Below are 61,517 nucleotides of genomic sequence, written 5' to 3' on the forward strand. Positions count from 1 at the left end.
GAGATTATGGTAAGGTACGAAACCACCTCAAAGTTAATCGTTCGGATCGATCTATAAAAGAGTTCGTACTAGAATAACACCTTAAGACACAAATCAACCAAAACCCTAATGTCACCTAGATACTCCATTGTCACCTCAAGTATCCGTGGGCATGATTATACGATATGCATCACACAATCTCAGATTCATCCAACCAACATAAAAGTACTTCAAAGAGTGCCCCAAAGTTTCTACCGGAGAGCGAAGAACGTGTGCCAACCCATATGCATAGGTTCATGGGTGGAAACCGCAAGTTGGTCACCAAAACATACATCAAGTGGCACATGATATCCCATTGTCACCACAGATAATCACGGCAAGACATACATCAAGTGTTCTCATAAAGACTCAATCCGATAAGATAACTTCAAAGGGGAAACTCAATTCATCACAAGAGAGTAGAGGGGGAGAAACATCATAAGATCCAACTACAATAGCAAAGCTCGGGATACATCAAGATTGTGCCATAGAGGGAACACGAGAGAGAACACGAGAGAGAGAGAGAGATCAAACACATAGCTACTGGTACATACCCTCAGCCCCGAGGGTGAACTACTCCCTCCTCGTCATGGATAGCACCGAGATGATGAAGATGGCCTCCGGTGATGGGATCCCCCTCCGGAGGGTGCCGGAACAGGGCCCGATTTTTTTTTGGTGGCTAAAGAGGCTTGCGGCGGCAGAACTCCCGATCTATCTTCTGTTCTGGAAGTTTTAGGGTACGTAGGTATGTATGGGTGCAGGGGGTACGTCGGTGGACCTCCGGGGTGCTCACGAGGCAGGGGGGCGCGCCCAGGGGGGCACCCCCCACCCTCGTGGGCAGCCCGGGACTCCCCTGACGTGCACTCCAAGTCCATCAGGTGGGTTTCCTTCCAAAATTAACTTCTCCAGTTGATTTCGTTCCATTTTGACTCCGTCTGATATTCTTTTTCCTCGAAACACTAAAATAGGCATAAAACAGCAAATCTAGGCTGGGCCTCCGGTTAATAGGTTAGTCCCAAAAATAATATAAAATTGGATAATAAAGCCCAATATTGCCTAAAACAGTAGATAAAGTAGCATGGAGCAATAAAAAATTATAGATACCTTGGAGACGTATCAGCATCCCCAAGCTTAATTCCTGCTCGTCCTTGAGTAGGTAAATGATAAAAAAGAATTTTTGATGCGGAGTGATACTTTGGCATTGTTTCAATGTAATTCTTCTTACTTGTGATATGAATATTCATATCCGAAAGATTCAAGACAAAAGTTCATATTGACACAAAAATAATAATACTTTAAGCATACTAAGCAAAGCAATCATGTCTTCTCAAAATAACATGGCAAAAGAAAGTTCATCCCTACAAAATCATATAGTTAGGCTATGCTTCATTTTCGTCACACAAAGATGTTCCCAACTTCTATACCCCCGATGACAAGCCAAGCAATTGTTTCATACTCAAATAATCTCAAACTCTTTCAACCTTCACGCAATACATGAGCGCGAGCCATGGATATAGCACTATGGGTGGAATAGAATATGATGATGGGGATTGTGTGTAGAAGACAAAAAGGAGAAGGTCTCACATTGACGAGGATAATCAATGGGCTATGAAGATTCCCATCAATTGATGTCAACATGAGGAGTAGGGATTGCCATGCAACGGATGCACTAGAGCTATGAATTCTCAACAAAAGAAAACTAGTGGGTGTGCATCCAACTCGCTTGCTCATGAAGACCTAGGGCATTTGAGGAAGCCCATCGTAGGAATATACAAGCCAAGTTCTATAATGAAAAATTCCCACTAGTATAAAAAAGACAACTTATGAGACTCACTGCATGAAGAACAAGGTGCTACTTTGAAGCACAATATATGAGACTCACTCCATGAAGAACGAGGTGCTACTTTGAAGCACAAGTGTGGTAAAAGGATAGTAACATTGCCCCTTCTCTCTTTTTCTCTCATTTTTTTGGGCCTTCTCTTTTTTTGGCCTTTCTCTTTTTTTATAAATTTTTTCGTCCGGATCTCATCCCGACTTGTGGGGGAATCATAGTCTCCATCATGCTTTCCTCACTGGGGTAATGCTCTAATAATGATGATCATCACAATTCTATTGATTACAACATAAGGATTACAAATCGAAACTTAGAACAAGATATGACTCTATATGAATGCCTCCGGCGGTGTACCGGGATGGTGCAATGAATCAAGAGTGACATGTATGGAAAATAATGCATGGTGGCTTTGCCACAAATACGATGTCAACTACATGATCATGCAATGGCAATATGACAAAAGTAATGTATGTCATGAATATGATGATGGAAGTTGCATGGCAATATATCTCGGAATGGCTATGGAAATGCCATAATAGGTAGGTATGGTGGCTGTTTTGAGGAAGATATAAGGAGGTTTATGTGTGATAGAGCGTATCGTATCACGGGGTTTGGATGCACCGGTGAAGTTTGCACCAACTCTCAAGGTGAGAAAGGGCAATGCACGGTACCGAAGAGGCTAGCAAAGGCGGAAAGGTGAGAGTGCGTATAATCCATGGACTCAACATTAGTCAAAAGAACTCATATACTTATTGCAAAAATTTAGAAGCCATCAAAAATCAAGTACTACGTGCATACTCCTAGGGGGATAGATTGGTAGGAAAAGACCATCGCTCGTCCCCGACCGCCACTCATAAGGATGCACAAGCCAGGTACACTTCATGTTTCAAATTTGTTACACAACTTTAACCATACGTGCATGCTACGGGACTTGCAAACTTCAACACAAGCATTTCTCAAATTCACAATCACCCAACTAGCATGACTTTGATATTATCACCTCCATATCTCAAAACAATTATCAAACATCAAACTTATCTTGGTATTCAATTCACTCAAAAGAAAGTTTCACATATCTTGAACACTAAGTATATTAACATTAAGCAAACTACCATGCTATTAATGACTCTCAAAATAATCTAAGTGAAGCATGAGAGATCAATAGTTTCTTTAAAACAAATCTACCACCGTGCTCTAAAATATCTAAGTGAAGCACTAGAGCAATAACAAAAACTACTCCGAAAGATATAAGTGAAGATCAATGAGTAGCTAAATAATTATGCAACTATATGAAGACTCTCTCTCATTAAAGAATTTCAGATCTTGATACTTTATTCAAACAGCAAGCAAAGCTAAATAAAACTACATTGCAAGGATAGCACAACTCATGTGAAGAAGCAAAAACTTAGGCTCAACCGATACTAACCGATAGTTGTTGAAGAAGAAAGGTGGGATGCCTACCGGGGCATCCCCAAGCTTAGATGCTTGAGACTTCTTGAAATATTATATTGGGGTGCCTTGGGCATCCCCAAGCTTGAGCTTTTATGTCTCCTTAATTCCTCTCATATCATGGTTTCTCTTTTTATCAAAAGCTTCATTCACAACAAACTCAATAAGAACTCGTGAGATAGGTTAGTATAAACCAATGCAAAACCTTATCATTTTCTACTGTAACAAATTACTAAAATTATTATTCAACATTGCATACTAAATGCCTCTGTATATTTAATACTCCTATCCTCAAATAGAATCATTAAACAAGCAAACATATGCAAACAATGCAACCATAACAGCAATCTGCCAAAACAGTAAAGTCTGTAAAGAATGCAAGAGTATGAATACTTCCCTGACTCCAAAAATTATGAACTAAAATTCCCACTGTAATAAATTTATCAGAGATCAATATGCAAAATGATTCAACATTATACCATTCTCTGACTTTTCTAGGGAATTTTTGTAACAGCGGTAAACTTTCTGTTTTTCAAACAGCAACATGTATACTAGCAAAATAAGCATGGCAAAGGCTATCCTTGACTTCTTTATTGAAACTAAAGATGCAAAACATTATTCTAACTAACAGCAAACAAAAATTAACAAAATTAAATGACTCTCCAAGCAAAACACATATCATGTGGTGAATAAAAATATAGCTCCAAGTAAAGTTACCGATGAACGAAGATGAAAGAGGGGATGCCTTCCGGGGCATCCCCAAGCTTAGTTGCTTGGTTGTCCTTGAATATTACCTTGGGGTGCCTTGGGCATCCCCAAGCTTAGTCTCTTGCCACTCCTTATTCCATAGTCCATCGAATCTTTGCCCAAAACTTGAAAACTTCAACCACACAAAACTCAAGACAAAACTCGTAAGCTCCGTTAGTATAAGAAAATAAAACCACCACTTAGGTACTGTAATGAACTCATTCTAAATTCATATTGGTGTAATATATACTGAATTCCAACTTCTCTATGATTCATACCACTTAATACTAGCTATAGATACATCAAAATAAGCAAACAACACATAGAAAAAAGAATCTGTCAAAAACAGAACAGTCTGTAGTAATCTGTATAAAACGTATACTTCTGGAACCCCAAAAATTATTAAATAGATTTCTGGACCTGCGAAATTTGTCTATTAGTCATCTGCAAAAAGAATCAATCTAAAATCACTCACCAGTAAAAAATGGCAGCTAATCTCGTGAGCACTAAAGTTTCTGTTTTTCACAGCAAGATCACATAAACTTCACCCAAGTCTTCCCAAAGGTTCTACTTGGCACTTTATTGAAACAAAAGCTATAAAACATGATTACTACAGTAGCATAATCATGTGGAAACACAAAAACAGTAAGGATAAATATTGGGTTGTCTCCCAACAAGCGCTTTTCTTTAATGCCTTTTAGCTAGGCATGATGATGGCAATGATGATCACATAAAAGATAAGAATTAAAACATAACATGAGCATCATGAAGCATATGACTAGAACATTTAAGTCTAACCCACTTCCTATGCATAGGGATTTTGTGAGCAAACAACTTATGGGAACAATAATCAACTAGCATAGGAAGGTAACACAAGCATTGCTTCAAGAATTTAAGCACATAGGGAGGAAACTTGACATTATTGCAATTCCTACAAGCATATATTCCTCCCTCATAATAAATTTCAGTAGCATCATGAATGAATTCAACAATATAACCATCACCTAAAGCATTCTTTTCATGATCTACAAGCATAGAATTTTTAATACTCTCCACATAAGCAAAATTCTTCTCATTCGGAATAGTAGGAGTATCATAAGAGACTTGAACACTAAAAATTGTTTCCACATATAAAAGAGTAATGTTCAGAAAAAGGGTAATCATAATCATGACAATATTTGTAAACATAATCATCACTAATTTTTATAGCATAAGTTTCATCACAATTATCATCATAAGTAGCAATTTCGTTCTCATCATAATCGATTGAAACCTCTCCCAAGATAGTGGAATCACTAAATAAAGTTGACACTCTTCCAAATACACTTTCATATTCATAAAAATAAAATTCAACATCCTCCAATATAGTGGGTGTTGGAAATATGCCCTAGAGGCAATAATAAAATGGTTGTTATTATATTTCTTTGTTCATGATAATTGTCTGTTATTCATGCTATAACTGTGTTATCCGGAAATCGTAATACACGTGTGAATACATAGACCACAACATGTCCCTAGTAGGCCTCTAGTTGACTAGCTCGTTGATCAATAGATAGTCATGGTTTCCTGACTATGGGCATTGGATGTCATTGATAACGGGATCACATCATTAGGAGAATGATGTGATGGACAAGACCCAATCCTAAGCATAGCTCAAAGATCATGTAGTTCGTTTAGCTAGAGCTTTTCCAAATGTCAAGTATCATCTCCTTAGACCATGAGATTGTGCAACTCCCGGATACCGTAGGAGTGCTCTGGGTGTGCCAAACGTCACAACATAACTGGGTGACCATAAAGGTGAACTATGGGTATCTCCGAAAGTGTCTGTTGGATTGGCACGAATCGAGACTGGGATTTGTCACTCCGTATGATGGAGAGGTATCTCTGGGCCCACTCGGTAATGCATCATCATAATGAGCGAAATGTGACCAAGTGTCTAGTCACGGGATCATGCATTACGGTACGAGTAAAGTGACTTGCCGGTAACGAGATTAAACGAGGTATTGGGATACCGACGATCGAGTCTCGGGCAAGTAACGTACTGATTGGCAAAGGGAATTGTATACGGGATTGATTGAATCCTCGACATCGTGGTTCATCCAATGAGATCATCGAGGAGCATGTGGGAGCCAACATAGGTATCCAGATACCGCTGTTGGTTATTGACCGGAGAGGCGTCTCGGTCATGTCTGCATGTCTCCCGAACCCGTAGGGTCTACACACTTAAGGTTCGGTGACGCTAGGGTTGTAGAGATATAAGTATGCAGTAACCCGAAAGTTGTTCGGAGTCCCGGACGTCACGAGGAGTTCCAGAATGGTCCGGAGGTGAAGAATTATATATAAGGAGTACAGTTTCGGCCATCGGGAAAGTTTCGAGGGTCACCGGTATTGTACCGGGACCACCGGAAGGGTCCCGGGGGTCCATCGGGTGGGGCCACCTATTCTGGAGGGCCCCATGGGCTGAAGTGGGAGGGGAACCAGCCCCTGGTGGGCTGGTGCGCCCCCCCCCTTGCCCCCCCTGCGCCTAGGGTTGGAAACCCTAGGGGTGGAGGGCGCCTCCACTTGCCATGGGGGGGCAACCACCCCCTTGCCCCCCCTTGGAGATCCCATATCCTAGGGCCGGCGCCCCCCAGGGGGCCTATATAAAGAGGGGGGAGGGAGGGCAGCCGCACCCATGCTCTTGGCGCCTCCCTTCCCCCTTGCTACACCTCTCCCTCTCGTAGAAGCTCGGCGAAGCCCTGCCGAGATCGCTGCTGCATCCACCACCACGCCGTCGTGCTGCTGGATCTCCGTCAACCTCTCCTTCCCCCTTGCTGGATCAAGAAGGAGGAGACATCTTCCTCAACCGTACGTGTGTTGAACGCGGAGGTGCTGTCCGTTCAGCACTAGGATCATCGGTGATTTGGATCACGACGAGTACGACTCCCTCAACCCCGTTCTCTTGAACGCTTCCGCTCGCGATCTACAAGGGTATGTAGATGCACTCCTTTCTCTCGTTGCTAGATGAACTCATAGATTGATCTTGGTGAAAGCGTAGAATTTTTTTTATTTTCTGCAACGTTACCCAATAGTGGCATCATGAGCTATGTCTATGCGTAGTTCTCTTTGCACGAGTAGAACACAATTTGTTGTGGGCGTAGATGTTGTCAACTTTCTTGCCACTACTAGTATTATTTTGCTTCGGCGGCATTGTGGGATGAAGCGGCCCGGACCGACCTTACACGTACGCTTACGTGAGACAGGTTCCACCGACTGACATGCACTAGTTGCATAAGGTGGCTAGCGGGTGTCTGTCTCTCCCACTTTAGTTGGAGCAAATTCGACGAAAAGGGTCCTTATGAAGGGTAAATAGAAGTTGGCATATCATGTTGTGGCTTTCACGTAGGTAAGAAAACATTCTTGCTAGAACCCTATTGCAGCCACGTAAAAACATGCAATAACAATTAGAGGACGTCTAACTTGTTTTTGCAGCATGTGTTTTGTGATGTGATATGGCCAAAAGTTGTGATGAATGATATATATGTGTTGTATGAGATCATGTTCTTGTAATAGGAATCATGACTTGCATGTCGATGAGTATGACAACCGGCAGGAGCCATAGGAGTTGTCTTTATTATTTTGTATGACCTGCGTGTCATTGAAAAACGCCATGTAAATTACTTTACTTTATTGCTAAACGCGTTAGCCATATAAGTATAAGTAGTCGTTGGCGTGACAACTTCATGAAGACACGATGATGGAGATCATGATGATGGAGATCATGGTGTCATGCCGGTGACGATGATGATCATGGAGCCCCGAAGATGGAGATCAAAGGAGCTATATGATATTGTCCATATCATGTCACTATTTGATTGCATGTGATGTTTATCATGGTTTACATCTTATTTGCTTAGAACGACGGTAGCTTAAATAAGATGATCCCTCGAAATAATTTCAAGAAAGTGTTCCCCCTAACTGTGCACCGTTGTGAAGGTTCGTTGTTTCGAAGCACCACGTGATGATCGGGTGTGATAAATCCTAACGTTCGAATACAATGGGTGTAAGCCAGATTTACACACGCAATACACTTAGGTTGACTTGACGCACCTAGCATGTATAGACATGGCCTCGGAACACGGAGGACCGAAAGGTCGAGCATGAGTCGTATAGAAGATACGATCAACATGGAGATGTTCACCGATGTCGACTAGTCCGTCTCACGTGATGATCGGACACGGCCTAGTTGACTCGGACATGTTTCACTTAGATGACTAGAGGGATGTCTAATCTGAATGGGAGTTCATTAAATAAATTGATTAGATGAACTTAATTATCATGAACTTAGTCTAAAATCTTTACAATATGTCTTGTAGATCAAATGGCCCATGTTACCCTCAACTTCAACGTGTCCCTAGAGAAAACCAAGCTGAAAGATGATGGCAGCAACTATACGAACTGGGTCCGGAACCTGAGGATCATCCTCATAGTTGCCAAGAAAGATTGTGTCCTAGAAGCGCCGCTAGGTGAAGCACCAATCCCAGAGAACTAATACGTTATGAACGCTTGGCAGTCTCGTGCTGATGATTACTCCCTCGTTCAGTGCGGCATGCTTTACAGCTTAGAACCGGGGCTCCAAAGGCGTTTTGAGCAACACGGAGCATATGAGATGTTCGAAGAGCTGAAAATGGTTTTCCAAGCTCATGCCCGGGTCGAGAGATATGAAGTCTCCGACAAGTTCTTCAGCTGTAAGATGGAGGAAAATAGTTCTGTCAGTGAGCACATACTAAGTTCTTCAGCTGTAAGATGGAGGAAAATAGTTCTGTCAGTGAGCACATACTCAAGATGTCTGGGTTGCACAACCGCTTGACTCAGCTGGGAGTTAATATCCCGGATGACGCGGTCATTGACAGAATCCTTTAGTCGCTTCCATCGAGCTACAAGAGCTTTGTGATGAACTTCAATATGCAGGGGATGGAAAAGACCATTCCTGAGGTATATTCAATGATGAAATCAGCGGAGGTAGAGATCAAAAAGGAACATCAAGTGTTGATGGTGAATAAAACCACTAAGTTCAAGAAAGGCAAGGGTAAGAAGAACTTCAAGAAGGACAGCAAGGGAGTTGCCGCGCCCGGTAAGCCAGTTGTCAGGAAGAAGCCAAGGAATGGACCCAAGCCTGAGACTGAGTGATTTTATTGCAAGGGAAGTGGTCACTAGAAGCAGAACTGCCCCGAGTACTTAGCGGACAAGAAGGCCGGCAACACCAAAGGTATATGTGACATACATGTTATTGATGTGTACCTTACCAGCACTCGTAGTAGCTCTTGGGTATTTGATACCGGTGCGGTTGCTCATATTTGTAACTCAAAGCAGGAGCTGCGGAATAAGCGGAGACTGGCGAAGGACGAGGTGACGATGCGCATCGAGAATGGTTCCAAGGTTGATGTGATCGTCGTCGGCATGCTACCTCTACATTTACCTATGGGATTAGTTTTAAACCTCAATAATTATTATTTAGTACCAGCTTTGAGCATGAACATTGTATCTGGATCTCGTTTAATACGAGATGGCTACTCATTTAAATCCGAGAATAATGGTTGTTCTATTTATATGAGAGATATGTTTTATGGTCATGCCCCGATGGTCAATGGTTTATTCTTAATGAATCTCGAATGTGATGTTACACATATTCATAGTGTGAATACCAAAAGATGTAAATTTGATAACGATAGTCCCACATACTTGTGGCACTGCCGCCTTGGTCACATTGGTGTCAAGTGCATGAAGAAGCTCCATGCTGATGGACTTTTAGAGTCTCTCGATTATGAATCATTTGACACATGCGAACCATGCCTCATGGGCAAAATGACCAAGACTCCGTTCTCCGGAACAATGGAGCAAGCAACCAACTTATTGGAAATCATACATACTGATGTGTGCGGTCCAATGAGCGTTGAGGCTCGCAAAGGATATCGTTATGTTCTCACTCTCACTGATGACTTGAGTAGATATGGGTATGTCTACTTGATGAAACACAAGTCTGAGACCTTTGAAAAGTTCAAGGAATTTTAGAATGAGGTAGAGAATCAACGTGACTGAAAGATAAAGTTCTTACGATCAGATCATGGAGGAGAATATTTAAGTCACGAATTTGGCACACACTTAAGGAAATGTGGAATCGTTTCACAACTCATGCCGCCTGGAACACCTTAGCGTAACGGTGTGTCCGAACATCGTAATCGCACTTTATTGGATATGGTGCGATCTATGATGTCTCTTACCGATTTACCGCTATCATTTTGGGGATACGCTCTAGAGACAGCTACATTCACTTTAAATAGGGCACCGTCTAAATCCATTGAGACGACACCGTATGAATTATGGTTTGGGAAGAAACCTAAGCAGACGTTTCTAAAAGTTTGGGGATGCGATGTTTATGTGAAGAAACTTCAACCTGAGAAGCTCGAACCCAAGTCGGAAAAATGCGTCGTCATAGGATACCCTAAGGAAACCATTGGGTATACCTTCTACCTCAGGTCCGAAGGCAAGATCTTTGTTGCCAAGAACGGGTCCTTTCTGGAGAAAGAGTTTCTCTCGAAAGAATTAAGTGGGAGGAAAATAGAGCTTGATGAAGTACTGCCTCTTGAACCGGTGAGTAGCGCAGCTCAGGAAGATGTTCCTGTGGTGCCAGCACCAACTGAAGAGGAAGTTAATGATGATGATCAGGGTACTTCGGATCAAGTTACTACTGAACTTCGTAGGTCCACGAGGACACGTTCCACACCAGAGTGGTATGGCAACCCTATCCTGGAAATCATGTTGTTAGACAACGGTGAACCTTCGAACTATGAAGAAGCGATGGCGGGCCCAGATTCCAACAAATGGCTTGAAGCCATGCAATCCGAGATAGGATCCATGTATGAAAACGAAGTATGGACTTTGACAGACTTGCCCGATGATCGGCGAGCGATAGAAAACAAATGGATCTTTAAGAAGAAGACGGACGCGGATGGTAATGTTACCATCTATAAAGCTCGACTTGTCGCTAAGGGTTATCGGCAAGTTCAAGGGGTTGACTACGATGAGACATTCTCTCCCGTAGCGAAGCTGAAGTCCGTCCGAATCATGTTAGCAATTGCCGCATACTATGATTATGAGATATGGCAAATGGACGTCAAAACGGCATTCCTTAACGGCCATCTTAAAGAAGAACTGTATATGATGCAGCTGGAAGGTTTTGTCAACCCTGAGAATGCTAACAAGGTATGCAAGCTCCAGCCATCCATTTATGGGCTAGTGCAAGCATCTCGAAGTTGGAACATTCGCTTTGATGAGATGATCAAAGCGTTTGGGTTTATGCAGACTTATGGAGAAGCCTGCGTTTACAAGAAAGTGAGTGGGGGCTCTGTAGCATTTCTCATATTATATGTAGATGACATACTTTTGATGGGAAATGATATAGAACTTTTGGACAGCATTAAGGCCTACTTGAATAAGTGTTTTTCAATGAAGGACCTTGGAGAAGCTGCTTACATATTAGGCATCAAGATCTATAGGGATAGATCGAGACGCCTCATAGGTCTTTCACAAAGCACATACCTTGATAAGATATTGAAGAAGTTCAATATGGATCAGTCCAAGAAAGGGTTCTTGCCTGTATTGCAAGGTGTGAGATTGAGCTCGGCTCAATGCCCGACCACGGCAGAAGATAAAGAAGAGATGAGTGTCATCACCTATGCCTCAGCCATAGGGTCTATTATGTATGCCATGCTGTGTACCAGACCTGATGTAAACCTTGCCGTAAGTTTGGTAGGAAGGTACCAAAGTAATCCCGGCAAGGAACACTGGACAGCGGTCAAGAACATCCTAAAGTACCTGAAAAGGACTAAGGATATGTTTCTCATTTATGGAGGTGACAAAGAGCTTGTCGTAAAGGGTTACGTTGACGCTAGCTTCGACACAGATCTGGATGACTCTAAGTCACAAACCGGATACGTGTATATTGAATGGTGGGGCAGTAAGCTGGTGTAGTTGCAAGCAAAGTGTCGTGGCGGGATCTACATGTGAAGCAGAGTACATGGCAGCCTCGGAGGCAGCACATGAAGCAATCTGGGTGAAGGAGTTCATCACCGACCTAGGAGTCATACCCAATGCGTCGGGGCCGATCACACTCTTCTGTGACAACACTGGAGCTATTGCACTTGCCAAGGAGCCCAGGTTTCACAATAAGACCAGGCACATCAAGCGTCGCTTCAACTCCATACGTGAAAATGTTCAAGATGGGGACATAGATATTTGTAAAGTACATATGGACCTGAATGTAGCAGATCCGTTGACTAAACCTCTCCCTAGGGCAAAGCATGATCAACACCAGAACGCTATGGATGTTCGGTTCATCACAATCTAACTAGAATATTGACTCTAGTGCAAGTGGGAGGCTGTTGGAAATATGCCCTAGAGGCAATAATAAAATGGTTATTATTATATTTCTTTGTTCATGATAGTTGTCTGTTATTCATGCTATAACTGTGTTATCCGGGAATCGTAATACACGTGTGAATACATAGACCACAACATGTCCCTAGTAAGCCTCTAGTTGACTAGCTCATTGATCAACAGATAGTCATGGTTTCCTGACTATGGGCATTGGATGTCATTGATAACGGGATCACATCATTAGGAGAATGATGTGATGGACAAGACCCAATCCTAAGCATAGCTCAAAGATCGTGTAGTTCGTTTAGCTAGAGCTTTTCCAAATGTCAAGTATCATCTCCTTAGACCATGAGATTGTGCAACTCCCGGATACCGTAGGAGTGCTTTGGGTGTGCCAAACGTCACAACGTAACTGGGTGACAATAAAGGTGCACTGCGGGTATCTCCGAAAGTGTCTGTTGGGTTGGCACGAATCGAGACTGGGATTTGTCACTCCGTATGACGGAGAGGTATCTATGGGCCCACTCAGTAATGCATCATCATAATGAGCTCAATGTGACCAAGTGTCTGGTCACGGGATCATGCATTACGGTACGAGTAAAGTCACTTGCCGGTAACGAGATTAAACGAGGTATTGGGATACCGACGATCGAGTCTCGGGCAAGTAACGTACCGATTGGCAAAGGGAATTGTATACGGGATTGATTGAATCCTCGACATCGTGGTTCATCCGATGAGATCATCGAGGAGCATTTGGGAGCCAACATGGGTATCCAGATCCCGCTGTTGGTTATTGACCGGAGAGGCGTCTCGGTCATGTCTGCATGTCTCCCGAACCCAACAGTGGGATCACTACTTCCTAAAGTTGACACTCTTCCGAACCCACTTTCATCAATATAATCATCATAGGTAGGAGGCATGCTATCATCACAACAACTTTGCATATCAAAACTTGGGATGCTAAAAATATCATCTTCATTAAACATAGCATCCCCAAGCTTGGGACAAACATTAATTCCAGCAAATATATTCTCAAATATTTCATCCTCATCAAACATAGCTTCCCCAAGCTTGGGCCCTTTCATATCATAAGCATAGTCACTTTCATCATTAAAAATATGGATAGCACCAATAGTATAGCAATTATCATCATCACAAGTATTAGTAGGAGCAACATCTTTTGGGAGGGATACCTTTCTACCTTTGTTGCTCCTTCTTTTCTTTTTCTTCTTCACATTATGTGTGGGTTCAACCTTCCTCTTTGAGCTCCTTATCGATGAGATTGGTTGAATAGAAAGCTCCCCCTCGTTACCTGATTCATCATGAGAAATAATAGGAGGATATTGGGAAGTCTCTTACCTTTCATTAGTATTCTCATCATCTTCTATTTGCTTTCTTTTCTTCATGTAATTGGCAATATAAGGATTTTCAATGCAATTTACTGCACAATACATATAAATCTTCTCTAGATCAAAATCAAGAAATCTATCAAGATTAAATTTTGGAATACCCTCGGTTATATGTTTCATTTCTTCATAACCCAAAAGAAGGCTAAGCTCTTTATGATGCTCAAAGGTAATCAAATTATCACAATATTTGGAAACGACTTGATCATGAAACAAATAGCATTGGAGCTTTAAATGACCATGTTCATTGCAAAGTTCACAAGGGGTACTATAAATATTGAATCTTTCAGCACATTCATCTAGCTCTTCTTGCAACAATTTGGTTTCTAAGTACTTATGCCTCTTGCAATATATATCTTCCCTATTTGGTGTGTTCATGCAAACATGCACTCCACAAAAGTTGACATGCCCATAATAGATATTTTCATCATAACTAGTGCAATCATCATTAGTATCATGGATATTCAAAGAATTCGTACTAACAACATTGCAATCCTGCTCATCATTCAAAGATTTAGTGCCAAACAATTTAGAGATTTCTTCTTCTAGCACTTGAGCACAATTATCCTTTCCATCATTCTCACGAAAGATATTAAAAAGGTGAAGCGTATGTGACAAACTCAACTCCATTTTTTTGGTAGTTTTCTTTTATAAATTAGACTAGTGCTAAAACAAGAAACAAAAAGATTCGATTGCAAGATCTAAAGATATACCTTCAAGCACTCACCTCCCCGGCAACGGCGCCAGAAAAGAGCTTAGTTGACGGGGTGCGAGGTAGCGCCCTTTACCTAGCCTCCCCGGTAACGGCGCCAGAAAAGAGCTTGATGTCTACTACCCAACCTTCTTCTTGTAGACGTTGTTGGGCCTGCAAGTGCACAGGTTTGTAGGACAGTAGCAAATTTCCCTCAAGTGGATGACCTAAGGTTTATCAATCCGTAGGAGGCGTAGGATGAAGATGGTCTCTCTCTCAAACAACCTTGCAACCAAATAACAAAGAGTCTCTTGTGTCCCCAACACACCCAATACAATGGTAAATTGTATAGGTGCACTAGTTCGGCGAAGAGATGGTGATACAAGTGCAAAATAGATAGTAAATATAGGTTTTTGTAATCTGAAATAATAAAAACAGCAAGGTAGCAAGCGGTAAAAGTGAGCGTAAACGGTATTGCAATGATAGGAAACAAGGCCTAGGGTTCATACTTTCACTAGTGCAAGTTCTCTCAACAATAATAACATAGATAGAACATATGACAAGCCCTCAGCATGCAACAAAGAGTCACTCCAAAGCCACTAATAGCAAAGAACAAATGTAGAGATTATGGTAGGGTACGAAACCACCTCAAAGTTATTCGTTCGGATCGATCTACAAAAAAGGTTCGTACTAGAATAACACCTTAAGACACAAATCAACCAAAACCCTAATGTCACCTAGATAGTCCATTGTCATCTCAAGTATCCATGGGCATGATTATACGATATGCCTCACACAATCTCAGATTCATCCAACCAACATAAAAGTACTTCAAAGAGTGCCCCAAATTTTCTACCGGAGAGTCAAGAATGTGTGCCAACCCCTATGCATAGGTTCATGGGTGGAACCCGCAAGTTGGTCACCAAAACATACATCAAGTGGCACATGATATCCCATTATCACCACAGATAATCACGGCAAGACATACATCAAGTGTTCTCATAAAGACTCAATCCGATAAGATAACTTCAAAGGGGAAACTCAATTCATCACAAGAGAGTAGAGGGGGAGAAACATCATAAGATCCAACTACAATAGCAAAGCTCGGGATACATCAAGATCGTGCCATAGAGGGAACACGAGAGAGAACACGAGAGAGAGATCAAACACATAGCTACTGGTACATACCCTCAGCCCCGAGGGTGAACTACTCCCTCCTTGTCATGGATAGCGTCGGGATGACGAAGATGGCCTCCGATGATGGGATCCCCCTCCGGCAGGGTGCTGGAATAGGGTCTCGATTGGTTTTTGGTGGCTACAGAGGCTTGCGGCGGTGGAACTCCCGATCTATCTTCTATTCTGGAAGTTTTAGTGTGCGTAGGTATATATGGGTGCAGGGGGTACGTCGGTGGACCTCCGTGGTGCTCACGAGGCAGGGGGCGCGCCCAGGGGGCGCCCCCCACCCTCGTGGGCAGCCCGGGACTCCCCTGACATGCACTCCAAGTCCATCAGGTGGGTTTCCTTCCAAAACTAACTTATCCAGTTGATTTCATTCCGTTTTGACTCCGTCTGATATTCTTTTTCCTCGAAACACTGAAATAGGCATAAAACAGCAAATCTGGGTTGGGCCTCCGGTTAATAGGTTAGTCCCAAAAATAACATAAAAGTGGATAATAAAGCCCAATATTGCCTAAAACAGTAGATAAAGTAGCATGGAGCAATCAAAAATTATAGATACGTTGGAGACGTATCAGGGAGCACGTCCTTGGACTAACCAATGTGTCTTTTGCCAAAGATCGTCCTTGTAGTGCTTGCATTGCCGGAAAGCTTCATGAAAAAGCTCATAAATTGAAGACTGTCATCACCACCTTGAGGCCCCTTGAGCTTATTCATTTGGATCTGTTTGGGCCTCTAACATATGATAGTCTGGGAGGGAGGAGGTATTGCCTTGTCATTGTTGATGACTTCACAAGATATACTTGGGTGTTCTTCCTCAAGACTAAAGATGAAACTCGAGAAACCTTCATCAACTTTGCCAAAGAAGCTCAACGTCAACATAACTGTGAGATCAAGGCAATTCGAAGTGACAATGGCACCAAGTTCAAGAACTATACAATAGATGAATTCTTGAGTGAAGAGGGGATAAAGCACCAATATGCCGCACCATATACTCCCCAACAAAGCGGTGTTGCAGAGAGGAAGAATCGAACTCTTATTGAGATGGCTAGGACCATGCTTGATGAGTACAAATCTCCATACATGCTTTGGGCCGAAGCCATCAACACCGTTTGCCATGCTTCAAACCGGCTTTATCTTCGCAAGCTCAAGAACAAGACCCCGCATGAGCTCCTAATCGGGAGAAAGCCTAACGTCAAATACTTCTGGGTATTCAGTTGTAAGTGTTTCATTCTAAACAAGAAATCCCGGTTAGCTAAATTTGAGTCTAGAACTTATGAGGGCATATTTGTTGGATATGCATCAAACTCTCATGCTTACCGAGTTCTCAATAAATCCACCGGGTGCATTGAGGAAACGGTAAATGTGGAGTTTGATGAAGATAATGGCTCCCGTGTGGAGCAAATTGTTCCTAGTGTTGTAGGTGATGAGGTCCTTCACAAGCTATAAGGACAATGGCGATAGGCCACATTCTTCCACAAGAAACACCCCATGTCCAAGTAGAATAAGAAGGAGTAAGAGCCCCTCTTGTGGAGTCTCCACAAGGGAAGTCATCACCGACACCACTTGTACATGATGCTTCGGGAGATCATGAACCTATCCAAGAACAAGATCAAGTCTCTCATATTCCTGAGCAAGATCAAGAGCAAGCTCTTCCAAATGATGAAGAACCAATTATTGAGGCTCAAGATCAAGCTCAAAGTCATGATCAAGATCAAGATCAACTCCAACCACAAGTGTCTCCATCCTCATCACTTCCTAAAGAACAAGAACTTGTGGTTGCAAAGAGAAGGGTGTCTCCAAGGCTAAAACAATCCCAAGGGCAAGCTTCTTCATCAAGTCCAAAACCAAGTGAAGAAGAGTGTCGGTGTCAAAACTGGCGGATCTAGGGTAGGGGGTCCCGAACTGGGTGTCTAGGCGGATGGTAACAGGAGACAAGGGACACGATGTTTTACCCAGGTTCGGGCCCTCTTGATGGAGGTAAAACCCTACGTCCTGCTTGATTAATATTGATGATGTGTGTTACAAGAGTGGATCTACCACGAGATCAAGGAGGCTAAACCCTAGAAGCTAGCCTATGGTATGATTGTTCTTCGTCCTATGGACTAAAGCCATCCGGTTTATATAGACACCGGAGAGGGCTAGGGTTACACAAAGTCGGTTACAATGGTAGGAAATCTACATATCCGTATCGCCAAGCTTGCCTTCCACGCCAAGGAAAGTCCCATCCGGTCACGGGACAAAGTCTTCAATCTTGTATCTTCATAGTCTTGGAGTCCGGCCGATGATGATAGTTCGGCTATCCGGACACCCCCTAGTCCGAGACTCCCTCAGTAGCCCCCGAACCGGGCTTCAGCGACGACGAGTCCGGCGCGTATATTGTTTTCGGCGTTGCAAGGCGGGTTCTCCTTCAAACTTCATGTTCCTGTCGAATAGTGCCCGGCTTCCTTATAAATGTTGCGCTCCTTGGCTTCTATGCCCAATAATGGCAAGTGGGCGGAGCCGAAATATGGCGCATCGCCGGGACCGGATATCTATCCGGCACCCCGAAGAAGGCATCCGAAGACTGGCCTTCGGAATGGTTCTACATGGAGGATGCCCCTCTGCCGGATCCAGTTCGGATCGGCCTCCCGGAGTTCAGCAATGCTCCCTTGAAGAAACGCCTGAGTTGGCGTCGGCAGAGCCCTCAACGGGAGGATGATAGGAGCGTCCATTATTTGATGGGCCGGATTAGGCTACTGGCCCACTCCGGATTGACCATGATTGGAATCATGGCCACGTGCATTATGCGAGGGGTGCAGCCACTCCAATATAGGGGCCACCCTATGTGGGATTTCAACGGGGAAGACGACGCCACCCGTCACGGCCGCAGAGGGCTGAGCTCGGCAGCCGATCTGGCAAAGATCCTGTCCGGCTTGTACAAGGGGGAGGAGGAGGACTTTCTCCGCACGAATCCATTGAACGGATTCTCCATGAATAACCCTCGGAGCTGGGTAAGCGGACGTTTATCTACCCGATCCATACTTACAAAGTCAAGTATTTTACTTTGTGATTTCGACGCAGGAGCTGCGCCGGGACGTGAAGGGCATACGAAGCCTAACTCCACAGCCCGAGGATCCGGAATGATCCCTTGATCCGACCTTCGAGGAGGATCCGAACATAAAGGTGGAGCTGATTGACGGGGTGTTCCACCAACTTAGTATGGACAATGCCCTAGTCGCCATTACGGCTGACTACCCCGGTTTGATTCCGGCCTCCCAGGTGACTAGGACCGAGGTCTTGACACCATCATTTGATCCGTGCTCAATTCTGACCATCCTATACTGATGGTGCATCGCAGGAGGTACCTTTAAGGCGGGAAGCCGAACCTGCGGCGGCTGACCAGCAAGGGTCAGTTTGGCCCAGCAGGCGGAAGAGGAGTGCGACGCAAATCGAAACGTCGCCGCAACGGTACGGTGCACCATTGTTTTTAAGGGAAGGATCCCTATTAGGTATATTAACGCTCATAACTTTTTCCAGGAGAAAGAGCGCTCGCCGGACAGTGTCCGGAGAGGTTGCCAATCAAGCCTCCGCCAGCCATGCTCCATCGCGTGGTCCGGAAGTGGAGGTGAACACAGGGCAAGAGCCGGATGCTCCTCCGACGGAGGATGCCGACAGGCTGTCCGCCACCCGGTCTGAGGTGGAGAGCGCCATGAATCACAAGCGTCGCCGGACAGTTCTTCGTGACGCGTGTTTCTCCCTGGAGGCGTTGAATGCCTTTGATGCAGGAAACGCGCACCTCCGTGCTGCTCAAGATGGTTTAACCAGAGCCATGGAGTAGTATGTGAAGGACATACGGGTAAGTAATTTTAATAGTTATATATGCTAGTAGCCCCCGAGACTTAAAATAGTTAAAATAACTGATTTAAGGATCATTTATTATGCAGGATCTTACGGAGAAGAATACCCACCTATCCCAGGAGCTCCAAGAGTGCAAGGCCCAACTTGAGGCCGCACTAGCCACCACAGGGGGAGCCATAGAGACCCCCGCTGGTAATACGTACTTTGAAAAGATAAGTAGTTAACAAAGTGCGGCGTGTGTGTAAATCTGACAATAATATTGCAGAGGGCGCCGGACTAGATCCGGACAAGCAACAGCTACTGCGTCAGCTAAAGGCCGGCGAGAGGGTGCTTATGAAGGTGCAGCGGGAGAGAAACAAGCTCCAAGATGCCCACACCCAGCTAGGAGAAGAGCTGAAAGGTGTTCGGGCCCAGCTGTCTGGCTCCGTGAAGGAGAATCAGCGGCTTCGTCGCGGCATTTATAGTAAGTGCTTGAGCAAATTCCTTTGAAAAGGAGAATTCGGCAAGGAAGTCGATTGACAGAAGTGTGTCTTTAGGTGTGCTCACAGGTCGCCCTGCGGAGGAAATGCCTGGTTCAACGGGTGACCAACTTCCCGAGCTGGTTCAACTGCTCGAACGTGTTCGGCAGGCGATGAGTGGCGTCGTTCAGGCTTTATGGCCTTCCGTCTCCCTACCCGAGGGCCTTGGAGAGCTTGCTGAGAAGCTTCAGGGAGCACGGCGACGCCTCCGTCTGTGGAAAATATCGGCCTGCCGTCAAGGCGCCAGGGAGGCCTGGGCCATGGTGAAGACGCGATATCCGAAGGCTGACCCAAACCACATGGCCGAGGTCGGACCTGCGGGGCCTGATGGGAAGGAGATCCCTGTGAGTTTGATGTACGGCCAAGTAGAACTGGCCGCGAAATATTCCCAACAGGACTGTAAATTAGACAGCCTGTTAGATGGGATTGAAGAGGAGTACAATCAGTTAGTTTGACGATGTAATTTGAAATGACATGTAAAATGCCTTCTAGCCGGATTGTAGATCGTTTGTCTTTGTGGACCTTTTTCCTTCAACCTCCGGACCCAACAGTCCGGAGTGTGTCCGAATACCCTTACGGTGATAGAAGAATCGGGGCATGCGTGGAGACAAGGCGTCGGGGTCATAATTGCTTTATCAGACAAGTGCCCAACTAGCTATGTTATATTACATGGTTAGTAAGAAACATCTTCCAGGGAGAATAGTTCCGTTAAGGGTTCCTTTCCCTGGGAGGCATGCCCTAAAGTGCATGTCCGGACTGCGAAAATAGCAGAAAAAGCATCTTGGGGCAAATAAATAAGTAAGTAATAAATCATCTTTCAAGTCACCGACCGAATATTCTCTTAAGAACGCTAGCTTTCGGCTTCACCCAGTCTGAGGTACACATCCGGCTGACCCGGCAGTAACAATCGCAGAGGTGCTCCCTTTACCTCCTGGCCGAACAATCGGGAACGTAGGGGTAAGCACAGGAGCCAGGCAACCCAGCTTGGCCAAAACTTAAGTCATATTGATGCATATAATGGTGAATAAAAGGTACATGCGGAAGTATGACACATGTGTTGGGCATGAAGCCCGTATAAATAAGCTTCTGTTAAAGAAGCCCCCAGGTATAACGAGTGCTAGGAGCACATCGAGTGTGTGCGAACAATGCGCAAATCAGCCTATCAAAGGTATTGAAAAAGAAAAAGTGGGAAGAAGGAGGGGGGCAAGAGATAGTGAAAATGTAAAAACGTGGACGGAGGAGTGAGACGAACTCTGAGTCCGGCGTTAAGCGTAGAATCTTCGGAGACGGGCTGCGTTCCATGGGTTCGGCTCGAGTCGGTTGTCAGATGCGTTACATAGACGGTATGCCCCGCCGGTCAGGACTTGGTCGATGATGAAGGGACCTTCCCACTTGGGCTTAAGTTTGTCCTTTTTCTTGTCCGGCAGGCGTAGAACAAGTTCGCCAACATTGTAAGCTTTGGCCCGTACTTCTCTGCTTTGATATCTTCGAGCCTGCTGTTGATAAAATGCGGAACGAGCTTTTGCCACGTCCCGCTCCTCCTCTAAGGCGTCCAAACTGTCCTACCAATCCAGCTCGGCTTCTCTTTCTTCGTACATGCGCACGCGAGGTGAGTCATGAATTATATCGCAGGGCAGAACTGCCTCTGCGCCGTACACCATAAAAAATGGTGTGAATCCGGTAGTTCGGTTTGGCATGGTCCGCAGCCCCCAGAGTACGGAGTCGAGCTCCTCTACCCAGTGCGTGTTAGATTCCTTGAGGGACCGCACTAGTCTGGGTTTGATGCCGCTCATGATTAGACCATTTGCTCGCTCGACTTGACCGTTAGTTTGAGGGTGATAGACTGAATCGTAGTCGAGCTTGATGCCCATGTTTTTGCACCAGAGTTTAACCTCGTCGGCCGTGAACTCGTGCCATTATCAGTGATGATGCTGTGGGGGATGCCAAAACGGTGTACTACCCCGGATATGAAGTCTATCACAGGTCCGGATTCTGCCGTTTTAACCGGCTTGGCTTCAATCCATTTGATGAATTTGTCCACCATGACCAATAAGTATTTGTGCTTGTGGGTTCCCCCTTTAAGGGGTCCAACCATGTCAAGCCCCCAGACCGCGAACGACCAGGTGATGGGTATAGTTTTGAGGGCGGTGGGTGGCACGTGGCTCTGATAGCAAAGAGCTGGAAACCGACGCATCGTTGGACTAAGTCCTGAGCATCTGCCCGGGCTATTGGCCAGTAAAATCCTGTACGGAAGGCCTTGCCTACAAGGGCCCGGGCTGCAGCGTGGTGCCCACCGAGTCCGGCGTGAATTTTAGCCAGGAGATTTCGCCCCTCCTCTTCGGAGATACACCTTTGAAGGACTCCGGTTGTGCTTTTCTTATAAAGTTCTCCCTCATGGACCTTGTAGGCTTTAGATCGCCGAACTATGCAGCGGGCCTCGTTTTGGTCTTCAGGAAGTTCCTGCCTAATTAAGTAGGCTAGGAATGGTTCCGTCCACAGGGCAATTACTGCCATTATTTCGTGGGCTGAAGGTGTTATTGCATTGGCTGAGCCGCCGATCGTGTCAGAATTGTCTGAGTTAGGTGATGCAGCTGGCTCCGGATTGTTATTTCTGGACTCCTCTTCCCATAATACGGATGGCTTAAAGAGCCGTTCCAGGAAGATGTTTGGAGGGACGGCGTCACGTTTTGCACCGATGCGTGCTAACACGTCTGCTGCCTGGTTATTATCCAGGGCTACATGATGGAATTCAAGTCCTTCGAACCGAGCTGACATTTTTAGGACGGCGTTGCGGTAAGCTGCCATTTTCGGATCTTTGGCGTCAAAGTCTCCATTTACTTGGGATATTGGGAGTTTTGAATCTCCGCGCACCTCTAGGCGTTGAATGCCCATGGAGATTGCCATCCGGAGGCCGTGTAGAAGGGCCTCGTATTCGGCTGCGTTGTTGGAGTCCATGTACATTATTTGAAGTACGTATTGGACTGTGTCTCCAGTTGGGGACGTCAAGACAACGCCAGCCCCCAAGCCAGCCAACATTTTGGATCCATCGAAATGCATGATCCAATTGGAGTATGCGCCGTACTCTTTAGGGAGTTCGGCTTCGGTCCATTCGGCGACGAAGTCAGCCAGGACTTGCGACTTTATAGCTCGCCGTGGTTTGTAGGTGATGTCAAATGGTAAGAGCTCAATGGCCCATTTTGCAATCCTGCCCGTTGCGTCGCGATTGTTTATAATATCGTTGAGAGGTACTTCGGAGGCCACCGTTATGGAACACTCTTGAAAGTAGTGTCACAGCTTCCGGGATGCCATGAACACCGCATACGCTATCTTTTGATAATGTGGGTACCGGGACTTGCATGGAGTTAAGACAGTGGATACGTAGTACACTGGTTTTTGAAGAGGGAATCTGTGCCCTTCAGTTTCTCATTCGACGACGAGTACCGCGCTGACAACTTGATGTGTTGCTGCGATATATAATAACATAGGTTCGCCCAGGTTGGGCGCGGCCAGAACCGGATTTGTTGCCAGTATGGCCTTGATTTCTTCGAGTCCGGCCGTGGCGGCATCCGTCCATTCGAAGTGTTCGGTGCGCCAGAGGAGGCGATAGAGGGGCAGAGCCTTTTCTCCCAAACGGGAGATGAAGCGGCTTAGAGCCGCTACGCACCCAGTTAGTTTTTGTATTTGCTTGAGGTCTTTTGGGATATCCAATTGTGACAGAGCTCGGATCTTGGCTGGGTTTGCTTCAATTCCTCTACTGGATACAATGAAGCCCAAAAGCTTTCCGGCTGGTACTCCGAAGACACACTTTTCCGGGTTGAGCTTAATGTCATATGCTCGGAGGTTGTCAAATGTCACCCTCAAGTCGTCTACTAGAGTTTCGACGTGTTTGGTCTTGACGACCACATCGTTTACGTATGCCTCTACTGTTTTGCCTATCTGGGTAGCCAGACATGTCTGAATCATGCGTTGATATGTTGCACCGGCGTTTTTGAGTTCGAAGGGCATTGTGTTGAAGCAGAATGGCCCATATGGAGTAATGAATGCCGTTGCGGCCTGGTCTTTTTCCGCCATCTTGATTTGATGGTATCCGAAGTATGCATCGAGGAAGCACAATGAATCGTGCCCTGCGGTAGCATCAATGATTTGGTCGATGCGAGGGACAGGGAAAGGGTCCTTTGGACAGGCCTTGTTAAGGTCTTTGAAATCGACGCAGAGGCGCCATGATTTGTCCTTTTTTGGTACCATTACCAGGTTGGCTAGCCAGTCCGGATGTTTGATATCTCTGATGAATCCGGCTTCTAAGAGTTTGGCTAGCTCCTCTCCCATTGCTTGTCTTTTGGGTTCGGAAAATCGCCGAAGAGCTTGTTTGACTGGCTTGAATCCTTTTAGGATATTTAGGCTATGCTCTGCCAGCCTGCATGGGATTCCTGGCATGTCTGAAGGGTGCCAGGAAAAAATGTCCCAATTTTCCCGAAGGAATTCTCGTAGTGCGGCTTCTACATCAGGATTTAATTGTGCCCCAATGGATGCCGTCTTTGTGGGGTCCGTTGGATGGACCTGAAATTTGACTATTTTGTCTGCTGGTTTAAAAGAGGTGGACTTGGACCTCTTATCGAGTATCACATCGTCCCTATCCACCGTGGAGTGCAACGCAGTTAATTCCTCTGCCGCTAGGGCTTCGGATAATGCCTCTAGGGCCAGTGCGGTTGTCTTATTTTTAGCGCGGAGTGTTGTATCTGGATCACTGGCGAGAGTCATTATTCCATTGGGTCCGGGCATTTTGCGCTTCATGTACCCATAATGGGGTATAGCTTGGAAGATTGTGAATGCCTCTCGCCCTAACAAAGCGTGATATCCGCTGCCGAATGGGGCCACTTGGAACGTGACCTCTTCGGACCTATAATTGTCCGGTGAGCCGAACACTACATCTAGTGTGATTTTTCCTGTGCAGCGTACTTCTCGACTAGGGATTATTCCCCTGAAGGTTGTGCTGCTTCGCTCAATGCAGCTCCAGTCAATTTCCATTTTATGAAGGGTTTCCTCGTAGATGAGGTTTAATCCGCTGCCGCCATCCATGAGTACCTTGGTAAGACGAAAGCCGTCCACTATCGGACTGAGGACCAATGCGGCTGGTGCTCTAGCTGTTCGGAATTTAGGTTCGTCGCTGGCATTAAAGGTGATAGTCGTGTCGCTCCATGGATTTGTTCTTGCTACTTGGTAGACTTCGGCAAGACTGTGGATTGTTCCTTTCCGCATGTTATTTGATGCGAAAGTCTCGAAGACTGTTAATACCGTACTGGTGCTGCTGGGCTGGTTGCCCGGGGCTAAAAAGCCTTCGCCACTTTTGGCCACCTGCCGTAATATCCAACATGCTCGAAGGCTATGTGTTGGAGTGGCGCCCTCCGTACTGTGGATTTTGCAGGGTCCGTTGAGCCATCCCTCCAGTACGGTTCCGTACCCTTTGTGGGGTTTTTGCTTTTTGGTTTTTAACCCAGGTGCTTGAGTATGACGCACCCTTTTATTTCGGACTGGGGTTGTATTCAGGGCCGGATTGTCCCAAAACCTAGTTTCGGTTTTCCAGGCACTTTCCATCGCGCAGTATTTTTGTACAATGGTCGCTAGGTCGGTGAAGCGTGTAACTTCGCGACGACTAATGGCGATTATGATTTCCTTGTCCGTGCAATTGTTGCAGAAGATTGAAATCGCGCTTTCTTCACGGCAGTCCTTTATCTTGTCCATAACCAGGAGGAATCTGGCCCAGTAATGATGTACTGTTTCATCGGGCTCTTGCCGTATTTGAGATAGATCGCTTATGTTTGGGTGGGCGGGTGGAATCAAGTTTGGAACCCCGCCCAATCTGAGGCTCAAAGGCCAAGAAGCTTCCGGATTCGGAAGCTTGGTTTGCTGGACGCTTTCCAACGAATCTGGTCCGATGCCTGACTTTAGGTTCAGTATTTGATTAGCGTCCGTCCCTCCGTGGGAATCCGGCACGGAGGGATCGAGAATCCGGACATAGTTGGTTTTTAACATAGAAGAAGAGTCGCCACATTGTTCCTCTACCACGACAACGTGGTGGGTAACCTGGGGAGAGTTAATTTTTCTCAGATCGGTTTTAAGCCCAATCTGATCGTAGTGGGTAGCGACTCCCAGGGCGGCGATGCGATCCAAGAGCTCGTTTACGGAGGAGAGCTCAATCGGATCTAGCTGCTCGGCGAATTCCGAGCTGACGTGAAGATCGCTTTTAATGACCTGAGAGGTCATTGTCGGAGCGGTGGCCGAACAGGCGGTCATAAGAAAACCGCCTAGCCGGATAGTCTGGCTGGCGACCAAAGCTCCCTTGATGACGGTGCCGTCTTTGAAGACGGGAAAAGGCATCCTTCCTGATGGTGACGACACAGAGGAACTCTCAATGAAAGCACCAATGTCGGTGTCAAAACCGGCGGATCTCGGGTAGGGGGTCCCGAACTGTGCGTCTAGGCGGATGGTAACAGGAGACAAGGGACACGATGTTTTACCCAGGTTCGGGCCCTCTTGATGGAGGTAAAACCCTACGTCCTGCTTGATTAATATTGATGATGTGTGTTACAAGAGTGGATCCACCACAAGATCAAGGAGGCTAAACCCTAGAAGCTAGCCTATGGTATGATTGTTCTTCGTCCTATGGACTAAAGCCATCCGGTTTATATAGACACCGGAGAGGGCTAGGGTTACACAAAGTCAGTTACAATGGTAGGAAATCTACATATCGGTATCGCCAAGCTTGCCTTCCATGCCAAGGAAAGTCCCATCCGGACACGGGACGAAGTCTTCAATCTTGTATCTTCATAGTCTTGGAGTCCGGCCGATGATAATAGTTCGGCTATTCGGACACCCCCTAGTCCGGGACTCCCTCAAAGAGCTTGACCTCAAAGAGCAAAAAGTGGTCGCCAAGCTAAAACATCTTCAACATCTCACCGAGAACATCTATGGAAGCATAAAAAAGGGGGTAACTACTCGTAGATGTTTGGCAAACTTTTGTGAACATCACTCGTTTGTCTCTTGTGTTGATCCCCTTAAGGTGGAATATGCACTTGATGATCCCGATTGGATAGATGCCATGCATGAAGAACTCAACAACTTCACCCGCAACAAAGTGTGGACCCTTGTGGAAAGACCCAAGGAATATCATAATGTCATTGGGACAAAGTGGATTTTCAAGAACAAACAAGATGAACATGGCCAAGTAATAAGGAACAAGGCAAGGTTAGTGGCACAAGGTTTCACCCAAGTTGAAGGTTTGGACTTTGGTGAAACTTTTGCCCCCGGTGCCCATCTCGAATCCATTCGCATCTTGCTTGCTTATGCCTCTCATCATGATTTTAAATTATATCAAATGGATGTGAAGAGTGCATTTCTTAATGGTCCTCTTAAGGAGCTGGTGTATGTCAAGCAACCTCCCGGTTTCGAAGACCCCGATCACCCCTCTCACGTTTATGAACTCCATAAGGCACTCTACGGACTCAAACAAGCACCTCGTGCTTGGTATGATCATCTTACGACATTTCTAAGCGAGAAGGGGTTCCAGATTGGGGTAATAGATTCCACTCTCTTCACGAAGAGGGTAAAAGGAGGGTTGTTTGTCTGCCATATATATGTTGATGATATTATCTTTGGGTCCACTAACCATGCTATTAACATTGAGTTTTAGAATCTTATGACTAAGGATTTGCTATGAGCATGATGGGAGAGTTGAAGTTCTTCCTTGGTTTTCAAGTGAAGCAATTGAGAGGAGGAACCTTCATCAACCAATCACATTATATCCAAGACATGCTCAAGAGGTTCAAAATGCAAGATGTCAAGCCAATGAAGACACCCATGCCCATGAGTTCCTTTCAAGTATTCTAGCTTTAGGGTTTCTTTGCTTTCTAGACTCGTTTGGCCACATCTAGTATCTAGGTAGAATTCAAGTGCTTAGTTCCTCTGGTCCCCCTACTGCACCCACTCCCGGATCTCGATCTGGAAGTGGCTGCCGCTGGGAGATCCCCATGTCCACGGGGTGTTTGACCCCCGTGTCCACGGTCTTGTACTGTGTGCACGGGCTATCTAGGAACTTTTTTACTTGTATTCTGTCTATCTCCTTGTCAATCCTCCTTGCACTTGTACTCATTTGTGTTTCGTGCTTTGTGTTGTTGGGTGTTCACGTGTGTTTCAGACTCCGTTGACAAGAGGGCTGAGCTTCGTCGCGAGCACGCAAAAGGAGGATCCAAGGAATTCACCATTGCTCGCCGCCAGCTATCTGAAGGCATGGGTCAGGGGTCTGGGTCTGGTCAGGGCCGTGTTCACCGTGCAGCCTCAAAGCGGCCCGTTGTTGAGGCCTCCGATGATTCTGAGGAAGAATATGACTCACAAGACGATGCTCACTATGACAACCCCAATGATGATGAAGAGATAGAAGAGGAAGATGATCGTGTTGATGAAGATGAAGAGGAGGAAGAGGTGTCTAGTCCCGAGCAAGCCATTCCGGGCGGGCGTGACCTCCGGAGTATGCCTCTTGCCAAGTGGACTAAGCCAGAGATTTGGGCTGAGAGACAGAGCCATCCTTATGTGGCTGCCACTGGTATGGGAGTGGATCCCCGCTTCAAGAATGAGTTTCAGCAAAGGGTCTATCATGAGCTTCTCATGACCAAGTCAAAGAAGTTTGCTCCTCACAAGCAAGTCAACACTGAGAGTTTGCGCGACAATGATCATTTGTATCCCGGTGTGTACTCCGCTCTTGGAAGATTGGGTCTCATTCCGTTTGTCTCGTTCAACCATCCCTATAATGAAGATCTGGTGATGCAGTTATTTGCCACTTTGTATTTCTCCAATGACTCTGCCCGCACCCTCACGTGGATGTCCGGAACACATCAGTGCTCTGCTCCTATGGCTAAGTTCTCCAAGATCATTCCCTACCCGTTCATTGATGATGAGACTATATCTGATGAGTTTGGCAAGGTTCGAGAGAGTGGGCAGTGCACTAAGGATGAGATTTCTTTTTCATACAAGCAAGAGAAGTCGTTTTTCACTGGGTCCATCAAAGATCTCATGCCCCTCTATGACACCATGCGCCATATCCAGAGGTATACCCTCACTCCAAAGGCAGGCGATTCTCATAACATTCGGAGTTCCATGCTAGATGTCTTTGTGTATCTTCACCAAAAGAAGAAAGTGGATGTTCTGGATTTCATGTTCTATGAGCTCCGTTAGTGTGTGCAAGAGAACAAGTCCTTGATCTATGCTCCATTCATTCAGGCTTTGATTGAGACCGTCTATCCTACCAAGTACATTTCCTCATTCAAGACCTCTATTCCCAAGCGCAATTCTAACTGGACCCCAGCTGCTCCTGCCCCTTATGTGCCTATCAAGAAGGGGCGCAACCCTCGGCCTAAGGATCGTGCTACCTTCACTCCAGGCATGTCCTCTACTGCACGGATCCCTCGTGGTAAGGCCAATGTTGGTTCTGAGGCCGTCTTTGCCATGGGAGAGAAGAAGTCTCTATTCAAGACCTTGAGCAACATGTTTAAGATGTGCCAGTCTATCCAGCGCCGCCAGATTAAGGAAATCAACAAGGAGAAGCTTATGCAGCGTGAGCAAAAGGCAGCTAGGGCCGCAGCCGGTGAGGAGGTCGGTCCAGGGTCAGAGGACAACGATAGTGAGGCCACTACTCGATCTTTCCCGGTGGCTGGGTGGCGTTTTGATGATGATGATGATGCCTCGAGTGCTCCTCCTCTTGTCTAGCGGGTCTGGGTGTCGCCATTTGTCTCCTTTTTGTTGTCTTGATGACAAAGGGGGAGAAGTGGTGTGGTCGTGTGTGTGGTGTGGTTGTGTGTGTGTTGAGATCTCAAACCTCATGTTTCTCGCTGTTGGTTGGTTTTTAGTTGGCTTGAGATACTCTTATTTACTTTCCGTTTGTGTGGTTGTGTGAGCTTCTCAGTTATGGTTGTGAGACTCTAGCTTATTTATTTTGAACCTATTGCAATTATTTCATCTTGCCTAACTTGTGTCTCACAATATTTGCTCACCACACTATGTCATGAGATCTAGGCACCGTTATAGGTTTATTATGTTTAAATCTCTTGTCTTGACAATAATGATCTTGGTAGAGCCTCCTATGTGTGTTCTTGATGCATTCTTTTCACGCACACATATAGGGGGAGCTATCATGATCATTATTTGTCCCATGGCTTTATATCTTTTTATCCTCTATGCCATGCTCTAACCACGTTGTCATCAATGCACCAAAAATGGGGAGATTGAAAGTGCAAGTGGCACTTATTCTATATTTTGGTGTGATGACAATGTGGTTAGTTGAACTAATATCGGTTACTAAAGTTTATCGCAGGATATTGGTTCCAAGTGCTCCATGATGGAGATGTGTGACCCCCCCCCCATTTCAAAAAGGACAAAGGCGTGGTATTTCGGCGCTTAGAAGGTTTTAGTTTCTGGTTTACTTCGAATCATAGGAAAGTCTGCACTATTAAGAGGGGTCTGTGTGGATGTATGTTGTGTGGATGTATGTTGTGTGGCAATGCCTTTGCCGAACCTTACTCTCTTAACCTACCCACTCCTACAACCTAAAAAACCTAGTGTGTGTGCTAGTGGTACTCAGAAAACTTGCAACAGAAAGATACTGGATACCCCATGCACACGGGGTCTTTTTGACCCCCATGCGCACGGGGTCTTTTTGACCCCCGTGCGCACGGGGTACTGCATAACTCTCTGAGTACCCCATGCGCATGGGGTATTTTAACCCCTGTGCGCACGGGGTATTATGTAAACTCTCTGATTACCCCGTGCGCACGGGGTGGTTTGAATCTCTCTGGGTACCCCGTGCGCACGGGGCTGACTTAGCCCGTGCGCACGGGGTCCAATGGGCAGATTTCCCCACCCGGCCAAGAACACTATATATACTCCCTTCTTCCACCTCCAACCTCTAACCCTAATGTCTTGTTGAGCTCCACCATTGCTACACCCCATTTTGCTCAATACTCTCAATCCCTCCACCCAAACTTGTTGAAACTTTGGGGATTGGGAGAGCAAGACCCGATCTACAACTTGACCAAACCAAATCGCGTTCCCCGCAACATTTCTTCCCCATTGACTTGTTACTCTTGGAGCTTGGGCTCCTATGCGGCTAGAGGTTCCTCCGGAAGCTTCCTTGCTTGTGGTGTGCTCCGGAGAAGTTTGTAAAGGTGTGGTGGTCGCCTTCAAGATCAACCCTGAGTGATTCGAGGCTCATCCGTTGGGGGTGACTCTAAGGAGATTATGGTGAGCCTTCGGTGGCGTTCCGCAAGGTTTGGCTCCAGCACCGCTCCAAACGGAGAGTAGCTCTTCCCCAAGGAAGAGTGAACTTCGGGATAAAATCCGCGTCCTCGTCTCACTTGTGGTTAATCCTTTCCCGCACCTTACTTTGTTGTTGTATGCTTGTTGGTGTGCTACTTAGTTTGTTACCTAGCATATTTATCTTGGAGCTTGCTTGTCATATAGGTTGCATTCACCTAGTTGCATATCTAGTGAACTCTAAGCCTTAAAAACAACAAGAAAGATTAAAATTTGTAGTCTCCTATTCACGCCCCCCCCCTCCTCTAGTCGACCATATTGATCCTTTCACTTACTTATCTTGAAACTCTAGCCAAGGCTTACTCTTCTCCTATTATCAATGTTGATGCTTGTACTACTAACTCTAGTGGTGACCTAGCATCTATTCTTGAGGAGAATCGCTTTCTCAAGGCTCAACTCGAGAAAGGACTCATGACATGTACTCAAGGACAAAAGAACCTTAATGAGGTATTGAGCCAACACAATGAGGTGTTTGCCAAAGAAGGGCTCGGGTTTGACCCAAGCACAAGCAAGAAGAAGACGTCTTCTTAAAAGTGCACCACTCCTCTTAAAGAAACATTTGTAGGAGAAGGGCACAAGGAGAAAGGTAAGGTTGTGAGTGGGAAGGCCACAAGGGGCATGACCACTCTCAACAAGCCAAAAGAGTTCATGCCTCCATCCTATGTACTTCGTAAAGCTAAGGATGGAGAAGTTTACGCAAAATTTGTTGGTCCTCGAAATGCATTCTAGTTTTATGCTATTTGGGTCCCTAAGACCCTTGTGACTAACTTGAGAGGTCCCATTGCAAAATGGGTGCCTCTAACCAAGTCATAATTGTGTGTAGGTTGCTTTCTCTGGTGGAGTCAAATGGGTGATCGATAGTGGATGTACCAATCATATGACCGGAGATAGCAAATTGCTCTATGATTTCATGGAAGCTATTCAGCCATTTATGAGCATTATGTTTGGTGGAGGATCAAAAGGACATGTACTCGGGTTGGGCAAGGTGGCTATCACAAGTGACATGTCTCTTGCAAATGCCATGCTTGTCCAATCCCTTAAATACTATTTTCTTTATGTTCATCAATTGGCTTCCGTTGGTTATGATACACTATTTGGCCTAACTAATGTGAAAGTCTTTAAGAGAGATACTCTCAAAGTGCCCTTTGTTGGAGAGTTGGATGGCAAACTTTACACGGTTGATTTCTCAAAAGAGAGCACATTCCAGGCAACTTGTCTAATGGCCAAGGCCGACAAGGGGTGGCTATGGCATCACTGGCTAGCCCATGTCGGCATGAGAAATCTTCAAGATCTCTTAAAGGGTAATCACATCCTTGGACTAACCAATGTCTCTTTTGAGAAAGATCATGTGTGTAGTGCATGCATAGTCGGGAAGCAACATCAATCAAAGCACCCACCCAAGAATATTGTATCTACTTCAAGGCCTTTGGAGCTTCTTCATGTGGATCTTTTTGAGACTCCTTCATGGGATAGTCTTGGTGGGAAAAAGTATGGACTTGTCATTGTTGATGATTACTCAAGATATACATGGGTGTTTTTCCTCAAGTCCAAGGACGATACGAATATCACCTTCATTAATTTTGCCAAGCAAGCTCAACATAAGTTTGACAAAGAAATCTTGGCAATAAGAAGTGATAATGGCTCCGAGTTCAAGAACTATACCTTGGAAGAATTTCTTAGTGATGAAGGGATTGAGCATCAATATTCCGCACCATACACTGCTCAAAAAAATGGTGTAGCCGAAAGGAAGAACCGTACACTTGTGCAGATGGCAAGGTCCATGTTGGATGAATACAAGTCGCCATATAGTTTTTGGGCCGAGGCTGTCAACACCGCATGCCATGCATGAAACCGGCTCTTCCTCCACACAATATTGGAAAAGACTCCATATGAGCTTCTAACTGGGTACAAGCCAAATGTCAAGTACTTTCGTGTATTTGGGTGCAAATGTTTCATCCTCAACAAAAGAGAACGGTTAGGAAAATTTCAATCCAAAACAATTGAGGGCATATTTGTTGGCTATGGATCAAACTCTCACGCCTATAGAGTCTACAACAAATCCAATGGATGTGCCGTAGAAACTTGTGACGTGGTGTTTTATGAATTTAATGGCTCCCATGGGGAGCAAGTTGATCTAAGTGATGTAGGTGAAGAAGATTCTTCTCAAGATATTTTGACCGTGGGTGTTGGTGCTCTTCTTCCAATGGAACAAGAACCTCATGATGATGATGAAGAAGATGGAAGTTTCACACATCATCAAACCACTTCAACACCCATACCAGCACAAGCTCCTATTGCTCAACCGATGCCCGTAATTCAAGTACAAGAAGAAGATCAAGTCCCTCACCATGATCATCTTCAAGAGCAAGATCATCACCAAGAGCAAGAACAAGAAAGTGCAATCATTGATGATGAACCTCAACAAATTCAATATGAAGAAGAAGATCTTCCACCACACATTAATGATCCATATGTTGAGGATGTGTATGATGGACATGAAGTTGAACCTCATGAAACCCTAACCTCCATCATGCCCCAAGTGGCCGGTCATGTTGATGTTGATCAAATTCTTACCGGCATATCTGAAGGTAGAGTCACTCATAAACATTTAACAAACTTTTGTGCTCACTTCTCGTTTGTCTCTAATTTTGAGCCACTTAAGGTACAGATGCATTGATGGACAATGATTGGCTTGTTGCTATGCAAGAAGAGTTGAACAGTTTTGAACGCAACCACGTGTGATCATTAGTCAAGAGGCCAACTACGGAACACAATGTCATTGGAACAAAATGGATTTTCAAGAACAAGCAAGATGAGAATGGTGTAATCATCCGTAACAAGGCAAGGTTAGTGGCACAAGGGTACTCACAAGTTGAAGGTTTGGACTTTGATGAGACCTTTGCTCCCGTTGCCCGTCTTGAATCTATTCGCATCTTACTTGCCTATGCCGCTTTCAATGGTTTTACATTACATCAAATGGATGTGAAGAGTGCTTTCCTTAACGGTCCTCTACAAGAAGAAGTATATGTATCACAACCACCTGGGTTCGTTGATCTCGATCACAAAGACTATGTGTATAAACTTGACAAGGCTTTGTATGGCCTCAAACAAGCACCTCGTGCTTGGTATGATCATCTTAAGAAGTTTTTACTAGATGATGGTTTTGTGAGAAGGGTCATCGATCGCACTCTTTTTACTAAGAGGGAAAAGGGTGATTTGATCTTATGCCAAATCTATGTAGACGACATCATTTTTGGTTCTCCTAACATTCATTTGTGCAAGAAGTTTGCGGCTTCCATGACCAAGAACTTTGAAATGTCACTCAATGCGGACTTGAAGTTCTTTCTCGGATTTCAAATACAACAATTTCAAGAAGGAATTTTCTTATCTCAAACAAAATATCTCAAGGATATTCTAGAGAAGTTTGACATGACAAATGCTAGCCCATGCAAGACACCCATGCCAACAAAAATTGTACCACTGAAGACACAAACGGTATCCCTTTTGACTCATCTATTTACCGCTCTATGATTGGTTCATTGCTTTATCTTTGTGCATCTAGACCAGACATCATGTTCAGTGTATGCATGTGTGTGAGATTTCAAGATTCCTCTAGGGAAAGTCATCATAAGGCGGTTAAGCATATTCTTAGATGCCTTGTTCACACCCCAAAGTTGGGTCTATGGTACCCCAATGATGCCAAGTTTGATCTCATTGGGTATACGGATGCGGATTGGGATGGAGAAAAGGTGGGACAGAAGTCCACCTCCGGTGCATGTCAATTTCTTGGACGCTCCTTGGTAAGTTGGTCCTCAAAGAAGCAAAATTATGTCGCCCTCTCCACCGCCGAAGTCGAAACATTGCAACCGCCTGTTGTGCAACTCAATTACTATGGAGGCAAACTTTGAAGGATTACGGTATCACCTATAGACATGTGTCTCTTCTATGTGAATAATGAAAGTGCCATCAGTATTGCTGAGAATCCCAAAGATCATCTTCGCACCAAGCACATTGATATTAGGTATCATTTCTTGAGAGATCATGTGGAAAAGGGTGACATTGATATTGCTCATGTTGGTACAGATATGCAACTTGTAGATATTTTCACCAAACCATTGGATGAAGCAAGGTTTCGTCAACTTAGGCGTGAACTTGGTATCTTGGAGCTTGACAACATTATGTGAAATCTAGTACCCATGCATGCATTTACTTAATGTCTTGTCTTGATGTAGGCATATATTTAGGGGGAGACATTCAACTCATGAGTTCTCTCGCCCTATATGATGCACAAATAAACCAAACACTCTCAAAGTCACTATGACATCACTATGTGATCATGGTACTTTCAATGATGGAGTTATGGCAAATGGGCTCAAGGTTCTTATTCTTGTAGCACCATACCACGGTTACTCAAACATGGTGGCCTAGGCCACCGCCTAATGATTAGAGCAGCTTATGTAGTTTCTCGTGGGTCATCAAAATGCTTTGTAATATGTTCATGTTCTTTGTGCTCTATGTGCCACCTCTTTAAAATCAAAACTCTATTTGTGTGTCTAGCTATGCACTATGTGAGTTTCATCATATATATAAATATATGTTTCAGTATGTCCTCCTGTCATCAGTGTCATTTGACACCGGATTTTTGACATATGTCGAACGTCCGGTGACCCACAACAACCGGTCGACCGACACTTCTCGGATGTCCGGTGGTTGTGCAGTTTTTTCTCATTGTTCCGCAGCTGTCCTCCCAGCTCTCGGACGTACGGACGGGGCTTACCTGCGCCCCGTACATGCGCCCATCCGTGTGCTGTTGATCGCTGCCGCCCATCCCTGCCTCCCCTCGTGGGGCCGTTTTTTCTCGCACAAAAAAAAATCAAAAATATCCTTCCAAATACACATCAACCCGTAATACTTGCTTTACCCAAAAAAAAGACCCGTAATACTTGCTGATCATCAAAACTGAATAAAACTATGGAGGGAAATAATCCTGCCCAATCAGATCTCTTAATCCCGCCAAAACAACATCCTTATCTCTAAATCGCATTAGAATGGACCAGAAAATATAGAGATTAATAGAGCCTGCTGAAACAATCAGGAGACTCTTTATCATTCATCAATCAGGAGACTCTTTATCATTCATCAATCAACAGCGTCAAGCAGATGCAACGTCTCTGAGTCTGGAGCGACCTAGAGATTGAAGCGAAGGATCTTCTTGTCCTTCCCTGATGGCTTCTCCAGGGGGTGGTCATGGGAACCATGATGATAATGGATCAGAACCACCAACAGTGAGATTCTCACTTGTATTCTTCATATCCTCCTTTTCATCTTCATAGTGATTTTTTTCTTCATATCCTCCCTTTCCCTGATGGCAAATAAACATGGTTGTTAAACATATGTTAATGAAAGATCGTATAAGAAAAGATCTGTTAAATATCTGTTAATGAAAGATCATATAATTGATACAGGATGTGCAAGAAACCGCAGCTAGCAATGCGAAAGATCGTATTAATGAAAGGGTACCAAAGATTGGAATGAATATTTTATCTGATGAAGAGGCTTATTCCTTTTATAACAAGTATGCTGAAGTTATGGGTTTCAGCATCCGGAGAGGTAGTAAGCATAAAGTAAAGAACTCTAATACAATACAACAGAGAACATTTTTCTGTTCTCGTCAAGGTATGGACCACTTGTAATTTGTTTGGAGTATAATAATTTTTAGATGCACTAAGACAATAATTTAAATTATTAGGAACTCGTGCTGAAGATAAGAGAGAAGATACATTCAGTTATAGTAGGCCTGAATCACGATGTGGATGTAATGCACATATGAAAATAAGTCTTAGGAATGGATTTTATCAGGTTTACGAATTTGAGGAGACACATAACCACATTCTTGCTACTGGAACCATGGCCCAATACTTGAGATCTCACAGAAAAGTGACAGATGCACAAATAGCGGCTGCAGAGGTCGCAAAGTCTGTAGGCATTTCTAATAAAGCAACTATTGATCTTATGGCCAAAGAAGCATGTGGACAAGAAAACCTTGGTTTTATCCCTCAAGACATGAAAAATCGTTTGTACTCAAAAAGAACAGTGCAAGCAGCGAAAGGTGATACAGGGGGAGTGTTAGAATATATGGAGAAGAAGGTAGCAGAAGATGTCAAGTTTTTTTATTCAATTCAAGTAGATGAGGACGATTTGATAACTAATATATTTTGGGCTGACTCGAAAATGGTATCAGACTATGCAACTTTCGGTGATGTTATAAGCTTTGACACCACATATAGGAAACTAAATGATGGGCGTCCATTTGGTTTGATTGTTGGGGTGAATAATCATAAGAAAACTATTGTGTTTGGTGCTGCACTTCTTTATGATGAAACTGCTGAAAGTTTTGGTTGGCTTTTTAGAACTTTTCTAAAAGTTATGTCAGGGAAACATCCACAAACAATTCTTACCGATGAAGATGCAGCAATGGCCAAGGCAATCAGTGAAGTCCTACCTCACTCTCACCATAGACTTTGTGTGTGGCATATGAATCAAATGCTTGCAAGCACCTTGCTGGAGTTGTTCCAGAATATAAGAAGTTCAATAGTGATTTCCAGCATTGTATCTATGACATAGAGGACGAAGAAGAATTTATAAGTGCATGGAATGATATGCCTGATAAGTATGGACTACGTGAGAATACATGGCTCCAAAGGTTGTTCGAGAAAAGGGAGCAATGGGCACTAGTGTATGGTAGAAATACATTCTCTGCCCACATGAGCACTACCCAACGAAGTGAAAGCATGAACAATGAACTGAAGCGTTACATCAGTATTAAATATGACATGCTTACTTTTTTCGAGCATTTCGAACGGCTTGTTGCAGATAAAAGATTTGAAGAAGTGAAGTGTGACTTCAAGGCATCACAAACTACTCCCAAGATGAAGGCGGAATGTAGCTATATATTAAGTCAAGCTGTAACTACATATACTCCAGCAATATTCAAGATGTTTCAAGAGGAAGTGCTTCTGACCCTGAATTATGACACGTTCCTTCGTGATGATAGTGATACAGACCAAAAGTTTTACACGATAAAATTTCATGACACAAAACGTGAGCATGTTGTTAGATTTGCTCCAAATGAAGAAAGGGTGAATTGTAGTTGCAAGAAGTTTGAATTTGCTAGAATTTTGTGCCGTCATTGCTTAAAGGTACTTGATATCAATAATATCAAGCATATCCCTGAACAATATATCTTGAAAAGGTGGACAATAGACGCCAAAGTTCTCGAGATAACAAGCAATCGCAATCTACATGAGGATCGAAAAGCAAAAATGTCAAACTACTACAAGGAGTTGTGCAGAATGTTTGTGAAAATAGCTGCTCGTGCCTCTGAATCGGACGAAACATATGATATGGTTGCGAAATGCGCAGAGCAGCTAGCAGAAGCTGTGGAGAAACACTTGAAAAATAGAACTGATCCTGATCCTGATCCTGATATGGGAAATTCCTCTGTTTCGCAAGGTATATATTGTACTACTAATTGCATAGAGTTTTGTATAAGACTTACATTTTAGTTTATAGTTGCAGGTCTGCTTATCGACTCTAGTAGAGTTTCAAAACACAACGAGGGGCTTGCCAAGCCAAGAGGTATCAAGGAGAAGGAGAAGACTACACGAGGATCAGCAAGACCCATTGGTGGATTGGAGAAAGCAATAACAAAGAAGAAAAAGAAGACAGATGATCATGTACCAGTACAACCTCAAAGCACATCAATGGTCTGAAACTGTCCCACCTTTTTCACATAGAAATTTTAATTTTACTCACATTTATCCATCACTTTTTATAGGGTCATTTGGAGCTAATGGCAAATCAGATGGGCGCACCGCAATTACTGTACAACCCATTCCTAAATGCTTCCATGCACCCAACACTTGCTAATACAATTATCATGTCAACACAACCCGCTGGGGGTTTAGAGAAAGCAAAAACAAACCAGGAAAAGAAGACCGATGAATCTTTACAACTACACCATCAAAGCGCATCAACGGTATAACACGATCCAACTTGTTTCACATAGAAAAAATAGTTCTACTAACATTTATCTATCGCTTTTTATAGGGGTATTTGGATTTTATGCAAAATCAAATGGGTGCACTGCAATTGCAGTACAGTCCATTCTTAAATGCTTCAATGCAGCAATCGCTTGGTAACACAATCTCAATGTCAGCAAAACCCACTGGTCGCTTGGCGAAAGGAAAAACAAAAAAGAAAAGGAAGACAATCGATTCTTCACAAGCAGAACGTACAAGCACATCAATGGTATAAAACTGTCACACTTTTTTTCATACAAATTAATTTTGCTGAAATTCATGTATCACTTTTTATAGGGTAATTTGGAGGTTATGACACACCAAATGAGTATGCCGCAATTACAGTACAACCCATTCCTAAATGCTTCAGTGCAGCCATCACTTGGTAATACAATCTCAATGCCACCACAACCAACTGGTGGCTTAGAGATAGCAAAAACAAAACAGAAGAAGACTAGTGATTCTTTACAAGTACAACCTGAAAGCACATCGAGGGTATAAAACTATCCTGCTTGGTTCACACAGAAAAATTAATTTTATTGACCTTAATCTATCATTTTTGTAGGGTCATTTGGAGTTTATGACAAATCAAATGGTTGCACCGCAGTTGCAGTACAACCCATTGCTAAGTGCCTCAATGCACTCATCACATGGAAATACATTCTCGATGCCAATGAACCAAAGAATGGTGGCAGGATTCCAACAATACAATACACTAATGGTAGAAGCATTGTACTTTGTCATGTTTTATTATCATTTCGAAACTTCTGCGTGATTAAACTTTGCTACTTTTCTGTATAGGGTCATCCAAACAACCACATCTGCACCGATTTCCAAGTGCACAACTCGGCATTGCAGCAACAGAGCATTGGACCCTCTGCCTCTACTTTAATGACAGGACAAAATCAAGTCATCTTCCATGAACCGAAGCCAACTTAATCAATTTGTTATGAACACTATAGCTTGCGGCAGCTTGATTCACCTTTCCTACCCCATCACCACCCCGCGTGCTTGCGGCAGGTGGAAAGACAATAGGATTGGTCACGCAAGAACATAATTTCTCACATTCGCTCGTTAAGACACTCCATTGTTAAATAAAAAGTTCTATCCCATGTACTGAAGCCAATTTAATCAATTTCATAGATGACACTGGTTTTCTTGTTATTTGCTATGGATTTTTTATTTTATTTTTTGTGGGGATGCCATGGATTGAATCGAATATCGAACAAATTATCCCTATGCACTGAAGTCGATTTTAATTGACACTATTTTTCATTAGAACTTGTTACTGAACATCGATTGAATAGAATAGCAACCAAATTATCTCTATGCCCACAACCATAACTCATGTTCCTAGTAATCAAGCAAGAAATCAAAGATCAAAAGACCAGCAAAGCAAAAAAGAAAATTTACCTGTGTGGCTGTGTCGTATCTCTTGTGGAAGTAGTAGAGCTGAATCTCTTGGTGAACGAACAAAGGCACCTTACGAGCTCTCCACCACGAGCATGCGGCGTCCCGGTCTGCTGCCTCCGCCTATGTGTGGCACACTCATGGCGGTACAGAGCTGCTGCGCCACCCGGGATCCGCCGCCTCCATGTACGGGCTGCAGCGCTCCACTAGTCGAAGCAGCTGCCCCATCCACCATCCACCTCCTCCAGGTCGGGGCTGGAGCGCTCGAGCTTCTCAGTCTCTGCAGGCAGCTGCGCCCGCCCAAGATCCACCTCTCCATGGTCGGAGCTCTCGAGCTGCCCCTGACCTACTGCGCGCCTGAGGAGAGAAGAACATGGCCAGCATCCGGAGAAGATGCAATCCGGCGACAGAGAAGTCGCCTCCTGAAGTAAGGGGGCATGGGGTGGACATCGCGGCGGCTTCATCCCCTCCGTCCTCCATGCTCTGTTCCATGTCCGAGCTCTGACGGGAAAGAGATAGAGAGGAGTAACGAGGTGAAGAATACGAGAGGACCTCGCTGGACCGAACAGACGCATATTAGGATTGGTATTTTGTTTTTTTTTCGCTGCCAAAAACAGCCACGCCGAGGAGAGGCAGGGATGGGCGGCAGCGATCAGCGGCGCACGTACGGGGCGCACGTACGGGGCGCAGGTAAGCCCCGTCCCGGACGTACGGGGATCTCCGGTCGTCCGTTACCTGACGTATATGGCACACTCGTTAGCTATCGGATGTCCGATATCTGTCGGTCGTCCGTAAAATCCGCGTCCTATATAAAAACGGGAACGGGTTTGACCGGGCCGTTACCCTATCTTTCTCCCCTTCCCCATCCTCTTCCTCTGTCCGCTGCCGCGTCACCTGGGGGCGGCTTCGTCCGCGCCGCTGCCGTGGTGCCTCGCTATCGCTGGAGTCAGGCGAAGCCGGACGGATCCACCGCCAATCTGTTCCTCCCTCTCCTCGATTCGGCTCGGTACCTCCTAAGTTCGTCCGTCTCCTCCCATAGTTTGTTCTTACGCATTGTGGTGATCCCCTTCTCACTGGTGGTCTCCTCTGTAGGTGTGGCTGTCCATACCATGCCGAAGATCAAGCACACCGCTCACAAAAATACCGGGGGCTCGTCAGCTCGCGGTAATTTTATTGCCCTACTCTTATCACTATAGTCTCTCATCTCACCGATTTCTCGTTTTCTTGTGGTAATGAGTATCCCCTTTTCATGTTGATTTTTAGCGTCTTGTGGTGCTGGCTCGGATGACTCGCAAGAGCATCTTCGTCCGTGCAAGCGGGCTGGGAAATAGCCTGTCTATGAGGACACCTCTTCACTTGAAGGATCTGACTACGAAGAGGAGATGGAATACGAAGAACGGGCTGAGTATGTTGCTGTTCGGGCAAATGCTCCCAAGCCTGGAACACAGAAGCCCTCCTACATGCCTCCTCCACTTCCTAATCAGCCTCCCGGTGATGCTCGCCGCATTTCTTTTGAGCCTCCTCATCTCTAGGTCGCGAAATCAAGGATTTTCCTTTAGTATCTAAATCTGCCTACCTTAAATTTCGTCGCGATGTTGACCAATTCTCTGCTGAGCATGATTCGATGGATTCTCGTTTTCGTACCGATGTTCAGGCAGACATTTTCACCACGGTCATTGTTCCTAAGGGGCTGCCTACTCATATCTATGTTGACTTAGAGCATATCCGTTCTCATCCCGTGAAATATCCGGGAGCCATTGAACTCATTGAGTCCTCTGTCTTGCTGCTCCATTTGCTTTTCACCATGACTACAATCTCGCTGCTATCCATCAGTTTTACGCCACATGTTTCTTTGGTCCTGACAAGACCGTCACCTGGATGACTTCTGACACCAAGCTCACCGCCACTTATGCTCAGTTTGTTGCAGCTCTTGGGTTTCCTGACACTAGTTTCAAAATTCATAAATCTGACCCAAATCATGCTCCCAAAAACATTGAGGTTTGTGGCTTTCTTCTCTAACCTATTACTGAGCTTGATGAAGTGGAAAAGCAAAAGGATCTCAATCAAGTATCTATTTAGCGATCTCCTTTCATTATCTATCAGTGTGTCATCCGCACCATCTATACCAAGATGGGTGACAAAGGGTCCTGCAACGGGTATTGTATTGATCTCATGTATTGTCTCTTTGAGCATCCCAATGGCAAGATAAATATTCCTCACATCTTGTGGCATGAGATTCGTCTTGCTAGTCTTCAGTACAAGTGGGCCTTTCCTCATGCTCCTTTTCTTCAGGATTTCATTGAGAGTATTGCTCCTTTTCCCATTGCTCGGACTCATGTTCATCCGCGATTGGTCATTCCACCTCATATGGCGGATGATTGGGCTCCCAAGAAATCCTCAACTGCACGACAGTCTGCTGCACAGTCTCTCCCTATTCCCCCTAGCTCGGGGTCTTTTGGACGCATTGCTCGCTTTCTCAGGAAGGCCCATTCTGCCATGATGAAGGCCTTCTCCTTCCACTATGTTCTCAAAATCATGATGTGTTCACTCGCATGGTCTCTTCTAAGAATGCTCTGAAGGCTCGTCTGAGAGCCTCCGGAGCCACAGATGTGAGTGAGGATGAGCATCTTCCTGATGCTCCCCCTTCCGACTTAATTTGGCTTCCCTTCTGGTCCTGAATGGGCAGATTTCTTTGACGAGGCAGGAGGCAGTGGTGCCCATGGCGACGATGATGACAGTGATGATCTCTGAGGATGTGGTGGCTTCTGTGGTGCCTTCCCCTTTTGGGTACTTGATGCCAAGGGGAAGGAGATTTATCATAGACTTATCTTCCTTTCTATTATTTATGTATGATGAACCACCATGTTGAGCTTGTTATTTATGTATGATGAACCACTATGTTGTGTTGAGCTCGTTGGATCATTTTATGTTAAGTTGAACCTCTATGATGTGATATATGTGTTCTTAACATTGATGCTATCTTTGTATGTTGTCATTCTATGCTTTGAAATGTTCTATGTGAGCTCTTGACCATATTCAGTTTCACCATGCATACAATAAGGGGGAGCTCTGTTACAAATCTCTCATAAGCTTCATAAGTTTATGTATTTTTGAGAGGTATATGTATGTTGTCATCAACTACCAAAAAGGGGGAGATTGAAAGTGCAATAATGCCCTTAATCTTTTGATAAGTTGTTGACAACATACATATAGGGAACTAATCAATTCTGTCAAGTGCATCTCAGGTTTTTGTTTCCGGAGGATATTAGTGTGGTTCAAAACTTACATATTCAAGATACTCAAAGGAAGGTGAAACAAGATGCAAAGCTTTAGATCCTTCTCTGTTTTACTTTTATTTGAGTATAGGGATCCCGCACTATTAAGAGGGGATTACTGGTTTTCGCAAAAGACTTGCTCAAAATCTAGAATAAAATCTCTTAGAAAGTGTTCCTATCTCAGTTGGCCATTTGGCCTTTGTTTCTGTCCAGTCTCCAGACGTCCGGTGCCTCTTTGCTCTCTGGATGTCCGGTGCTCTTCGGATGTCCGGTGCCGTGTCACAGAGAGTTTTTTTTACGGATTTCCGTTCCCTTCGGACGACGGCTCCCAGACGTCCGGTGGTGACCGACCATCTAGTGCCACTTCACAGAGCCGAAATTAATGAAAGTCCGTTCCTTCCGGACGACCGTTCACCGGACGTCTGCTCCTTGTGCGTCTTCCCTCACCTTTACAACTAGATCTCTTTTTTTATCTAAGTGAAGGACAACCGGTGCACGCCGGACATCCGGTCCAACTTTTCTATTCGGACGTCTGGTGTCTGTGCAGCATAAGTGACCTCCAACGGCCACATTTGCACTCAGACTATAAATATCCTCTTCCCCACCCGTGGGGGAGTTTTCCGACACAGTAAAAAGATTCCAAGAACACTTTTCTCTCTCACTCTCTCTTGCTTCCACCAAATCCTAGATCCCAAGAGCGTTTGTGTGGATTCTTGAGTGTTGTTCCAATCAAAAGATAGATCGTCTCTCTCTCCTCCTCTCAACCAAAGGAATTCGTGATTTGAGAAAGTTTTGAGCGGTTACCTTGATCTTGTTACTCTTGGAGGTTGGAGACTCTTAGGCGGTAGGAGTCATTCGGAGAGGAATCGACCATTGTGATTACCCCCGGAAAGTTTGTGAGGGTTTGGAGACCACCCCAAGGTCTATCACTAGTGGTTGAGAAACGCCTTAGTGGTGTTGTCTCAAAGGGAGAATGGGGTGTGCCTTCGTGGCGTTGGTATGCCTTCGTAGTAACATCCACCTCTCTAACGGTGACATAGCTTCCCTCCAAGGAAGTGAACATCGGCATAATCCTCGTCTCTCGGAGTTGCGGTTATCCCTAACCCTAACTTCGTACTTGTGGTTACTTGTCTCTTAGTCTTTACTTATATCATATTGTGCTTGCTTACTCACATACTTGTGTTACTTGTTTACCTTGCTTAGCTCTTAGCATCATACTTGCGATTGTTAGGCTCACTTTCATATTCCGCATTGTTACCTAAAATTGCTAAGTAACAATTAAAATTTGTAATTGTACCTATTCACCTCCCTGTAGGTCCATCTCGAGCCTTTCAACAGGTTTGCACTCAAATACCTCACTCTGTTCCCACAATACTTTTTTCTGAGTACTCCAATAGCTTACCTTATTTTATTATAAAACGCTAAGATCAATTTACAAGAAAACATGTGGGCACCCCATGTTTGATTTGGCATAATGAGCTTGCCGCATTTTTGCCACGCCACAAGTGAGGCAAGTCTGGCCGAGTTAGCCCCTTGCTTGTTTGTAGCTACACTTGTGCCAAGATTTCTTTCAAGCAAACTAGACCCTACATGTGATTGACTCAGAGAAGTGTTATAAGATTACCTCAAATGTGGCAAAGTATGATGCCAATTTTAATCACCGAACCTAAGACATGTATGACAAAAAAAGTATGGCAAGTATTGACAAACTTAATATATGAAGCAAACATGCTCGAAATCCTCACAAATCTATGTAGGCTCACGACACCAGCACTCCTCCGAGTCCTCAACTGATCCATGATATGGTACACAAGGGCCACGACACAATAGTGCTACTCTATATTTGAGAACACCCTTGTGTTGCGATGCTTTCATAGACTCCATGAGATGACAATGACCACATGTCGAAGCTCTTTTTAACCCGCTTTGAAAGAAAAATGAAATCCTTGAGCCGAACCAGCAGTTCTAAAGGCTCTCACTTGTCGTCGGAGCTGAAGCCTTCACCTGCAACAAGTCAAGGCACTTTTGCAAGTTTCTCTAGCCGCTACACACTGCTTGAGTATGCAGCTGAGGAAGCATAACACGTCGCTGAGGGAAAATTGTGCCGATGATACCAATTGTCATGCCCTTTGCTAGATTCGAGATCGATTTGGTAGCTAGGGTTCTAGAAGATCTCAGAGAAAAAGGAAAGTATGTGCATGAAAACTAGGGTTTGGGAACTGTAGGGGGTATGATTGTATTTGTTAGGAAGTTCTACATATTAAGCATATCTAATACAACTCAGTGGTTGTCTTATATAGCATAGCTGGTAATGATAGAAAGTGAATAAACCGGCAAGTGAAAAGATACGGCAACGTAAATACCACTTCCGGTAGAAGGCGAGCCGTTCGATCTTGTTGTGACTTGTGAGCTTCGTTCTTGATTGTCCATTAACTGAAGTATTGTGACACCCATAACTAAAGACGATGTGGCCTGATACGAGCACCACAACTCGTTTCGCTATCTCACAGGTCTGTAAGTCATGGATCCACACTGTGCACTATTTGATGGCCCCCTGCTCACAGGGTTTACACTCACATATCGCACTCTGTCCCCACCATTTTTTTTTTGAGTACTCCAATAGCTTACCTTATTTTTATAGAAGACAACAAGATCAATTTACTACAAAACATGTGGGCACTACAAACAATGAAACAGACAACATCACAACTCTACCATCCAAAGGTAAGAGAGTGTTTGATTTGCATAAATAAAGCTGCCACATTTTGCCATGTCATAAGTGATGCAAGTTTGACCGAGTTAGCCATCAGTTTGGTTTGCAGTCACATTTATGGCAGTATTTCTTTTATGCAAACCAGACCCTACATGTCATTGACTCAAAAAAGTGCTGCAAGATTACCTCAAATGTGGCAAAGTATGACGCCTATTTCAACCGCCTAACCTAAGACGTGTGACAAAAAAAAAGTATGGCAAATATTGACAAACTTAGTATATGAAGCAAACATGCCCTAAATCCTCACAAAACTATCTAGACAGCAGACTAAGGCATAGCCTAGTGGTTGGAAGGGGTTGATGCCTTCCCACCCACCCAGGTTCAAGGCATGGTACTTGCAATTTGAGGTTGTTGCACCAATTATACTGTAGGGGGTTCCCTTACAGTCTTTCTGTCAAAAAAAAAAAACTATCTAGACACACAACACCAGCACTCCTCCAAGTTCTCAACTGATCCATGATGTGGTACACAAGGGCCGCGACACAATAGTGCTAGTCTATATTTGAGAACACCCTTGTGTTGTGTTGCTTTCATAGATTGCGTGAGATGACGATGACTGCGCATCGAAGCCCTTTTTAACCCGCTTTTGGAAAAAGAAAATCCTTGAGCGGAACCACCAGTTTCTCAAGGCTGTCACTTGTCGTCGGAGCTGAAGGCTTCACCTGCAACCAGTCAAGGCGTTTTTGCAAGTTTATCTAGCCGCTACACACTGCATGAGTATGCAGCTGCCGAGGACGGCGACGTATGCAGCTGCAAGCCGTGAGAGAGCTCGCTGGCGACAGTCCCGCTCCAACGTGGTGAAGTCACACGTTGTAGAGCCGAGTGCATTGGGCTAATCAATCCTTGTGGCGACAGTCCCGCTCCAACGTCGGAGATCCATCGGGGGAGTCGGGGCTTCCGTGCGCTTGCTAAAAAACACCAGGCAATCACCGGAAAAAGGAAACAACTCCAGTCAAGAATGCCCATGGATGCCAGTATTCCGGCAAGCCCATGATCCATGTCCAGATCCAGCACTGGTTGTCGGACAGCTGACGGGGGCCACATCTGTGGCTCCCATTCCATTATTACCAACCGCTGCCAACTTCACCCAGGAACCAGAAATGAACATGCTAACAATGGACCATCCAGTCCGGTCCAATACTACCAGACATTGCCTGCATCAGAAAAGGGGTTAGCAACACACAATCCACAGGGAGGGGTACATGTCCAATATAACCAACCATCCATTATCCATCATCTTTGGGGGGTGTACGATGTCTCGACCAAGCGTTATTCGTCCGACCGACACTCGTTATTCTTTTTTCCAATCTCCATCAAATTCAAGCTGGGCAATCATCAAAAAGAAAAGGAAAAACAGTATAGCGACGGCGACGCGAACGCAAAATCTCTCTCTTCTCACTCAGCAGCCCACGGTGCGGGCGCAGACCCTGCGCTGGATGAGGGTCCGGCACGACGGGCACTCCTTCATCCCCTGCTTGTCGTGGAGGTCGTTGCACTTGGCGCAGACCACCTGGTGGGCACAGGGGAGGAACACCACCGACATCTCCTCGCTCAGGCACATGACGCACTCGCGGTCGCGCTGGATGTCGTCGAAGTCGAGGTCCAGGGCCGCCGCCCCCGCCACCTTGGCCAGGACCTGTGCGTTGCCGCCGTTCTTTCTCCCCTCGGAGAGATGCAGGGCACGGGTCTTGTCGTCCGTTCCCCACTTGGGAGCAGCCGTCTCTGAAGCGTCCAGGGATATCTTCAGCTGCGAGATCTGCTGCTCCAGGGCACGGATCTCGCTCTTGTATCTCTGCATGTCGTTCTCAGCTTTGAGGTGCAGGAAATTCTCTTCCGACCTCAGAGATGTCTCAATCTGACCCCGCTCTTTCCTCTCTGAGCTCACACAGGCAATTGCCTCAGTCTTCCTAGCCTCTTCCTGTCTCCATCTTACCTGCAAGCATTCAACAATGGTTCAGGTCAAGATGGAATACACTGGATCCACAGGCTGTACTGCATTGTACAAAGTAACCTTCAACAACTTCGGCAAAACATGACATAAGAGATCAACTTAAAATAAAGTAGATGTGTATGCCAACCATGAAAACTAATGAAAAATATGTTACAAGCACACACAATTTCTGTTTTTAAGCACATAGAATGAATTGGTCGTATACTATTGCCAAATAAGATGATGAACTTTATAAAAGAATAGGATTTCAGTAGTAGCCTAACCTAAGCCACCTTTCTAGTCCTATTGTTGCTTTAACCCACTAATCTAGAAAGACACAAGTGATTTCATGTTTTGTACTGAAGTGGTGACCTGTTTTTATATTCCACCCTCTGAAAGATACTGAACAAAGCAAGGACTTAAATCACATGATATGAGTCAACGAACCAAAGGTTGAAGAGACGCTGCAGAGGTGCTAGTGAAGGAACCGACTTTTTACTCTGTTTAGAGTTTAAACTATAGAACGTACCGACAGTCAATAAAAGGTAATTATACTATTCACCCAAATCAAAATTTTACTATTGGGAGGAATTTAATGAAGAATAGAGATATACCATAACGTTCAAGTAGCTTCTTTCCTGCCAGCTATATGTGAAATACTAAATATGCTTACAGCCTTCACAGCATAACAACCAATTAGCTACCATTTATTATGTAAACTTCTAAACACCCTCATTAGTATGCACAGAAACAGAAAACAAATGTAAGTAAATAAAAGACCATGAAGCGAAACGTAATGAAATGCATAACCATGACCACATCTATTAAACGTACCCAGCAAAATCAACACATATTAAAGCATGAAAAGCATAACCATGACCGCATCTATGAAACGTACCCAACAAAATCAACACGTATTAAAGCATATACTTGGGGGAGGCTCCTCCTAATAATCAACTTAATTGTTTGTTTGCAGCAAACAAATCTAAACAGAGATAGAAATCCTTTCAAACTGTGGAGTATATGTCAACTAAACCACATGAAGTACATATAGATGTGAAGTTAAAATATGAGGCTTGCATGTGTTCCATAGATATTATTTACTTCAATGTAGAAGATTACGAAGAGGCAAGGTTGTAAATACCTTGAGTTGTTCCTTCTTCTCTTTAGCATGCTGAAGTTGTTGCTGAACCCGAGATAGTTTGCTCTTTTCAGATGCAAGCTGCTCTTGCAACATGGCTCTCTCGGATTCCCAATGCTGGGACCTTTTAAGACTGCTCTCATCCTTCTTTGAAAGCTCCACAAAATTTGCTGCAGACTCAGCTGCGTGCCGCTTTGCGGCTTCCATCTGCATCCTAAGTTGTGCATTCTCAGCCTCACGCCTACGAGCAGAAGCATCTGCTTTATCCAGTTGATTGTTTGCCCTAGAAATAGCAGACTCCATCTCTAAAAGCTTCTTCCGAGTGCTCTCTTCCAGACAGTGCCTTTCATCATGAAGTCGGCTCGCCTCTTCCTTCTCTTTCCGGAGTGACTGAAGCTCCTCCTTCTCTTTGGCAAGTCGCCGTGTGACCTGCATCACCTTCTCCATAGCCCAGTCTGTCCAATCCCTCATATGTGCTTGCAACTCTTTCTGCCTCTGGACAAGAATCAAGACCATTTCATCCTTCTTATCTTGTGGAATCCAGACCTTCTGATCCTCATCGTATGCAAAGTTAATTTTGCTGCTAGGGTCTACAGCTTCAGCACTAGAATCATGATTCAAAGAAGGAGCAGAACCATCACTTGAGGAAGGTAAAGGCAAAGGCAATGGCAACGACAATGACAATTCTGTGCTAGCAGCTGATGCTGGGTCAGTGTTATTGGGGGGCTTAGCATCAAATGATGGAAGGGAGGCAATGGTACCAGTGGCTGTAAAAGAAAGGTCAACTGAATATTCTGACCCTTTCATGCTTGCAGCAAACCCCTTGGCAATTTTTGATGCACCTTTCAAGCTACATGTAGCAGAATCTGAAACCTGCCTGCACTTCCTCTCTAATGCTACAGTCCCACAAGAGATATACTTGCCAGACCTAAGAGATCCTTTAGAGCCCAACGCTCGGGAATTCTTATCAAAGCTCATTAACTTCTGCCGGTGCAAGGAATCCCTCTTAGAGCCTCCCCTCTTGCTAGGGAATGGCTTATCATCCTTCACAGATTGTGTCGCAGCAGCAACAAATGGTTGATCCTCTGAATGATCAGGCGTAGCAGCCGGGTGTTCTTTTGGCTTAACATTTGGTGCCACAGGATGCATCTTTCCAGAGACACATGGCTTGCCACTTGGCACATTCGGGTTCACTGGTGTTGTGGATGAATCAGCTTTCACAGCATTGTACGTGCCAGGTGGCACTGGGGTAAGTTTGCCGCGGAAAGTAACACCAGTCTGTGGGTTGGTAATAGAAACCGACAGATCGGAAGTTGGGGTGGGTTCATAGTTCCCCACAACTGGCTGTGCAATCACTTGAGCACCCACAGCCGGAAGAGGAGCAGCGCTATAGTCCATGGCACAGGCATGGGCTACATTCATATCTGACATGAGCAAGCAAAACATCACATCGCCTGTAGTGTAGAACGGCTGGGCTTCATTGACCACCGCAACCAGGCTAGCAAGCACAACCTGCTCAATCTTCCTCATGTCCTCAAGGGAGGAGCCATCCCTTGGTAACATGTCCCCCTCGGACTTGAGCACCTCGACCGCGGCCTCACTGAACCCAGCAAGGCTCTCCCTCCAGCTGTACTGTGCGGCTGCCCTCACGACCGCAGCCCTTGCAGCAGCCTCTGAGTAGCCCATTGTGGTGATCACACTGACAGCATTGTCAAAGGTTGTATCCAGACTCTTGAGAAGGATCTCCTCCAGCTGTGCCTCATTTGGGTCACTCCAATTCACATACCGCTGACACTCTAATAGCTCCTCCGCTGTGGCGTGGATGCCTTTGCAGGCATCACAGGTGCTCGGGATGAAGTCTAGATTGGCACCCTCAGCAGCAGCGGCGGCCGCCGCCATGGCAGCCTTCTCAGGAGACATAAACTCAAAGCCCACGCAGTCCGTCGTCAGCGGGTACTCCAGCCCGAAGGGGGCCAGCTCGCCGGACGGTGGTTCGGCACGGAACTTGCGCTTGTTCCTGCTGGCTGCCTTCTCCTGCAAGGTCGACCCCGACGCCGCCTCCTGGGTCGCGACGCTAGACATCCGAAAGGCCGCTCCTTCTGCACAGAAATCAAGTAATTCACCAACAGAAACGGCACCAAAAAATCTCCCAACAGCCAAAGAAAACGAAGGAAAATTCTCCAAGGACGGGGAGGATTAAACTGACCTTGTTCCTGGGCGCCGAATCAAGGAGAACCCTGGGAAAAAATCGGAGAAAAATACTGTGAGATTCCGGAAGCTTCAACGAATCACGAACCCAATATTTACTCGTGCGTCGCTAGTCCTATAGGATCAGAGATGGGGCGGGGCGAAATCCTTGATCCGATCGGGCGCGGCCGGAGCCGAGATTGGGCGGACGGATCGAGGCACGTACCGGGTTGGATCGGCGGGAACCGAGGCGGGCGGCGGCTGGTGATCAGAGGAGTGGAGAAGGGAGACTACGGCGTATGTATGGTGTATATAGAGGAGGTGGGAGGGGAGGAAGGAGGAGGAGATGAGAAGAAGGGGGGAGGAGGCGTCTGAACCTCTTGGGGGTAAGAACCGTAGAACGCCTGACGAGGGAGGAGTCACGCCATTCACCCTTCTTCCTTGGCCACCAACATTTTGCCCCTTCAGTTTTCTTATTTTTCGCAGGATGCCACATTGCCACCTACATGCTGACCACCTAGGTGATGTCCTATGTGGAACCACCATGATCAAGGGCTGACATGGGGGGCCGGCGGCTGATGTGGCGAACCGACTGGTGAGGGTCTGATGTGTTTGAGATGGGAAGAAGGGTTAATTGACGTAAGTGCAGTGAGAGTGGTCGGCGACGACGTCTAGGGTTTCTTGTGGCGGTTGCATGGCTTGGCGGGAGAACGCTGGGCTCTGCATGGTCTAATCGGTTTGTTTATAGTAGGTCGATCAGTACGTGCAACAGTTAATTTTAAACGGTCGGCGTTTGGATTGGCTCGGAAGTGGGACACCAGATGAGTAGGTTATGTTTGGCCGGTGTGCACGTGTTGATTGGTGCACGACGTTTAGGGTTAGCTATATATGTGTTTGCGTGATACCGTGAGGAGCAAGACTTATACTTTGCGGCACGTCGGTGTCGATAGCGGCTAATAGTAACGGTTGCATGGTCTGGCGGGAGAATATAACTAACTTCTTACCGAGCACAAGGATCTTATCGATATGAGTGTATGTTCTCCTATACACCACGGTGACCACCTAGGTGATGACCTCGGTTCTCCTAACCGGAAAAGGGACCATAGGATTTGACCTATTTCATACAACTTTTAACTTAGTGCTTGCTATGAAAGAATGTTAGTTACCTCTTTTACGATGGATCAGTAGTTAGCGGTTACAGTTCACTTTGTAGGGTAACCAATTTTTCATAAGTGTCACGGTCAGAAGACTGTTATAGGAACACGATACATCACTAACCAACATCAACATCAAAATGCAGATCAAGATACAACGTGTTCACCTTGAATACCCAAAAAATGGTATGGCCACGTAAGACGACACCTTGGCCATTTAGTTTGACATGTCAGTCTTTCATTGGTGAATACACGTCATCATCTACCTGTAAAAAATTCATTTGTAAGGGGGTACCATAAAATTGATATCATAATAAAGGAGAGAAATAAATGAGTACAAATCTTTACAGCTGTTGATGAAGCGTTTCCACTTAGAATTCAATATTTTCCTTTTATTGCTCTAGAGCACTAAGTTGCAGTCTAAATAGAATTTCGTATCCATGCAAGCTCATAAATGAGTACAAATCTTTACAGTTGTTGATGAAGTGTTTCCACTTAGAATTCAATATTTTCCTTTTATTGCTGCAAGCCAATAAATTGTGGCCAAAATAGCATTTTGTATCCATATAATCTCTCCAATCATATATTTCTAAATATATATAGAAAGAAGAATCTCGTAATTGTGATCATCATGCACCCAAAAAACATCATTTTCTTTTATCTATGGTTAAAGATAATGTACATATCCTACTGTTAACATGGTTTTCACATGGAATAAAATGTTCATTCACTATAAAAAAAATACACTTCCGTAATGATACGTGTTTGTCACAGTAGGTTGCGTTTTTTGTCATGCATGTACATCCATGACGATTTTATGATAGAATCAAGATAGTCATACCTGTGCTGTCGTAGAAGTGTTCCATGACATTATCAAAATTATCATCACGGAAATGTCCACTTTCATGACGATAAATCGCACGTCACAGAAGTGCTTTCGTCAAGGGTGACCGACACATGGCATCCACCGTAACGGAACGTCGTTAAGCTATCGGGTCGGGTTTTGGATCCGATAACCCGTTAACAGCCCCGACCAATGGGGATTTTCCACATGTAAAATCATCATTGGCTGGAGGAAACACGCGTCGGCTCATCGTTGGGACAGATGTCATCCACTCATTGGACAGAAGGCGCCTATGATACGTCGGCACATGGCACGGCCCAACAGAGGCCCATTCCTGTGAAAAGGCCGGCCCGTTTGACTTCGTCAAAAGGTGGCGGGCCGACCCATGGAAAGCCTGTTAGCGGCATGTTCGCATATAGCCCATTTACAACCCGCTAACCCAAGGCCCATTACGCCCTATCCGAATTAGGCCAGTAGCGTCATCTGGGTCACCAATATGATTCCAGCCCGTTTTCATTTCTGGCCCATGTATGGCCCATGACGTCTTTCGGCCCATATGAGGCCCTTTGTAACTCTTGGCCTATTAACGGCCCGTGGTGAAACTGGCCCGTAATGAACAGTGTATCACTTTACACCCATTAACGGCCCATGGTGAAACTGGCCCGTAATGAACAGTGTATCACTTTATACCCATTAACGGTCCGTTATTCCGTTGGGCCGTTTCCAGCCCATGTTATCTTTCGGCCTTCTCAGAGCCCATTTATTCTTGGGCTCATTTCCATCATTCGTTTACTTACGGTCTGTTACTGTCATTTTCTGCTTGTGGGCCAAATTCAGCCCGTGGTTACAGTCGGCCTGTTTGTGGTCCGTTAATATGTTGGGTCGTTTTCATAGCGTCATCAAATACGGCCTATTAACGATGGCCCGTTATGGTCGGCCCATGAACAGACGATTCCAACTCTAGCCCGTTTACGGCCATAATGCGGCCTGTTATTGGCCCATGTTTGGCCAATCGATCATACGACCCGTATAAGGCCCATTGATGATACGGCCCGTAGAAGGCCCATTGTTTCTACGGCCCGTAGAAGGCCCACTATTTCTACGGCCCATAGAAGGCCCATTGTTTCTACGGCCCGTAGGAGGCCCAGTGTCACTACAGTAAATATTAGCCCATGGTTATTGTGGCCTAGTTTTAAAAAATAGGTTATTGCAGCCACTAGCAAATCGCGGAAAAAGAACTACAATGACTACAAGCAAACAAATAAACAAGACAACAAGGAAATAAATAAGCAAGCAACTTACGCGAGGCTATCACGGCTATCACACATATTACATCCACTGGGCATCAAAGTTTGCCACCAGTGCAAATAAACGCGCCGGCAAAAGAATATAAAAAACTGAGAGCACTTCAGAAGGCACTAGGCCTAGCCAGGTCGGGGCCCCCAAACAGCCGAAGAAGCTGAGTAGACCTCAGTTGTGTCAATGGTAGATGCATCAACACTAGATTTATGGCATGATGGTGCGCACGGCAGTCCTCTGATATCTTCATTGCATCTTTGACTTCAAATCGGAACTGAGCTGAAGTAAGCCTTTCCGCTTTAAGTTGAGATTGAAGAAGTCAAACTGATTGAGGTAGCGACTGCATAGAGGTTGTCTCACACCTGCTGGTGAGTAGTTTCAACTCACTGTCTTCATCAAGACAGGACCTTGGGGTCATCTCGTTGTTCTCAAGATGGTTTGGCTCACTATCTTCCCTAAAGTTCTGCCTGGCGTAAGAGATACGAATCTGAAAGAGAAACAAGGAGACATGTAACAGGTTTCACAATTATATAAGCAAATAAATGGATCTGTTCTGCATAAGGAACATGTTTTTACAACTACAATTTGAAACTGGTAGTTGTTGCAAACATCCAATCAGATGTAAACAGCAAAGAAAACATCAGTGGAGGAAATGATGCCTATCCAAATCTATGCTAGAACAAAGTTTGAAGGCTTGAGAAGGATGAACTTACATTACATGTTAACACGGGCTGGACAAAGCCCTTCTCCATGTTGATGGAAGGATAATTCAATAAATTCCCCAAAGAAAATTCTTTATAAGTGTTGCCATTATTCTACATTTTGCAAAGAGTAAATATAGATCAAATAATATTGGAAGAAACAGAGGATAATGAAGCTCATGTGCAGACTGATGATACATAATCAAATAGCAATTAATTAAGTACAGTGTTACAAGGCAAAAGGGAGAGAGGTACTGACAAGAGCAATGCATAGCCCAATATTGTTTTGAGATCGTATGATCCTTTGAGCAAGGAGATTCATCTGAAATTAGTTTTCATACAAGAGAGAAGGTAAGGCACAAGCAGAAATTTAGGAGTTCAAATTTTGAATTGATATCATAGACAGTACCTGACGCTGGGCTCCCAGCAGTTCTAATAGGGGTTTGGCCACTGGAGTAGGGGTAAAGTGTGGTACAGTTGGGCCTGTGTTTTCTATGGCTGCTGATCTATCTGTTTTAACAGGTATCACTACCTTTTCCAAATACCTAGTTTGTACTCCTTAAGGATCTGCATTCACCCTCTTCCTTTTGTACATCTATTACGAAAGAACAACATTTGACTGGAAAAACATAGTGTGACGACACATGGAATAGGTATAGAAAATGGATAGGTATGGCATATACTCATATATGATGCTTAAACTAAGCAGATGGTGTAACAAAGTAGAAGTAATGCAAGAGGTCAGATGCAAAACATGTGCGACCAATACAACTTTGCAAAGTTAGAGCAAGCACCTTGATGGGTGAATAAGATAGGCCATCCTCCACCACGCCAAGTTTGTTAGCCAGTGGATTGTTCCGCAATATTCCTCTCATGCGCCCATTCTCATATTCATTTTGATAATGTTCAATATCTGACATGCATGAAAACATAAAAACAAGTGAGATTTTCTTTGTAATGCAGAAGTGATTCTAATCCAATACTGCCTCCCTGTAAACCCCTTTGTGCTCTCTCTGCAATTATTTTAAGAGATGCCATGCATGCTGTAATTTGTTGTGTGCATTAATATAATGTGGCCTACTACATAAATATGAGAGCTCCAGAAGTGATGACACTTCGCAGATGACAGCTTCAACATATAGTAAAGAAGAAAAAGTTGACCTGACCTGACAGATTCAAAATATACTAAGGGAGAACAACTCGACTTGACCAGTCGACCGCAAGAGAAGAGTATCATCTTAAAGAAGAGCAGAAGAGCAAGCAGATTGAAGATATTACAAGTATTTCAATACAATGTCGGTTGGCCACCCATGATGAACCAGAGCGCACAGAGAAATACTATTCTTTCCCGTCTCTCCATATGTGGCTCACATGCATTTCGAAACTAAAGTAGGAACATTAATTAAACATCTCTCAGTTTTACTAATATCAGCAATAATATCATATATGAATTTGTACAACTAAGCTTGTTTAGCTCGATGGGTGGAGCAGTGCTATTACGACACGAACCACGTAGGCTGATTGTGGTCATCATAAAATGGGGAAACCATAAGCATGATGAGTACAGTGTTGACCATGGCAGTGGGATGGCAGATCTAAAGCTGCAAACCGCACAAAGGGTAGTTAGCAACCGATGTTTGCTTTGAAATAACAACTAAGATTTGGTATGGACAAGAAAGTACGGTCAACAAGTGACAAAGAAATGCAATTATGCTGTCTCTCTATATGTCGCGACATGCATTTGGAAACTCAAGTGGGACCTTTAACTAACCAATTAAATGTGTCGATTAACTAATATCAGTATCATATCACAATCATAATTGAACAACTAAGCTTTCGAATGCTGAGTGTTGTGTTGTTTAGCTTGAAGGGTGGAGTAATGCTAGTACGACAGAAAGCACCTACGCAGATCATAGTAGAGTAGATAAAAGGGGAAAACCCTAAGCATCAAGAGAAAAATCAGGAAAGTGGAACTAGTTGGACCAGTGGGTGGCGCACATGCTTTTCGAAACGAATATAAGAACATTAGGTGACCAATTAAACGTTCTCTGTTTTAGTGATATGAGCATCATATCAGATTCGTATTTCAACACGTAAGCTTTGGATTGAGGTCTTGAGGAGCAGTGCTAGCACGACACGAAGCACCTACGATGATGGTAGTGAATATAAAGGGGGAAACCATAAGCTTTATGAGTATAGTGCCCGTGTCATGGCGGACCTGAAGGTGCAAACCGGACAAAGCTACTTCGCAACCAATGTTTGCTTTCAACTAGCCACTACGATTTGGTACGGACAAGAAAAGTACAATAAACAAATTACGATCTATTTTCCGGGTGAGATCAATAACTTAAGCACATATGGAAGAGTACCACCTCTCTTGCAACGCCGTGTAGGCCTATGCTGATATGTTGAGGGTGCTATGGGTGCGATGGCTGTCGGCGGCAAGGAAGAAGATTTTAGACGGCAGATGGCCGGGTCGGGGGATATATCCTATTGCCGTGGACAAGGCGGTCGTAGGAGCAGCAACGGCAAGGTGGACGATGGCGCCGATGAAGTGAGAGGAGGCGATGAAAGGATCCTGGTCCATCGCCGTGGATGAGAGACGTCCATCTCTTGCAGTGGACGACGGGGTAGGGGTAGCGGCTCCGGCAAGGTGGAGGATGGGGTGGCGGACGGAGGAGGCTGGCCGCAGTGCGGAGGTTGTCGTGCCGCCAATGGTGTATGAATGGGGAAATTGGGGGGGGGTCTCAAACTTTGGGACGCGCTTCTTTGAAATGTGGGGAAGTTACGAACTTATCCTCTGTTTAAAATTTTGGACATCGCGTCGGTTGGGGATAGGACGATAATCTCGCATCTCCCAAATATTTGTCGGTAACTATTTCGGGCGAGGAGAGGGTGTTTTGCCGCCCACGGTTGGCGCCCATGGTGTATGAACGGGGCTGACAGGTAGGGTGGTTGTGTCACGTCTGAGGGAAGTTACACATCTACCCCTATTTAAAATATTAGCCTACATCAATTTCGGACGAGGAGAGTTTGTTTTGCCGCCCACCGTGTATGAATGGGGAAATGGAGGAAGAGACACATGTCTTTCGGACGAGCTTTAATCAAATGTATTCTGCCGCCCACGTTTGGCGCCCACCGTGTCTGAATGGGCTCAGAGGCCGTCGTGTCATGTCTGATTGAAGTTACTAGTCTACCCCTATCGACATCAGTGTAAATCCGGTCGATAAGGATGTCAAGTGTCAGGGGTAGACAGTAATTTCCATCTCGCAAACACTTGCTTCGGGGAGCCCACAAATTATAGTGGGTGTTTAGCCGCTTTGTTCAAAACTTGGGAGAATTAGCATTCACGTTTGCCCTGGGCCCTGGCAAACTAAATTCAAATCCAATTTGTATTCGATTACGAATATCCACACATAATTCTATGTTTTGTTATTTATTTCTTCAAAATCACAACAAAGATTTATTCCACCTTTATATATGATTATGATTTAGAAATGCCGTGATCTTTGAATTCAGTAGGTTGGATACACTCTGAGTCAAACAGTTATTTCATCCAATACAATATGCTCACACGAAAAATAGTTCACCTTATGTCAATCATACAAGCACTGAGGATTACCTCGCCTAAAATTTTTGGATCATTACAACACATGGACAACATAGGGGGTCTTGCAACATAATCCATTCAAAGACATGACACAACATGCAAGTACAATAATCTAATGACAATTTCAACTGGTATCTAAAGAAGAACCGGGATTACCTTGGGCTTCAGATAGCAGAAACAGCAGGACCTCCTCCGTCTTCAAATGCAACATTCCTACTTCCTCCAATTCTTGGGTTGCTTGCATAATGCGTGCCGCTAATTCCGTAATTTCCAGCCTCAAGATAAAGATTACCTCATTCATGGCAGCCACACCATCTCTTTCTGCCTCTAGTAGAGCCTCAAGCACTATAATATCTGTGCTCAGACTGCTCTCCGGCGGTGTTGCCTCTGAACTGCTACCATCTGGTAACATGGATGGCGCACTGCTTCCACAAATAGATTATGCACCCTCTATTTAGGTAAAATTAATTTTAATCGCATGCACTGGTCCGAATTGATCATCAATGGTTCATCTAAACTAATGAAAGAAGGGTGTGTGCATACACGACAATATATCTGCTTCCCTCTATTTTTATGCTTGTTCGAGGTGCCAGCCCCAAAAGAACAAATATTTTGCTTGATGGGGTTGGCAGCTCCATAACTAATAGAAGCATCAAATTAGTCATGCCACTTGGGAAGATCAAGAACACACAAACAAGTAATGAACAGAGGCTCGGAGCAGTGATGTAATAGCTAGCATCAGAAAATGTAGGGTAAAACAAACAAAAAGCAGTGGGACCACATGCTAGTTTGCTGATGTGTAATTAAGCATAGAGAACATTAAGAAGTCTGATGGAAGCAACACGTGGCATCAGAACAACACCATTATCATAAATATAGCATTCAAGAAGTAAAATAGTAGGCAGTGATATCTAGGAAGTACAGTAATACAGTACTTAGGACAAAACCAAAACATATTAACTATATGTGCACTGGTATGTAATTTAGCACATGTAACATGTTCACTGCCAGAAGTATGGCCCTACAGGTGCAAGCAGAATAACGCGTCTCATGAAAAACTGAATGATGCCCTGAAGAAATTCAAAGGTGCGGTGCTTATGCTAGGAAAGTGAACGTAGGCGCAGACCGTTGGATAATAGTACCTGATTCTCGGTGGCGTATGGGTATCGTTGTCATACTTGATAGCTAAGGATCGTCGATGGTGCTCGTTGCGGTTGAGTTTGGGCGGCTGTCGCCGTTACTGAAGCGGCTCCGGTGCTACGGTTGCGGCGACTGTCGACATACAAGAAAGCTCATCTGTGGTAAGTGAACAATTGCACGATAAAGAGAAAAACCGAAGGAGTACAAATCAAAATAACCTGATGAGGCTGCGGCGTCGGTAAAGCAGGGCCGGTGGAGTTGAATATGGCGTCCGTGGAGCGGGTCCGGTGTAGTGGACGAAGGCTTCGGCGGGTGCGTTGTACAGTGCTTTCGGTGAGGCGGGTCTATTGCGGCGGATGAGGGCTTGTATGAAGGGCCAGCGAAGGGGCGGACGAGGGAGTCAGTGAAGGGCCTACACTGTGGTGGACGAGGGCGCCGGTTAAGCAGATCCGGTGCGGTGGACCATGATGGCGGTCAAGGAGATCTGGAGCGGTGGACAAGCCAGTCGCTGAAGTGGCTC

The 61,517-nt window shown here is 44.9% G+C and overlaps 1 protein-coding gene and 1 long non-coding RNA gene across 2 annotated transcripts; one reads left to right on the forward strand and one right to left on the reverse strand.

Moving 5' to 3' along the window:
* The first annotated feature begins 41,797 nt into the window (after positions 1-41,797).
* LOC119324115 lies at positions 41,798-43,922 on the forward strand. Its single transcript, XR_005156776.1, has 3 exons — positions 41,798-41,960; positions 42,036-42,107; positions 42,207-43,922. It is a non-coding gene; the product is annotated as an uncharacterized LOC119324115 (long non-coding RNA).
* Positions 43,923-48,194: 4,272 nt separating this feature from the next.
* Positions 48,195-52,642, reverse strand: LOC119324119 (putative E3 ubiquitin-protein ligase RF298). The gene is made up of 4 exons (XM_037597877.1): positions 52,476-52,642; positions 52,269-52,299; positions 50,066-52,161; positions 48,195-48,924 (listed from the first exon to the last, which is right to left on the reverse strand). Exons 3-4 carry the CDS (start codon positions 52,142-52,144, stop codon positions 48,391-48,393), a joined length of 2,613 nt encoding a protein of 870 aa, XP_037453774.1. The 5' UTR covers positions 52,145-52,161; positions 52,269-52,299; positions 52,476-52,642; the 3' UTR covers positions 48,195-48,390.
* Positions 52,643-61,517: the final 8,875 nt, after the last annotated feature.

The sequence above is a fragment of the Triticum dicoccoides genome, chromosome 1B (genome assembly GCF_002162155.2).
Source record: "Triticum dicoccoides isolate Atlit2015 ecotype Zavitan chromosome 1B, WEW_v2.0, whole genome shotgun sequence".
In the NCBI taxonomy this organism is placed as follows: Eukaryota; Viridiplantae; Streptophyta; class Magnoliopsida; order Poales; family Poaceae; genus Triticum; species Triticum dicoccoides.

Bases quoted from the DNA above. Each gene is read 5' to 3' on its own strand.
- LOC119324119 (XM_037597877.1), bottom strand. From the start codon at position 52,144: ATGTCTAGCGTCGCGACCCAGGAGGCGGCGTCGGGGTCGACCTTGCAG. The intron at 48,925-50,065 runs GTATTTACAACC...GAATGCTTGCAG, and splicing joins AGAAGAAGGAACAACTCAAG to GTAAGATGGAGACAGGAAGA.